The 72,089-nt window shown below is 40.0% G+C and overlaps 1 gene segment (V, D, J or C); it reads right to left on the bottom strand.

Moving 5' to 3' along the window:
* Positions 1-17,342: 17,342 nt before the first annotated feature.
* Positions 17,343-67,254, bottom strand: LOC148161594 (T cell receptor gamma constant 2-like). The segment is given in 8 exon segments: positions 17,343-17,950; positions 19,616-19,663; positions 23,726-23,851; positions 25,525-25,857; positions 35,463-35,513; positions 48,764-48,767; positions 66,696-67,006; positions 67,095-67,254. Coding segments are annotated over 8 exon segments (1,059 nt in total).
* Between the last annotated feature and the right edge of the window lie 4,835 nt (positions 67,255-72,089).

The following is a 72,089-nucleotide window of genomic DNA, read 5'->3' as shown; positions in this document are numbered from 1 at the left end:
ATAAGCTGAGAGCCTTTCCCTTAAGATTACGAACACATCAAGGATGCCCACTCTCGCCACTATTGTTCAACATAGTATAGAAGTCCTAGCAACAGCAATCAGAAAACAGAAAGAAATAAAAGTTATTCAAATTAGCAAAGAAGAAGTCAATCTCTCTCTTTTCACAGATGACATGATACTTTATGTGGAAAACCCAAAAGACTCCACCCCGAAATTTTAGAACTCATACAGCAATTCGGTAATGTGGCAGGATACAAAATCAATGCACAGAAATCAATTGCTTTCTTATACACTAACAATGCAACTGTAGAAAGAGAAATGATTCCATTTATGATAGCACCAAAAACCATAAGATACCTTGGAATAAACCTAACCAAAGAGGTAAACAATCTATACTCTAGGAACTATGGAACACTCATGAAAGAAATTGAAGAAGACACAAAAAGATGGAAAAACATTCCATGCTCATGGATCGGAAGAATAAACTGTTAACATGTCTATGCTACTCAGAGCAATCTATACCTTCAACATCACCCTGATCAAAATTCCAATGACATTTTTCAAAGTGCTGGAACAAACAATCCTAAAATTTGTATGGAATCAGAAAAGACCCTGAATTGCCAAGGAAATGTTGAAAAAGAAAAACAAAGCGGGGGGCATCACGTTGCCTGATTTCAAGCTATATTACAAAGCTGTGATCACCAAGACAGCATGGTACTGGCACAAAAACAGACAGATAGACCAATGGAACAGAATAGAGAGCCCAGATATGGACCCTCAACTCTATGGTCAAATAATCTTTGACAAAGCAGGAAAAAATATGCAATGGAAAAAAGACAGTCTCTTCAATAAATGGTGCTGGAAAAATTGGACAGCCACATGCAGAAGAATGAAACACGACCATTCTCTAACACCATACACAAAGGTAAACTCAAAATGGATGAAAGACCTCAATGTGAGAAAGGAATCCATCAACATCCTAGAGGAGAACACAGGAATTAACCTCTTTGACATCAGCCACAGCAACTTCTTTCAAGATACAGCTCCAAAAGCTAGTGAAACAAAAGCAAAAATGAACTTTTGGGACTTCATCAAGAAAAAAAACTTTTGCACACCAAAGGAAACAGTCAACAAAACAAAAAGGCAACCCACAGAATGGGAGAAGATATTTGCAAATGACACCACAGATAAAGGGCTAGTATCCAAGATCTATAAAGAACTTCTCAAACACAACACCCAAAAAACAAATAATCAAGTCAAAAAATGGGCAGAAGACGTGAAAAACATTTCTCTGAAGAAGACATACAAATGGCTAACAGACACATGAAAATATGTTCATCATCATTAGGCATCAGGGAAATTCAAATCAAAACCACATTGAGATACCACCTTACACCAGTTAGAATGGCAAAAATGGACAGGGAAAGAAACAACAAATGTTGGAGAGGTTGTGGAGAAAGGGGAACCCTGTTACACTGTTGGTGGGAAAGAAAGTTGGTACAGCCACTTTGGAAAACAGTGTGGAGGTGCCTCAAAAAATTAAAAATCGAGGGGGCGGAGCAAGATGGCGGAGGAGTAGGAGACCTAGATTTTGCCTGGTCTCAGGAATTCAGCTGAATAGGGATCAAACCATTCTGAACACCTACGAACTCAACAGGAGATCGAACAGGAGAGTAGCAACAACTCTCTGAACAGAGAAGCGACCACTTACTGGAAGGTAGGGTGTGCGGAGAAGTGAATCCGAGGCGATATTCGGGAGGATAGATGGCGGGGGAGGGGCCTCCGCCGGCCGCTTCTGGCAAGTGATAGAGCCGCGGAGCACAAAATCGGACCTTTTAGAAGTTGGCTCGGCGGAGGGACGTCGCTGCAGTGGCTAAGCGGGGGGTGGAATCCTCCCGGGACAGTGTGGTCTCAGGACCCTTGGGGTCACAGAGAGACTGGGGGTGCCTAAGTGCGCCAGAGCTCCCAGGTATCAGAGCAGGGAAGCCGGCTGCAGAGACGGAGCAGAGTCGCGGGCTCTCAGCTCGGGGTTGCCATAAACTGTGATCTGCGGCCCAGTCGGGGCACGGCTCCCCCAGCAGGGACCCAACAAGCAGCAGATCCGGGGAGACTCCCCTTCCTTCCCGGGGAGGAGCGGTGCGGGAACGCACTGCAGGGATCTGCTGGGTTTGGAGACTCCGAGCGGGGTCGGGTGCCAGAGATAGCAACGCTCGATCACAGGCTGGGTGAGCATGGAGTGCGGCCGGAGACCGGGGACACGGAAGTGACTGCTTTTCTCTGGGGGCACACTGAGGAGCGGGGCCCCGAGTTCTCAGCTCCTCCGAGTGGAGATTGGGAGGCCACCATTTTCACTCTGGTCCTCCAAAGCTGTACCGAGAGCTTGCAGGGAACAAAAGCTCCTGAGAGCAAACCGGAGCAGCTTCCTTAGCCCGGACCAACAAGGGCGGGGCAATTCAGCCTCTGGCAAAGACATTTGGAAACCACAGCAACAGGCCCCTCCCCCAGAAGATCAGCACAAACAGCCAGCAAGCCAAGACCAAGTTGATCGATCAAGGAGAATAGGAGAACTCCAGCGCTAGGGGAATACTGCACATAGATTCATGGCTTTTTTTTTTTTTTTTTTTACCATGATTCATTATTTCATCAAAGTTAATTTTTGTTGACTTTTTTTTATTTTTCTTTTTCCCTTTTTCAACCAACATCTTATAAATCCCTTTTTTAAAAAAAAAAACATTTTTTATTTTTTTTTTCATTTTTAGAGTCATATTTTATCCCTTCATAGTAGTTACCCTTGTTTTTGGCATATATATATAAGTTGTTCTCTCTTTCAAATTTTGAGGTACAGTTTCTTCTAACAGATCAAAATATACCCTAAATCACTAGTGTATGGCTTTGTCCTAGTCTCCTGCCTGATCACATTCTCTCCCTTTTTCTTTTTTTTCCCTTAAATCTTCTTTCTTTTTCAAACAATTTATCTTACCAAATCCTTTTATAAAATCTTTTATAATTTTCATCTTTACAGTCATCGTCCATCCCTTCATTGTATCAACCCTTATTTTGTACATAAATGTCTTTCTTCCTTTAAAATTTTAGGAGGCACTTTTTTCTAACAGACCAAAATACGCCCAAAATCTAGTGTGTGGCACTGATCTATGCACTAGCCTGATCATATTTGATCATATTCTCCTTTTTTGAATTGTTTTGTTTTTGTTTTTATCTTTTTTTTTCTTTTTTTTTCTTTTTTTTCTCTTTCTTTTTTCTTTCTTTCCCTTTCTTTTCCCCTGGTTTCAGGTCTTTTCTGATTTGTATACAGTATATTTGCTGGGGACGTTGTAAACCTGTTAGCCTTTTGTTCTCTCATTCATCTATTCTCCTCTGGACAAAATGACAAGACGAAAGAAATCACCTCAGCAAAAAGAACAAGAGGTAGTACCGTCAGCCAGGGACCTACTCAATACGGACATTAGTACGATGTCGGACCTAAAGTTCAGAATCATGACTTTAAAGATACTAGCTGGGCTTGAAAAAAGCGTGGAAGTTATTAGAGAAACCCTTTCTGGAGAAATAAAAGAACTAAAATCTAACCAAATCGAAATCAAAAAGGCTATTGATGAGGTGCAATCAAAAATGGGGGCACTAAATGCTAGGATAAATGAGGCAGAAGAGAGAATCAGCGATATAGAAGACCAAATGATGGAAAATAAAGAGGCTGAGAAAAAGAGAGAGAAACAACTACAGGATCACGAGGGCAGAATTCGAGAGATAAGTGATACGATAAGACGAAACAACATTAGAATAATTGGGATCCCAGAAGAAGAAGAGAGAGAGAGAGGGGCAGAAGGTATATTGGAGCAAATTATAACAGAGAACTTCCCTAATGTGAGGAAGGAAACAGGCATTAAAATCCAGAAGGCACAGAGAACCCCTCTCAAAATCAATAATAATAGGTCAACACCCCGACATCTAATAGTAAAACTTACGAGTCTCAGCGACAAAGAGAAAATCCTGAAAGCAGCTCGGGAGAGGAGATATGTAACCTACAATGGTAGAAACATTAGATTGGCAACAGACCTATCCACAGAGACCTGGCAGGCCAGAAAGGACTGGCAAGATACCTTCAGAGCACTAAACGAGAAAAATATGCAGCCAAGAATACTATATCCAGCTAGGCTATCATTGAAAATAGAAGGAGAGATAAAAAGCTTCCAGAACAAACAAAAACTAAAGGAATTTGCAAACACGAAACCAGCCCTCCAAGAAATATTGAGAGGGGTCCTCTAAGCAAAGAGAGAACCTAAAAGCAGCAAAGAGCAGAAACGAACACAGACAACAGACAGTTAACAGTCACCTTACAGGTAATACAATGGCACTAAATTCATACCTTTCAATAGTTACCCTGAATGGAAATGGGCTAAATGCCCCAATCAAAAGACACAGGCTATCAGATTGGATTAAAAAACAAGACCCATCAATATGCTGTCTGCAAGAGACTCATTTTACACCCAAAGACACCCCCAGATTGAAAGTGAGGGGGTGGAAAACCATTTACCATGCTAATGGACACCAAAAGAAAGCTGGGGTGGCAATCCTTATATCAGACAAACTAGATTTTAAAACAAAGACTGTAATAAGAGATGAGGAAGGACACTATATCCTACTTAAAGGGTCTATCCAACAAGAAGATCTAACAACTGTAAATATCTATGCCCCGAACATGGGAGCAGCCCATTATATAAGGCAATTAATAACAAGAGCAAAGAAACACATTGACAACAATACAATAATAGTGGGGGACTTTAACACCCCCCTGACTGAAATGGACAGATCATCTAAGCAAAAGATCAACAAGGAAATAAAGACTTTAAATGACACACTGGACCAAATGGACTTCACAGACATATTCAGAACATTCCATCCCAAAGCAAAGGAATACACATTCTTCTCTAGTGCCCATGGAACATTCTCCAGAATTGATCACATCCTAGGTCAAAAATCAGGTCTCAATCGGTACCAAAAGATTGGGATCATTCCCTGCATATTTTCAGACCACAATGCTTTGAAACTAGAACTCAACCACAAGAGGAAAGTCGGAAAGAACTCAAATACATGGAGGCTAAAGAGCATCCTACTAAAGAATGAATGGGTCAACCAAGAAATTAAAGAAGAATTTAAAAAATTCATGGAAACCAATGAAAATGAAAACACAAGTGTTCAAAATCTTTGGGATACAGCAAAGGCAGTCCTGAGAGGAAAGTATATAGCAATACAAGCCTTTCTCAAGAAACAAGAAAGCTCTCAAATACACAACCTAACCCTACACCTAAAGGAGCTGGAGAAAGAACAGCAAATAAAGCCTAAACCCAGCAGGAGAAGAGAAATCATAAAGATCAGAGCAGAAATCAATGAACTAGAAACCAAAAGAACAGTAGAACAGATCAACGAAACTAGGAGCTGGTTCTTGGAAAGAATTAACAAGATTGATAAACCCCTGGCCAGACTGATCAAAAAGAAAAGAGAAATGACCCAAATCAACAAAATCATGAATGAAAGAGGAGAGACCACAAGCAACACCAAAGAAATACAAACAATTATAAGAACATATTATGAGCAACTCTATGCCAGCAAATTAGATAACCTGGAAGAAATGGGTGCATTCCTAGAGATGTATCAACTACCGAAATTGAACCAGGAAGAAATAGAAAACCTGAACAGACCGATAACCACTAAGGAAATTGAAGCAGTCATCAAAAATCTCCCAAGAAACAAAAGCCCAGGGCCAGATGGCTTCCCAGGGGAATTCTATCAGACATTTCAAGAAGAATTAATACCTATTCTCCTGAAACTGTTCCAAAAAATAGAAATGGAAGGGAAACTTCCAAACTCATTTTATGAGGCCAGCATTACCTTGATCCCAAAACCAGACAAAGACCCCCATCAAAAAAGAGAATTACAGACCAATATCCTTGATGAACATGGATGCAAAAATTCTCACCAAAATACTAGCCAATAGGATCCAACAGTATATTAAAAGGATTATTCACCACGACCAAGTGGGATTTATTCCTGGGCTGCAAGGCTGGTTCAACATCCGCAAATCAATCAACGTGATACAATACATTAACAAAAGAAAGAACAAGAATCATATGATCCTCTCAATGGATGCAGAAAAAGCATTTGACAAAGTACAACATCCTTTCTTGATCAAAACTCTTCAGAGTATAGGGATAGAGGGTACATACCTCAATATCATAAAAGCCATCTTTGAAAAACCTACAGCGAATATCATTCTCAATGGGGAAAGACTGAGAGCTTTTCCCCTAAGGTCAGGAACGCGGCAGGGATGTCCACTCTCACCACTGCTATTCAACATAGTATTAGAAGTCCTAGCCACAGCAATCAAACAACAAAAAGAAATCAAAGGCATCCAAATCGGCAAAGAGGAAGTCAAACTCTCACTCTTTGCAGATGATATGATACTGTATGTGGAAAACCCAAAAGACTCCACCCCAAAACTGCTAGAACTCATACAGGAATTCAGTAAAGTAGCAGGATATAAAATCAATGCACAGAAATCAGTGGCATTCCTATACACCAACAACAAGACAGAAGAGAGACAAATCAAGGAGTCGATCCCATTCACAATTGCACCCAAAACCATTAGATACCTAGGAATAAATCTAACCAAAGAGGCAAAGGATCTGTACTCAGAAAAGTATAAAATACTCAGGAAAGAAATTGAAGAAGACACAAAGAAATGGAAAAACGTTCCATGCCCCTGGATTGGGAGAATCAACATTGTGAAGATGTCAATGCTACCTAGAGCAATCTACACATTCAATGCAATCCCCATCAAAATACCATCCACTTTTTTCAAAGAAATGGAACAAATAGTCCTAAAATTTGTATGGAACCAGAAGAGACCCAGAATAGCCAGAGGAATCTTGAAAAAGAAAAGCAAAGCTGGCGGCATCACAATTCCGGACTTCCAGCTCTATTACAAAGCTGTCATCATCAAGACAGTATGGTACTGGCACAAAAACAGACACATCGATCAATGGAACAGAATCAAGAGCCCAGAAATGGACCCTCAACTCTATGGTCAACTCATTTTTGACAAAGGAGGAAAGAATGTCCAATGGCAAAAAGACAGTCTCTTCAACAAATGGTGTTGGGAAAATTGGACAGCCACATGCAGAAGAATGAAACTGGACCATTTCCTTACACCACACACAAAAATAGACTCCAAATGGTTGAAAGACCTAAACGTGAGACAGGAGTCCATCCAAATCCTAAAGGAGAACACAGGTAGCAACCTTTTCGACCTTAGCGGCAGCAACTTCTTCCTAGAAACATCGCCAAAGGCACGGGAAGCCAGGGCAAAAATGAACTATTGGGATTTCATCAAGATAAAAAGCTTTTGCACAGCAAAAGAAACAGTCCACAAAACCAAAAGACAACCGAGAGAATGGGAGAAAATATTTGCAAATGACATATCAGATAAAGGGCTAGTATCCAAAATCTATAAAGAACTTATCAAACTCAACACGCAAAGAACAAATAATCCAATCAAGAAATGGGCAGAAGACATGAACAGACATTTCTCCAAAGAAGACATCCAAATGGCCAACAGGCACATGAAAAAGTGCTCAACATCGCTTGGCATCAGGGAAATCCAAATCAAAACCTCCATGAGATACCACCTCACACCCGTCAGAATGGCTAAAATTAACAAGTCAGGGAACGACAGATGTTGGCGGGGATGTGGAGAAAGGGGAACCCTCCTACAGTGTTGGTGGGAATGCAAGCTGGTGCAACCCCTCTGGAAAACAGTATGGAGGTTCCTTAAACAGTTGAAATTAGAGCTACCATTCGATCCAGCAATTGCACTACTGGGTATTTACCACAAAGATACAAATGTAGGGACCCGAAAGGGTACGTGTACCCCAATGTTTATAGCAGCAATGTCCACCATAGCCAAATTGTGGAAAGAGCCAAGATGCCCATCGACAGATGAATGGCTAAAGAAGAAGTGGTATATATACACAATGGAATATTATGCAGCCATCAAAAGGAATGAGATCTTGCCATTTGCAACGACGTGGATGGAACTGGAGGGTGTTATGCTGAGTGAAATAAGTCAATCAGAGAAAGACATGTATCACATGACCTCACTGATATGAGGAATTCTTAATCTCAGGAAAGAAACTGAGTGTTACTGGAGTGGTTGGGGGTGGGAGGGATGGGGTGGCTGGGCGATAGACATTGGGGAGGGTATGTGCTACGGTGAGCGCTGTGAATTGTGCAAGACTGTTGAATCACAGATCTGTACTTCTGAAACAAATAACGCAACATATTTTAAGAAAAAAGAAAAAGAAGAAGATAACAGGAGAGGAAGAAAAGGGGAGTATGTCAGAGGGCGAGATGAACCATGAGAGATGATGGACTCTGAAAAACAAACTGAGGGTTCTGGAGGGGAGGGTGGTGGGGGGAGGGGTTAGCCTGGTGATGGGTATTGAGGAGGGCACATTCTGCATGGAGCACTGGGTGTTATGAACAAACAATGAATCATGGAACACTGCACCAAAAACTAATGATGTAATATATGGTGATTAACATAACAATAAAAAATTAAAAAAAAATTAAAAATCGAGCTACCTTATGACCCAACAATTGCACTCCTGGGTATTTACCCCAAAGACACAGATGTAGTGAAAAGAAGGGCCATATGCACCCCAGTGTTCATAGAAGAAATGTCTGCAATAGCCAAATTGTGGAAAGAGCCAAGATGCCCTTCAACAGATGAATGGGTAAAGAAGATGAGGTGGAAAGTGGAATATTACTCAGCCATCAGAAAGGATGAATACCCAACTTTCACATCAACATGGATGGGACTGGAGGAGATTATGCTAAGTGAAATAAGTCAAGCAGATAAAGACAATTATCATATGGTTTCACTTATTTGTGGAACATAAGGAATAGCATGGAGGACATTAGGAGAAGGAAGGGAAAAGTGAAGAGGGGGAAATAGAACGGGAAGTAGAACTACTGGAGACTATGGACTCCGAGAAACAAACTGAGGGTTTTAGAGGGGAGGGAGTGGGGGATGAGTTAGTCTGGTGATGGGTATTAAGGAGGGCACACACTGCATGGAGCACTGGGTGTTATACGCAAACAATGAATTATGGAACAGTACATCAAAAACTAATGAGGGGCACCTGGTTGGCTCAGTTGGTTAAGTGGCTGCCTTCGGCTCAGGTCATGATCCCCAGGTCCTGGGATCAAGCCCCACATCTGGCCCCCTCCTCAGTGGAGAGCCTGCTTCTCCCTCCCTCTCTGCTGCCACTCTGTCTACTTGTGCTTTCTCTCTCTGTCAAATAAATAAACAAAATCTTAAAAAAAAAACTAATGATGTATTGCATGGTGAATAACATAGCATAATAAAATAAAATTAAATTTAAAAAAGGATATGTATTTATTGATTTTTTGTTGTCATATTTCCCTTAGTATTTTAAACATTTTTTTAACACATTGGTTATAGCCATCTCAAAGTATTTGTCTGCTAAAGAGAGTATCTGCCCACCTCGAGGAGAGTTTATATTGAGTTGTAGGGGTTTTTCTTCCCTAACAATGGTCACACTTTTGTGATTCTTTGCCTGTCTTATTATTTTTTATTGAAAAATATTTTGTTGGAAATATATTGTAGCAACTCTAGATTGTGACTTTTCTCCAAAAGGTTGCTTTCATTTCTGTTGTATGCTGAGAAAGTTGCTTCACCTTAATCTGTGATATTATATCCCCGGCAGTATGTGGCTGCTCATAACTCTCCTGTTTTCTTTTTTAGTTATTTTATTTTTCAGCCCAGCTTCCTGGGAATCACCCTGTATCTAATAGCTTCATGGTTGCTATGATTACTTATGGATATGTCCCAGCAACTTGATTAAGACTTCACCTCTGCCAAATGGTTTTGTTGTAGATATTGGGTAGCACATTCATATTTTAGACAATTAGAACATAGATTGTACATGCTAAATTGTAAGTCTTCCCAGCCTATATTTTTTCTGAGTCTTTTCGTGGGTCCTCTGCATATACCAGTCACTTCAAGATTGACCAGTAGTGTTTGGCTGGTCTGGGCTCTTTTGAGTCTCTGCTAAGCATGCACACAGCTTCAGCCCAGCACATGCTTGCTGTAGCAATGACCACAACTGCAGACCAGCATAGGCCCTGGGCTTCCTGCTTGCATACCACACAGCTTGTCAGTTCACCTTCACATCATTCCCCACCCAAAATTAACTCAGCTCCTTATACTGTGTAACTTTGATGCCAGTCCACATGGCCTCTCCTATTTTGGAGGAAACTTCATGCTCACTATGCTTGGTGTGGGACCTGGGGGAAGAATGGGAGCAGCTGTAGGCAGGTGCATTGCTGTTGTTCCCTGAATTCTGCAGGTTTTCAAACATAAACAATTCTCAGACTATTGCACAAATTTGGACATTTCCCAACCACTGAAATGATTAGATTTGTTGATCTAGTCCAGTTTTATTTTTGGCATCCAAGGGAAGATTTGTTGACCATAGACAGAGGGCCTTGCTAACATTCATTTTTAAATTATACAAGCTATTCATATTATTATGTTTTAATCAAATGTTTGGCTTTATTTAGGACTCCCAAATAATTCCAAGACATGTCAACTCCTTGTGGCTCAAATGCCTTTAGCTGGACAGGTAGAAAGGAAGCCCAGAAACAGGAAGATGTGGTATGACCACCTTCTTCAGACTCAATTCCAAGTGAGAAGGCATTTTATCTGCCCCAGTGTCTCTACAGCAGTTTAATAGGCTGGAAAGGGAAGTCCTCCAACAGTGATACCTTTACCTATATATGTTACCACAGATTTCACTTGAACTGAGAAGATAAGATGTGGGACACATCTTTTCTTAAGATTCTCTGCTATTTATTCTCCTGTACCAGATAGGTTCTTGGCTATAATGCAGGCAGACATTCTCAGAAGAAGAAAATATCCTGAGGTATATTATCAGACAAGAGGAAAGCAATTGCGAGGCAGGCTGCTTCCTTTGTGTGTGAGAAGGCTCTATCCCTCACCTGCTACCTTAGTCTTCCCATGGCTGTTCTTTTTTATGTTCCTTCCCTGATTGTGACAGTAACACATGCTTTTTGTAAAAATGTGCATAGAACTATAATCACAGAACCTGTTCTTCAAACCGTGACCACATCACTGTTGACAGTGATGCATTTGTTGACAGTTTAGTTTGTCTCCTGCTCATTTTGTGTTTGTATGTTCACATATTTGTGGCCATATGGCTGATATTATTCATACCCTGTTTTAAATTTTAATGTAAAAGTAACAAAGTCATTTTGCTCTAGAGATTTTGGAATATCCAGGAATGATTGATGTCGCCTGGGTATTTTCTTCTTATCTTTCTGATTTGCAAATATATATTTAGGTTTTTATTTTGATAAATATGGTCTTAATGGGATATAGTTTTTTCATTACATATTTGCTTTTGCTTGATAGCATGACTATTTACTGAATTGTTGTATACTACATAAATATAATTTTAAGTGGATGCAAAATATTTCATGGAAATATAATAATTATTTAACTTTTCTTCTACTCTCAGACATTTAGCCTTCTTCTGATTTTAGAGAAAAATGCACATGATGGAAAACAAGTATTATTTTGTCAGAGCTATTTCCTGAAGAAAAAATTACTGAATCTAATGACACAAATGTGTGTATTTGTGCAGGTCAGATCAGCTCCATCTGTGCTATTCTGAGAATGGACCAAATGACAGAAGTGCCACCAGGGGTGAGATGCTGAGGCTTAACCAGAAACAGTTTCTTAAGGTGGACAAAGGGGTGAGGAGGGTCTGCAGATTCTGGCCTTGGCACCAAAATCTCAAGAACTCAGTGGTGTGATCACAGTTAGAATATCCTGTGTTTCAAAAAAAAAAAAAAAAGATAGTAGGAAGGGAAAAATGAAGTGGGGGAAATAGGAGGGGGAGATGAACCATGAGAGACTATGGATTCTGAGAAACAAACTAAGGGTTTTAGAGGGGAGGGGGGCAGGGAATAGGTTAGCCCAGTGATGGGTATTAGGGAGGGCACATATTGAATGGAGCACTGGGTATTATATGCAAACAATGAATCATGGAACACTACACCAAAAACTAATGATGTATGGTGATTAACATAACATAATAAAATAAAATAAAATAAAATAAAATAAAATAAAATAAAATAAAATAAAATAAAAATAAAAGAATATCCTGTGTCAGGAGGGGAGTCGCATATACACCAGACCCACTGATGATATCTAAGCAAGGGGTGAGCTTATAATTTACCCTGAGAAAGAGCTCCCTCCTACACATACTGGGCTGAACCTGTGGCATGGGGCCCATGCTTATGGAAGCTAAGGTTCTCCCAGAAGTTGGCTCTCAAGTACAAACCAAGAGAAGTGAAGTCTATGGTGAGAATGTGCTGTGAAGTCAAACTGTGAAAACCTAAAGCAGTGATCTCAGCAGTAGAGTTTTGTTTCCCCCAAGGACTGAATAGATTGGGTACAGGACTGGGCATCCTCTCTGTACCATGCTTGGATGGGATGTGACTAGGGACACTTGCTCTTTGTGCTCACATTACTGAACAGTCCTCCTCTGCTCCACCCCCAGCACATTTATCTGATGTGCATGACTTCTATTGAGCCTTGCTCAGCCTGACTCTACAGTCACTTGTCCCTTTAGAGTGACTGAGATGACAGTCTATGACATTCAATGACAGAATTGAGCTCTGGGCCTCCATATGCCTGTGTTCTTGTAAGGACAGAAGCATGTGCTTTTACGATGTCTACAGTCTACCTGTGCCAATAGCCTCATGGGCACAGGTCTCATGTCACCCTGCCTACACTGACAAAATGAACCTGAAAATCTGAGCCTTAGTAAATCACCTGCAGTGGAAAAGCGTGGATCCTGGTGGAATGTTGGGGATCACCTAATGCTACAAGTCTGCATGCTGTTTCATTCAGAATAGTGTCATCAGAGTGGACTGAGGATGCAGCATCTCAACAGTCCTGGTCATAGGATACCAAATCATATAGCAACTACTTGGAATGAACTTGGTATAAATAGAGGGACCCCTCACCCACAGCCGAAGAGTTGACAGCAGGAGCATGCATGTGCAGATGCATATTTTCTTCCCATTAGCTGTGGCCTTTTGGAAATGAGCAAACTTGGCTGTGGTTTAACTGTCCTTATTTTATCTTTCAACAGTCAAGCCACATCTTGCACAGCTCCAACCAGCAGGGGCCGGTTTGATTTCAAGCATTTTCTACAAATCAACCACATGTGAAAGAGTAGATAGACAAAAAAAAAAAAAAAAAAAAGCCTGAGAAATAAACACCATCACCACACCAGCACCCTCCTGCCACCCACACTGTCTCCTGTACCACCACCCTCCACTTCTCTGCACCTCTCAGTCCAGGGCAGCCCAGGTCCAGTTGGGGAAGGAAGGGGCTAAGGAGTTGGAAGCCACGGGACATACTGCCTAGGAGACCCACCAGTAACATCAGCTCCACACAGATTTCCATCATTTGCTAGTTTCCCCTCTTTGCCTCCACGCTTTCCACGTGCAGAAACAGTTCCAATTCCTCTAAGTAGAGGCCCAGGCATTTGTCCTAAAAGGTCTTGAAAAATTTTTGAGAATCAAACAGTAGATCAAAATTAAATATCCTCTTCCTTTATTTGCTATGTCTTATGTTGTTTCCACATGGGAAACTCTACTTGGTGTCCAAAAGCACCTGTTTCTTTGGAACTGAACTTGATTGTAAATAAACAAAAACATCCTTCCCAATGTTAAATGAGACATTGTTTGAACTCTAATATATTAAAGTAATTATGTTAAATGCATTCATTAGCAAAAATAGAAAAATAAACAATAACTACTTTTTTCACCAACTCACCAACTTACCAAGCACTGTATATTTTGTTTTACATCCATGTATGTAGAAATATACACACACATATTAATGAGTGTCCTACTTGTTAGTGTGTATGCATGTGGTAATGTGTGTTTCTATTATATCTAACTTAGAGCTACCAAGAGTAGATGCTAATTTTGTTGAGGACTCCCATGTACCCGATAAGATTTTTTTTTTATTTTATTTTGTTATGTTATGTTAGTCACCATACATTACATCATTAGTTTTTGATGTAGTGTTCCATGATTCATTGTTTGTGTATAACACCCAGTGCTCCATTCAATACATGCCCTCCTTAATACCCATCACCAGACTAACCAATCCCCCCACATTCCTCCCCTTTAAAACCCTCAGTTTGTTTCTCAGAGTCCATAGTCTCTCATGGTTCCTCTCCCCCTCCGATTTCCTCCCCCTCATTTTTCACTTCCTACTATCTTCTATTTTTATTTTAATATATAATGTATTATTTGTTTCAGAGGTACAGGTCTGTGAATCATCAGTCTTACATAATTCACAGTGCTCACCATAGCACATACCCTCCCCAATGTCTATCACCCAGCCACCCCATCTCTCCCACTCCCATCACTCCAGAAACCCTCAGTTTGTTTCCTGAGATTAAGAATTCCTCATATCAGTGAGATCATATGATACTTGTCTTTCTCTGATTGACTTATTTCACTTAGCATAATACCCTCGAGTTCCATCCATGTCATTGCAAATGGCAAGATTTTGGGGGTTTTTTTGATGGCTGCATAATATTCCATTTTATATATATATATATATATATATATATATATATAATATTCCATTATATATATATATATATATACCACATCTTCTTTATCTATTCATCTGTCGATGGACATCTTGGCTCTTTCCACAATTTGGCTACTGTGCACATTGCTGCTATAAACTTCAGGGTCCATGTACTCCTTCAGATACCTACATTTGTATCTTTGGGGTAAATACCCAATAGTGCAAATGCTGGGTCATAGGGTAGCTCTATTTTCAACATTTTGAGGAACCTCCACACTGTTTTCCAGAGTGGCTGCACCAGCTTGCAGTCCCACCAACGGTGTAAGGGGGGTTCCCCTTTCTCCACATCCTCACCAACATCTGTCATTTCCTGACTTGTTAATTTTAGCCATTCTCAGTGGTGTGAGGTGGTATCTCATTGAGGGTTTGATTTGGATTTCCCTGATGCCGAGTGATGTTGAGCACCTTTTCATGTGTCTGTTGGCCATTTGGACGTCTTCTCTGGAAAAATGTCTGTTCATGTCTTCTACCATTTCTTGATTGGATCATTTGTTTTTTGGGTGTTGAGTTTGATAAGTTCTTTATAGATTTTGGATACTAGCCTTTTATCTGATATGTCATTTGCAAATATCTTCTCCCATTCTGTCTGTTGTCTTTTGGTTTTGTCAACTGTTTCCTTTGCTGTGTAAAAGCTTTTTATTTTGATGAGGTCCCAATAATTCCTTTTTGCCCTTGCTTCCCCTGCCCTTGGTGATGTTTCTAGGAAGAAGTTGCTGCAGCTGAGGGCAAAGAGGTTCCTGCCTGTGTTCTCCTCTAGGATTTTGATGGATTCCTGTCTCACATTCAGGTCTTCCATCCATTTTGAGACTATTTTTGTGTGTGGTGTAAGGAAATGGTCCAGTTTCATTCTTCTACATGTGACTGTCCAATTTTCCCAACACCATTTGTTGAAGAGACTGTCTTTTTTCCATTGGACATTCTTTCCTACTTTGGTGAAGATTAGTTGACCATAGAGTTGAGGGTCCATTGCTGGGCCATTGATCTGTTGTTGTGCCAGTTCCACACTGTCTTGATGATTACAGCTTTGTAATAGAGCTTGAAATCTGGAATTGTGATGCCACCAGCTTTGCTTTTCTTTTTCAACATTCCTCTGGCTATGAGGGTCTTTTCTGGTTCCATACAAATTTTAGGATTATTTGCTCCATTTCTTTGAAAAAAGTGGATTGTATTTTGATAGGGATTGCATTGAATGTGGAGATTGCTCTAGGTAGCATTGACATTTTCACAATATTTGTTCTTCCAATCCATGAGCATGGAAAGTTTTTCCATTTCTTTGTGTCTTCCTCAATTTCTTTCATGAGTATTTTATAGTTTTCTGAGTACAGATTCTTTGCCTCTTTGGTTAGATTTGTTCCTAGGTATCTTATGGTTTTGGGTGCAATTATAAATGGGATCAACTCCTTAATTTCTCTTTCTTCTGTCTTGTTGTTGGTGTAGAGAAATACCACTGATTTCTGTGCATTGATTTTATAGCCTGCCACTTTACTGAATTCTTGTATGAGTTCTAGCAGTTTTGCGGTGGAGGCTTTTGGATTTTCCACCTAAAGTATCATATCATCTGCAAAGAGTGAGAGTTTGACTTCTTCTTTACCAATTAGGATGCCTTTGATTTCTTTTTGTTTTCTGATTGCTGTGGCTAGGACTTCTAAAACTATATTGAATAGCAGTGGTGAGAGTGGACATTCCTGCCGTGTTCCTGACCTTAGAGGAAAAGCTCTCAGTTTTTCCCCATTGAGAATGACATTTGCTATGAGTTTTTCATAGATGGCTTTTATGATATTGAGGTATGTACCCTCTATCTCTACAATCTGAAGAATTTTAATCAAGAAAGGATGCTGTACTTTGTCAAATGCTTTTTCTGCATCTATTGAGAGGATCATATGGGTTTTGTTCTTTTTTTTATTAATATATTGTATCACATTGATTGATTTGCAGATGGTGAACCAACCTGCACTCCAGGAATAAATCCCACTTGGTCATGGTGAATAATCCTTTTAATTGTACCCGATAAAATTGTCTCAGCCACACAACTCCAGGAGACAGATCACTCTAACTCCAACTGACAAATGAGAAAATTATGTCACAAAGAACTATAGAACCAAAATTTAAGCCCAGGCACTAGGGGTTCAAAGTCAAGCACTTATCCCCTCCACCACCCTACCTTTCCAGTGTTAGTGCAGCTCTCATGGGGTTCTTGTGTGATCAGGAAACATGGTGCCCATGACACGCTGGGATAGGTCCTAGCACACCTACCAGTCATGTGGCATGTTGTACTGTCACCACCAGAGCGTCTTCAACCAAATGAGTCTGAATCTGCTGACCTTTGAAGGAGAAATAACCTGGGCACCTTCACTGGCTGTGGCTCTCCTGGGGCCAGTGCCCCAAAGAAGGCATCATAAAGATTATCTGATGGAAAGAATTAGAAATGTGGAATTGACCATTATTACAACCAATGTTGAGTAGGTTGGCTCAGTTGTCACGCTGTCCCTTATCTTGAACTCTCGTTAAATTGCACCAAATAAACTACACAAAGGCCAAATTAGACTTTTGATTGCTTTTATTGTGCCTATTATGAAAAACACTACAAACTTCAGGTAACAAGGATGGTGGCTTCCAGGTATGTAAAATAAAAGGCTTTGAGGCAGTTATCTGGTTAAAGAGTCCAAGAGATACAGATGTAACCTGTATGGTGGCTATACCAAGGGGCGTGGGGACTGGGTGGCTGAGGAGCTGGTGAACAATAATGAGAGGGTGGTGCTGAAGCCCCTGTGGATGGCCCTCTGTCCAGGCCCCAGAGTGATGGCCACATTTGTTCTTGTTGCAGAGTGAAAGTTTCTGTTTGCCCAGCGGTTTGTAAACCCAGTCTTCAGTAATGACACAAGAGAAAAAGACACGTGTGAACTGAAATAACCCAATCTCAGAAAGGAGCCACACTAGATCACTAGCAGACACTTTTAGGGACAATAGCCAATGGGAAAAAGTGGGACTTTGGTGCCACCATGTGTTAGGAACTCTTTCCATTGCCATAGAATGCTGGTCTCCCAAGCAGACAGATGGCGATGATGGTGGAGTAGACCAGGCTCTTCACAAGGAGGAGGAGGTAGGTGTAATAGGCAGAGGTGTTCATGAGTTGCAGCCGCAGGGTGTCTAAAAGAAGCATTTTATTAACTTCATGTGTTGTTTTGAAGGGCTAGGACTCATTAATGGTAGAGAAGTGACAGTATACATTTCGGGTGACTTAGGTGAAGTGACAGTCTCACACCAGCACAATGGATAGTAAACACCTACATCACCATCACCACCACCACCACCATCACCACCACCACTACCACCACTGAGACAACTCAGAACCCAGTTTGCAGGTCAAGTAAGTCAAACACCTGTGAAATTCACCTAGAATTTCCAAGGTATTAAAAAGTAAAGTTGTGTTTATAATGAATGAATCCAATGGGAAAAAAGGCATTGGTGATAAATATCTTTTGGCATTTCTTCAATCCCACTGTGTCTCTAAGTAAGAGTAGAGGCAGTATCCATTAAGTACAGACTAAATGTTACTTATTTTGAGAAATTTGTGTGCAAAGCTTAAATCTTATTTAATTTTCCAATAACCTATGAGATTATAATTTTCATTCCCATTTTACAAATAAACTGGACGGAGAGAGAAGCCATTTGCCCAATTTCATGCAACTAGTAAGTACTATAATCCAGATTTCAATCCCTGCAACACAGCATTTAAGAACACTTTCGCAGCTGCTCTGTAATTCTGCATCTCCACGTGCAATAAATACCAACAACTTCAAAATGATTAAGCAAAACTATAAAGTGGGATTAAGATGATAATGAAGATGATGATGATGATGATGATGATGATTAGAGTCAAGAAGTCCCTTGATATTGAATATGGAGGGTGGATCAGCAGGGCTAGAACCAATGCTCTTCATCATTACCTTTGTTCAAATGGGGAGAAAGAGCCAGGAGCTAATACTTATGATGAAGCAATTAAATGAGATACCTATGTTAGACATTCTACATATGCCATGTAATATCTTCTATAACTGAATTAGGTGGTATTTGTGTCATTTTTGGTGGGTTCAAAAAGTGTAAATAGTTTACCCACACTCATGCAACTGATAATTAAAAGAATGGAGTTTAAGTCCAGTCTGTGACACTTGAAACCCAGGACTCACATCCCCTCCTGTGTGCACCTGTCTCAGGGCCTTGGCTTTGGGATTTCAGGAAGGATAAAAACTAAGGAAGTATATGAACTCTTGATTCAGATGGTCTGGGATGAATCCATCGATCTCACTGTGTAGCATGGAGACTTAAATAATTTCTGTTCATTGCCTTCATGTGTAAAATGGGAATAAACTTGGCAGTGACTCTTAAAGGAATTAAACCAAACGCACTTACAGGGCAGCACAATGCCTTCTGTACAAGAAGCTCTGTGTCAGCTCATGTTATTAACCACCAGCAAGAACAAGGACTTAAAAATATCTAGAAGCAACTTGATATCATGTTTTCCTCAGCCAGTAGAAACAAAGGTCATAGAAGTGAATGAAGTCCAGTGTTGAAAGAATTCAGAGCACATCGCTGCATCCCTAATTATAGTCTTCTCACACCCAAACCTGCATTTACTGTGTGAAGAACACTCCTGAGAAATGATGGATTGACTTTAAATATCACTCAATCTATTTTGCAAGATTCAGCTATTCTGAGGTTTCTCCCTGAAGCCAGGGAAGTTCAAAAGTTATGTTGATCAGGTGGAAAAAATGCTATAGCATAACATAAAGGCAAACATAGACAAAAACTTACTGTTTTCATCATTCAGAGAATATTTTGTGGAGTTAATAACAGCAAGCTCTAAAAGAAATGAGAACATGTATTATTCAATTGTTCATATCCTTCTTTGACATTGTCTGGATTGTGGATAGATGTTAGATGACAGATAGATGATGATAGTTAGATAGATGATGATAGATGATAGATAGATAGATAGATAGATAGATAGATAGATAGATAGATAGATAGATGATAAATAGATAACAATTAGTCAACAGAGAGGTGAGCCATTACTAATTGAGCCCCACAATTCCCTAAATGGTTGGTCTGATTCTGTGTAATTCAGTAGATTCAGTCAGCAAGTTCCTAGTGCTGACATGGAAATTCCCATGTCCACAGGTTAAAGGTTGCAGTTCTGGGTGTTGAAATGGCACTTGGGTAGGTATGAAGACATGGCTTACTGACTTGTGGTCTTAAGCTAAATGAGTACATTTTGAGCCTGTGGTTTTCCTTTCAAACAACCCTGCCTTTTGATCAGACTCTTAGCTTAACTGAGAGATAGGATCAAAATTGAAGGCATTAACACCACTCTCAGCAACTGCTCTGAAGTTCTCACAGTTTTTGTTGTTACTCTAGGTGATATTCACAGCTCTTGACCTTTTTGCTTAACCTTTGTGATGATCCCAGGTTACCACTTCAGTTTTACAATTTTTGAGTTGGTCATTCTCTTCATTCTTTGTGACGTTCCAGTCTTAAAAAGATCATTTGCTTGGAGATTACTGGCTTTGAATTTGCATGCCAAGCTTTTGAGGGAACATAAAACACCAGACAGATTGCTTTGATGCCAATAAACAGGATAATTCCCCATATTTGGAGTGCAATTTGATGCCATGGTCCCAAGACTCAAAGCAATTAAAGTCAAATAAGTAAGAAAAACACTGACGAAGAAGTCACTCAGTTAAGCCAAGTGGTTTGCACCCTGATCTGATCTTATTGGGTTTTAACTTCCCCAGTAGTGTTCATCTGAGTATAGCACATGGTGCTGCCTAGAGCACAGATCCAGCCATGTTCAGCTGAGTCATAATCAAGGGCTATCTTACTTTCAAGAACTGCTTTGGTCGGAGTCTAAGGATTTTTATTGGGTACCCATTGCTTTCGGTGGGATTCTGCAACAATTTTAAGAATGGAGGAGAAAGTCTTGATAATCCCTCATTTCCAGTTATCCCTAACCAGGGAAGTAGGGCCAGCCAAAGGAGTGAATCCTGGTGGCTTCTTGGTAGTCCTACTAACTTAGGATATATCTTTAGGGAAGTCAATCAATGAGAGGTCTTATTTACCTTGAGAAAAATTAGGACTAGGGTTAGATTTTCTGCTAGCCTGAAATAAAATATTGCTCTAAATTCCAGAGGTTGACCCCTTGGCAATGACCAGGGAAATATAGGTTATTGCCAGAGTAAAAGAAAAGAGGGAGAAAGGATTTCATATTTAGTTGAAGTATGAAGTCTTGAACCCCTGTTTAGGTGAAAGCAGTCTGTTTGGATGTCAGCTACTTTTCTTACTCTCAAATTGATTCAGAAACTCCATGTCTGAGCAGGACCAGGTGTCAGGTGGAGACTTCTGTAGCTGTGGGATGTGTACAAGGTTCAACCTTTAGTTTTCTTTTTTTTAATTTAATTTAATTGTATTATGTTATGTTAGTCACCATACACTACATCATTAGTTTTTGATGTAGTGTTCCATGATTCATTGTTTTTGTATAACACCCAGTGCTCCATGCAATACATGCTCTCCTTAATACCCATCACTGGGCTAACCCATCCTCCCACCCCCTCCCCTCTAAAACCATCAGTTTGTTTCTCAGAGTCCATAGTCTCTCATGGTTCATCTCCCCCTCTGATTCCCCCCTCTTCACTTTTCTCTTCCTTCTCCTAATGTCCTCCATGCTATTCCTTATGTTCCACAAATTAGTGAAACCATATGATAATTGACTTTCTCTGTTTGACTTATTTCACTTAGCATAATCTCCTCCAGTCCCAACCATGTTGTTGTAAAAGTTGGGTATTCATCCTTTCTGATGGCTGAGTAATATTCCATTGTATATACGGACCACATCTTCTTTATTCATTCATCTGTTGAAGGGCATCTTGGCTCTTTCCACAGTTTGGCTATCGTGGACATTGTTGCTATAAACATTGGGGTGCATATGGCCCTTCTTTTCACTACATCTGTGTCTTTGGGGTAAATACCCAGGAGTGCAATTGCTGGGTCATAGGGTAGTGCTATTTTTAATTTCTTGAGGAACCTCCACACTGGTTAGTTTTACAGCAGGAGCACTTGGTAAAGTCCCTCATCTACTGGGATGTTGAGGGCTGTCTTCCTCCAATGTTGTGTCTAAAATACCTAATCACCAGGCTGCAACCTGTGACTGAGAGAATCCTTTTAATTGTGAACTAGGAAGGCTTCCATAACCTGGTGATGACAGGCTTGAGCATCAGACATTGGAGACTTACACTAGCTGGTCAGACTAACAGGCAACACAAAGGATGAGCAGAAGGTTGTACACTGAGACAATTCCAGGAAAGTTGCAAGATTTTCCTAAAGGCTCCTATGATTTGCCCAGTGAAGTAGGTGCCCTGGTCATTGGAGACCACAGAAAGTGTGCCCCAAGGGGGAAACCCATTTTTTAACAGTGTCTTTACCACAGTGCGGGCATCAGGGAAAGGCAGAAAATATACACACAATGACAAGGGAATATTGACAACCCACACTAAGTGGCAGTGGAACGAAATCCAACTGCAGATGTTCAAAGAGTCCAGAGGGAGGAGGCATGAAGCCTCTGGAGAGTAAACAGTTTTTCCAGGACTATGGACCTAGACATTGATGGTTTGGGATCTCCAACGTGATGGTTACCAAGCTGGTTCCTCAAGACACAAAAGAAGCTTTTAAGATTTTGCAACTTTGGGCTCACCTGGGTAGCTCAGTCAGTTAAGCATCTGCCTCAGCTAAGGTCCTGATCCTGGGGTGCTGGGATCCAGTCCTGCATCAGGTTCCCAGCTCAGTGGGAAGTCTGCTTTTCCTTCTTCCTCTGCCCCCCAACTCGTTATCTCTCTCTCAAATAAATAAAATAAAATCTTTAAAAATAAAGATTTTGCAATTTTGCTACATATCTTTAATCTGGAACTGTAGTTCTTAGGTGAAAAATAAACAGATATATCAGAAAAAATAATAAATAATATTTAAAAATTAAAAAAAAAAGAAAAAAACAGGTATTTCAGAGAATGGTGAGCTAATCTCTTTAGAATTTAAGGATACCATTAGTGAAGAATTTGGGCACTGGGTGTTATACAAAAACAATGGATCATGGATCACCGCATCAAAAACTAATGATGTAGTGTATGGTGACTAACATAACATAATAAAATTTTAAAAATTTTAAAAATTAAAAAAAAAATAAAAATAAAAATAGTATGCTATTTTTCCGGCATTCATAAAAAAAAAAAAAAAGAATTTGAGCTTCTCAGAGCCAAACAAATACCTAAAACGGATGTGGGTCTGGTATTGAGAATTTTGTATTTTACAGTGTAGTTCCTTGCACAGAAGTTTTCTTGAGGTTGATGGGTACCTAGTGCTGATCCAACCCATTTCCTGACCAACCCATACAGTCAAGGGAGTTTTCTTGAGGTAGCAAATGCTTGAGGTAGCAAATGCTCTTACAACCTCTAAATGCTTGACTCATGCCCACCAATTTCTGTGGCTTTTTCCACCTTCCTGTTCCTCTGTTGGCAGTATCCTTTATCTACACTGAAGACTAAAATTATGTGTACATTAGTGTAGGACAGTAAGAGATGTTACTGAGTTCTGACCACAGGAAGACTCTGTGTGCACCACCAACAATTCTCCTGAAAACTTACTGAGGTTTCCACCTGGGGAACTTGATCTGAAAGGTTAGGGGCTTGGTTGTGAGCCAACCCTTCTGCCAGTTCAGTTAGACTCTGGGCAAATATACCAGCTCAACAGAGCTCCAGAAAAACATGCTAGCATAACACTCTGGCAGCCCAAGCTGGCTTGCCCTGCAAAGCAAAGTCAGTTAGATTAGGAGTTTGAACACAAAGAGAATGGAGCTTAGAACCAAGAAGAACTCACCCACAGCCCCTGGAGCAGGTGAGAAGGATTGTGAACTCAAAGGGTTCACAGTTACCACCTCTGTGTTTTGTTCTGTCTCTGAATGTCCCTGGGAGTCCACTTTGGATTCCATCTCTGCCATCAAATCTGTTAAGGAACAAAAATTCAACTAAGTAAATGTTAAAGATCTAATGGCACTATTAATCAGTCAATTAATGAATCACACAGCAACCCATCTAGCAAGTAGAGGGGAGCTCAAAAGGACTACAGGAAAGGAAAAGGTTTTAACAATTGAGAGGGAGCAGAAAAAAAGAAAATTCAAAGAATCCATCGTTTTAGGCAAGGTCACCCTCTGGAAGGGAAGGGAAGGGGTGTTTCATGGTGCTGACCAGGAAATTCCCATGTTGACTGGCTAAAGGTTACTCTTTTGGGGTGTTAAATTGCCCTCATGTTAGGGATTAAGTCTTGGTTTAGTGACTTGAGCCTTAAACTAAGTGGGTTTTTTTCAGCATTCTAAGAACACAAAGACTGACTTGTATATAGAAAGGTCTTCACACGTTTTATGTGTTTGTTCCCCACTGCTTAAAAAGTGCTTGTGAACCACAGAGAAAAGTACAAACTGGTTCCTTCTTATGGGCCCTCTGGGGCCTTGGTGTGTGATGTTAATGGCAGGACTTGATTTCTGAGTCTAGTGAGTTATTCGATCACAGCAGGGCCAGGGCACTTTAGCCATCTGCCCACGCTATCTAAATATGTCTATATACACACTGAATTATGCCTGAATCATGAGTGACACTGAGTGATTAGGAAAAGTGTATTCTCTCTACTGTAGTGATCCTCCTTGGGACAGTAGTTCATCCTGCATGCCTACCAGGCCTGGCACAAAATAGGACTGCAATGTTTGCTGAACAGATTTACCAAAGGTAAGAAATACATTCATTGTATAGAATCAAAGAACCTTTATACATGCTAGCCTCACCCAGTCTTTACTTACTAAACTTCACCTTTTGCTGATATGTAAAATTCAAGCCTGAAAAAACTCAAGACCATACTAAGACCTCAGTAGCCTAATTACTATTCTGGTTGAGCTATGATTCAGCTCCATGAAATGAACAGCATTTTCCCCCTATAACTCATTGTTTGTGGGTCATACTTTGAGTAGAGCAAGATTGAAGTGAGAAGGATTGTGATGTTCAGAAAAACATTCTTGAAAGATATATAATTGTTCTCATTTCCTGATCAAGTAAAACCATCAAAATTGGATCCTCTGAGAATTTCTTGTATGTGAAGTTGCTAGGTGCTTTCATGTATATTGTTTCATTTAATCTATGAAATGACTATAAAAAACCTCACTGTGACATTAATATTTTGGATGATGAAACTGAGGTGAGAAAGGCTAACTGAATTTGTCTTTCTTTTTTTCTCTGTATGTTCCATAGGTCATCCTGTTTTTTTAAAAAAGATTTATTATTTATTTCAAGAGATAGAGAGCACAGGGAGAAGGGATAGAGGGAGAGAACCTCAAGCAGCCATGCTGAGCATTGGGCCTGACACTGGGCTTGATCTCAGGACCCTGAGATCATGACCTGAATTGAATGAGGAGTCATGCACAACCAAGTGAGCCACCCAGGTGCCCTCAAAACCCATACTAGTTTAATTCTGTGGGGAAATAGCAGGACATTTATGCTTTCATTAAAGGCAACAACATTAGTGAAAATTTTCTATTTGCTTGTTTTCATTAATACTTGGCAGAAAAGGTAAGGTGTTCCCTTTGAAACAAAGGGTTCTGGGAGGTTATATTCGTGTTTATATGCACATACCTTTGTTTATTGAAGGAAAAAGAATCTCTTGATGAACCTTTGTTTTATCACTTTCGTGGTTGACGATACATTTGTGTTCTTTATCCATTGACGCTTCAGTCACAGTCAGCCAGCTGAATTTCATGTATGTGTCCTTAGTCTTCTTCATAGTGTCTCCCTGCTGGGATTTCAGAATTGTTTTGCCATCCTTTTCTTGCCAATCTATCTCGATAATGTCAGGGAAAAAATCCTCAAGAAGACAAAGGTATGTTCCAGCCTTATGGATTTTTATTTCAGCAACTGAAGGAAGAAAAATTGTGGGCTTAGGGGAAATGTCTTCATCAGGACTTGTATCTGTTGGAGAAAATGGAATAACAATAAAACCATAATTGGAGGGTGCCTGGGTGGCTCAGTCAGTTAAGCATCTGCCTTCGGATCAGGTCAAGATTCCAGGGTCCTGGGATAGAGCCGTGAATCAGTCTCCCTGCTCAGCAGGGAGCCGGCTTCTCCCTCTCTCTCTGCCTGCCTCGCTGCCTACTTGTGCTCTCTTTCTCTGTCAAATAAATAAATAAAATCTTAAAAAAACATATTAGAGAAACACAAACATTGTGTGGTTTGGAAACACCCAGCACATAATAAAAGGGAAGAAATTTGCTATAGAATTAGTGTTTACTGTGGCTTTTCATCCACAGAAGGTTATGAGGTGCTTATTTTCTTAATTTCCTTGGGAAAAGAGGGTCTAGAGGTTATGTAACTTGCCTAAAGTCACAGGTATTAAGTGAAAAGCCCTGGATCAAATCATGGAATTTTTTTAAACAATACACACTCACTTGTTTGAGTGGGAATCGATCAAGTTGACCTTTTATTTACAAATAAGGATCCCATGCCTATTTCTGATACTGGAATTCTTCTCCTTGATTTCTGATTCTATAGAACATCTCGTTCTCACATCTGAACTACTGCATGATTTTGAGTAGGGCAATGTTTAATGCTGCACCTCCAAATTATTTACAATACCTGAAATTTAGAAAAAAATGGCCATATTTCCAAAACTTCTATCTAAAAATTTTTTTGATTATTTTCAGAAATTTTCATATAGTAACCCAATCAAGTAATGCTGTGGTCAGAATTTTGTTTTGCTTCAGGAAATGTTCACTAAAATACATTTTATATTGGAATTTCATTTGAAGATACCTTGACAAAGAAGACACTATATTTGACCCTTATTATCTCTCCCCAAATCTGAATCTGCCCTACAAGCCTGCTGAACTTGTAGTACCCCTCAATTTTCTTTCATTTCACCTGCTGAATAAAGTTATATCACCTAATGGTGTCATGTTAACAGTTATAATCTGGGTTTTTTGCAAACATAATGTCAAATTATATAATGAAACATCATGGTTTTCAAGGTCATGTCACTTGAAGGCTGGAATATTCCTTGGTTATACATTATTATTAACTGATGATTCAAATTATAAATAGTAGAATTCTTTCCAATTTGTGTTCCAACTGAAACACAAATTGTTTACTAATTTTCTCTTTCCAGTTGTTTGGAGTTAGAATAATAATTTCATGGGCCATTTCCTAAGAAAAAAATAGATTTCTCCTTTGAGAAGAAAGGAAAAAAAATTCTTCAGAATTTTTGCTTGTGCACCAAAGCTCCTGATTTTATACTAAATGAGTAAGCAAGCAATGATGACTTTTTTTTATGGTATAAATAAATATTAGGTCATAATGCACTTGTTTTAAGTTTTTACATCTTCCTTATAGTGCAAATAGTATTTTACTGATTATAAAGTTAGACACAGTATGGGGCGCCTGGGTGGCTCTGATGGTTAAGCATCTGCTTTTGGCTCAGGTCATGATCCCAGGGTCCTGGGATCAAGCCCCGCTTTGGGCTCCCTGCTCAACTGGGGAGGCTGCTTCTCCCTCTCCCTCTGCCATTCTCTCCACTTGTGCTCTCTGGCTCTATCTGTCAAATAAATAAATAAAATCTTTTTAAAAAAAGAGTAAGACACAGTATATTTCCTCAACCATATATTTTGTCTTTACTTTAAAAAACATGTTATATAAAGCAAGATTTATTTTTCAAAGTACACGGTATTTACATAATTTTTGCCTCTAGTCAGTACATTAAATAATCTAGTTTTCATCTTAAAAAGTTTGGTTTTTCATAGGAATACTTATGATTCATCATAGTAAGGAACTTGAAAATCAAATCATGAGTTGGAAAAATTGGGATGGCAAGACATTATGCTTACCTCCTGTCACTTTTACTTAGCTAGAGCCCTGAAGTTTCATTCTTTTCAGAAGAGAAGGTATCTTGAACTTTCATAACTTTCTTAATGTGATAGTTAACTGAGCATTAAATAGTATTATTGATTATATATGATCGGTGCCTATATTTTATGGAATTATATTACACACTTTTTTTTACCATTTTTTAAAAAGATTTTATTTATTTGACGGAGAGAGACACAGAGAGAGACGGAACACAAGCAATGGGAGTGGGAGAGGAAGAAGCAGACTTCCTGCTGAGCAGGGAGCCCAATGTGGGACTCAATCCCAGGACCCTGAGATCATGACCTGAGCTGAAGGCAGACGCCTAATGACTGAGTCACCCAGGCACCCTACCATTCCTAGTTTATTAAGGATTTCATTTATTTATTTTAGAGAGAGAGAGAGTGGTGGGGGAGAGGCAGAACAAGAAGGAGAGTAAGAATCCTGAGCAGGCTCCATGCTCAGCCTGGAGCCCAACATGGAGCTCAAGGCTCAATCCCACTACCCTGAGATCATGACCAGATGCTTAATCGAAGAGCCACCCAGGTGCTCCACAACATTCTTTTTAAAACTTATTAAGAGTGTTTTTTATGGCCACAATCATTTCATTAATTTATAAAACAGAAACCATTTTACAAAATAAATAAATTTTCCCAATACATTTATAATGTTCATAATCAAAAAATTTTTCAGGTAAATTGCCTGAGTGGTATATATTTGCTGACTATGAAGCAGTATGAATTCTACATAAACTAACCAAATGCAATGACATTTTCAATTAAGTATGGTATTTCAGATCTGCATATTAATACTGATTCAAAATTCCATTTTATTCTTCTCATTTTTATTAAAAATACTTAAAACTATTTCTTATGTAAATATGAATTTCAAATTTATGACATTTCTAAATACATTTAAAAGTACTAACTGTATCCCTAACTATATTCCAAGGCATTTTCTAAATAAAATTTAAAATTTTAATTGTTTTTCTACTAAATACCAGTGTGAAGCCCAACTTATTAGCGTCAGACATGATATCAATTAAAATAAAGGATTAAGATTTAAGTACATACGAAACTTAAAAATACCAAAAAAAAATTTGTGCCAAGTTAGGGAAAAGTCCATTAAACAAATACCTCTAAATTCAAGGTTTTTGTATATCAGTGGACAGCAAGGTAACTTTCCACTAAAGTGGTTAGAAGTAGAGCTGAATCCTCTGGAGAATTTCTGTTCTGTCTGTACGGTTGGCTACAAACTACTTTCCATACTGGATACAATTCTCCCTTTAGGTTTGAAATGGGGCAACACCCTTTTACCATCAGAAAAGGCAATGTGTCAACTCACACAACTTATCTGTCATGACCAAGTTTGTTCTTGGGCCAAACGCTTTCAAGACAATTACACATGTTGTGCATGAGCACTTCATGCAAGTCCACACAGACACAAGAGCAGATCCTATTATGGTGTTTGCACAATGTTGTCTATGCTGGCCTTTACTGGAAGGATTTGTATCAAAATCTCTCCTAAGATTTCCACATCTAAACATGCTATGAAAATGAAGGATTATAATTATAGTTATCATTACCATTATTATTAGCAATTTGTTTGTGATGATTGTGCGCTCCAACATCACATTTTAATCTCATGAGACCAAACCTTCTTTTACTAATAAGAATGCAGTATTTGGGGATAACAATTGGACCTATGTCAATCGAGCATCAAGATTCATTCCTTCGTTTGCCCCTCTCTTTGCTCTACTATGTCTGGAATTCTCTGAACTATGATCACTGAAAATGTGTCTTTCACACAATTATTAGGGAATCACTTGTCTTATCTTATCCAATGCCTTTCCAGGGTTAAGAAAATCAAATAGAAGCTAGTAAAGCCCAGTAATAGGGGGTCAATTCATGGAACAGATTCACCTGTATTGTCCAAAGCAAATGTCACTTTTTCCAGCGACTGCACAATCTATGAGCATTATGAGCTCTCCTCAGAAATTTCTACCTCAAACTGACTTTGTTCCAGCTCATGTCCAAAGTTTGGCTTCAAACATCTACAGTGGGCCTTCATGGTGGAATGATTAAATCAATGGCTGGTTGCCTTGACATCCAAGCCTCCTATTGTCACGTTAGATCACTAGACACTCACCTGCCTGACCAAGTCTTCTGAAGGTCATCATCTGTGAATGACATTAAATATCATGGTGCCCATAGTAATAATGCAGTGGTAACACGAAATGTGTTTGTTAAAGACCATTTCTTCCATTTTCTAAAATGGATGTGGAAGGCAATGCTCACTCTTTCACTTCACATTGCTCCTAAAGGATTCATGCATTGAAGTCTTTTTCATTTTAAGGTGGGAAAAACATATTTGAAAATTTGGTGTGCTTCATTTTCTCAGTTAATAAAAAGTATGTACTCCACTACATCTTTCCCCCTACATTTGAATATAAAATTTTACCCTATGCTTCATGCTAGATAATTATAGGATTTTCTCTTCTGCTTCCATTTCCTTAATGCTTTTGGTATTCTGTTTTTGTTTCATTGCCTAACTGTCCTTGCATATTTTATTTTAGGTCTCCTCAAATAGATTTTGGAAATAGACAGTATAAATAAATGAGAAATAGTTCATGCATTAGAGCTTGTTTCTTTTTCTGCCCCAGAGCTTGATAGTTTCATAAGGTTTACCTCAAAGTTGACATGAAAAATGGGAGAAGATATTTGCAAATACCACTCTGTGATATAAATGCAAAACATTCAGAATTCAAACACGCTGAATTCAGAATTCAGAATTCTAACACACTGAAATGCCAGAACATAAGATGAAGCTTTTGTTCCCAAAATTATGCCTTATAAAACAGAATTTCCCTTATGTTTCAGTTTGGACAATCTCTCACTTTAAAAAATACTCTTCTAATACTCTACTTTGATTGAACAATACACTTGGACATGATATCAACCTGAAATAAACTCAACTAAAGCCAGTTTAGAGGTAGCACCAGTAAAAAAAATAAATAAATAAGGACATTTAATATGTATTTGGTAAATATTACCTGCGACAAAAGTCTTTATACTCTATGCTTACATTGTACATATACAGAATGACAGAATAAATGAAAAAAAATGCTTTTATTTTGTAAGTGGATAAATGTCTGTTCCAGTAAAATATCCAAAGACATCATCAAAAAAGTATCCCCAGACACTCAGACCCTAACTAAGATGACTCAGAAATTTGCTCTAAAGTATATATTTTAGATGCATGTGAAGAATCTGAACAAAATGTTTAATAAAATATAAGGTTAAAAAAACTATTTCTCAAGTGATATTTGTAATAATATAATTTTTAATTTGTAGGTATAAGCCAATGAAGATATAAACTATTAAAAGTGAATATTTGAGGGGCACTGGGTGGCTCAGTCTGTTAAGCATCTGACTTTGGCTCAGTTCATGATCCCAGCATCCTGGATGGAGCCCACCACATTGGGCTCACTGCTCAGCTGGGAGTCTGCTTCTCCTTCTCTGTCTGCCTCTCCCCCCAGCTCCTGTGCACATTCTCTCTCTCACATGCATGTTCTCTCTCTCTCAAATAAATAAAAAATAAAATGCTTTATTAAAAAAGTGAATACTTGACTTTTTATGTACATTAGTATAATTTTATATATTCAATTATAAAACATCTCCCTTGTTTATATCCAGACATTTCCACTGAAAAGGGAGAGATCAACTTATGTTGAGATTAACAATATATGAGGTAATGCTTACTACATTCTACTCATTTTTATTTATTTATTTATTTATTTATTTATTTATTTATTTATTTTTTAAAAAGATTTTATTTATTTATTTGAGAGAGAGCATGAGAGAGAGAGAGAGCACATGAGAAGGGGGAGGGTCAGAGGGAGAAGCAGACTCCCTGCTGAGCAGGGAGCCCGATGCGGGACTCGATCCTGGGACTCCAGGATCATGACCTGAGCCGAAGGCAGTCGCTTAACAAACTGAGCCACCCAGGCACCTGCTACTCATTTTTAGAAACATGTAACAATGAGTCTTAGAAATTGAAAGTATTCTGCAAATACTGACCAATTATTCTTAAGTGACCTGTAGACTAGATCATAATTAATACAATTTTATGTACTCTGCATTTAAAAAGAACTCCACTGAGTGATAATTGGAATTTGTAGAACTGACTTTTTTTAATGAATTTCTACATCCCAACCTATGCAGTAGATATTTCCATATTTAATTTCACTTAGTTCCACAACATCCACGTGAGATGGCTGTTACCTTGACAGAATGATGGATGGAAATATAGCAAATGTTAACAGAATAAGTGTCATTATACATTTTTAATACTTTATTTTTTCTCTTTTCCAATTTTTCCCTAATGGGCATGTATTATTTCTATACTGTTAAGAAAGCAATAACCAGTGAATCAAAATTTATTGGCTGAAGGATGACTACACAGAAAGTAAAAGATCCAGAATGTGGACACATTTTTCTCTACACCACACTCTCCTATGAAAAAAATTTCAGGACCTCATGAATTACATCTGTGTCACCATTATTTAATTAGATTGCTAGAATTTATATTGCAGTCAGTTGGGGAAAAAATGGAACTAGAAAGTTGCTTTTCAATTTATGAATTCATGCATGCCTATGATCACAACCAGAAAGACACCAAAATATATCACTCCTTTCACTTTTCCAATGTTTCCCCAGCCTTGTGAAGATTCTCTGAAAACATTTGACTAGATTGTATAGGGGAGAAACATCCCTGTGAGACGTTCTCCCTCATCCAGGCCAAATTTCATCCCTAGGCTAATGAAGAATGAACAAATTTACTAGTCTGAATTTGGAAAAAAACAAACCCAGCTTATGCCATTCCTGGATACATTTATGCAGTTAAATATGTCAATACCTAATACGAATCACATTCAGACAAAATGGCAAGTTTATCAATTTTTTGTTCATTCTTTTCCTGTGGTTACTTTTTGGAATCTAATAAATAAGATACACAAATTTCTTTACAAATGTTTCAACACAGAAATCCCTAAGGGATTAACAGCTCCACCCTGTAGAGACCCTCAGTTGCTCTAGCTTGTTAGCTCCTTGTTAATCTCCTCCATTCTAGCTCAGGCAGCAACTCCCCCTAGGACTGGGACAGAGTCAACTACCTCTCCAAGTAACCCACTGCTATTTATGACTAAACTGGGAACAAATCCTAGAATTCTGAGCCAACACCAGCACCTAGCCTGCCCTCCCTGCATCACCTATCTCCTCTCCCTACCTTAAGGGAAGAATTAAAATATTTTACCTGTAATCCTGAGCAATGTGCCAGGACCAAACACTTTGTTCTTCCACCAGCTATTCCATGTACACTGTCTGAAAAGCTTTTACAGAAATCTCCCTGTGTGCTTCTTTTAAAATTGTGTCCATATTTTTCCAATATTTATATAAATATATATAGATAGACATTGCTAACATTAAACAAAGATAAATCTCAAGCAAAATCACATTAGATATGAACGTAGTCAAGAATGGATGAACTGACAACTCTCAGACTGGGCAACGTGGGTCTGTCTTTCCCATCTCACTCACATGCACTGGAGAGTCTGATTTTACCTTTTCTCACCATGTTCCTGAAACTTCTAAATCTTTTTTCTTAAAAGGTTTTCATGTGTCATATCAGTTCTTTTCCTAGAGTGTAATTTACAGTTACTACTTCTGTGACTTTAACAGAGGAACAAAAATAGACAATATATTTTAATATTTAATAGATGAATGTTCAATATTTTATAGGTTTTTTTAAATTTCTGCACATTGAAGGGCAGACATCTGGTTTGATTTTAACATAAGTTCTTTCCAGATTTCAGTCCTCACTGATACTAGAACAGATGAGTTGTTACAGAGTGTGAAATATTAATGATGATCTCATTTATTCCTGAAAGACTGTTCCTTTGAACTTGAAATTACCCTACCAAGTTCCAGGATATGGACTTACAATTCTGAGCTGCCCACCAGAGGATCCTGTTTGGTTTGCTCTCTCTGCAGCTGTCCAGCAGGAGTGCAAAGGCAGCTCTAAGTTCTGCAGCTGAGTCCTGCATGTAATACAACTGCTCCCTTTCTTCTGCCAGCTTCCATATTTCCAGCAAATTTGATGCCAATACAGAAAGATTGAATTGAATGGTAACAAAAGGACTTGCAGTTTATAGAAATACCCTAAGAATCACATTGTGAGAATTTAATAAATGATTATTCAACATATCATTCAACATAATAAATAAATGACTAACTTGAAGTCTTGGGGGGAAGAGAGGCAATGTTAGTGCCATGATTAGAAGCAGAAGCATTGTTTTCTGCATGAGGAGTCATACAAATTATGAGCTATTACTATTAAACATTCAACTACATAGTCTATTTAAAAGGTCAGACTACAAAGGACTGTATATTCAGAATAAAAGCATGGCTTAATGTTTCTAATAGCATATAATGGTATAGACCATGCATTATGGAACAAACAAGGAACTGTTTGGTCCCAAACTTTGGCATAGTAACTAGCCATGTGAATGTAAGTAAATAACTGAACTCTCTAAGCCTCAGTTTCCCCATCAGTGAAATTAGAATAAGAAAATTTCCTGTATAGTACTCTTAAGAATTGAGATAAGGCACAGAAACCAGGCAGTATGATATCTGACTCTCAATAAATATTAGCTAATAGTATTATTGTCTTTAATCAGATGGTTTGGGGGCCCTTTATCAAATTTTCCACTAAACAAATATATGGATTTTATAAGCAATAAGTATTTATTATATAAATTAGAGAAAGCAAAAGAGCTCATGAATCCGACATTCTATGTGGCTGGCAACCACAGGCCAAAATACATGAGGTTCAATCAAGCCACAATCTAGAATACTTATCCACTAGGCTACAAACTTTTTGAGTGTTGGGGCTGTGTCTTGGGTACCCTTTTACCTCTAGCTTCCATCATAGAAACTGTCTTCAATAAATGAAAAAACAAGGATGTAAAACCATGCTGACAGCTTCTTTTCATGGATTCTGGAACTGAAAGAGTTTACTGAGCTCACAAATTCCATTAAACTGGACCATCTCTAGGCAATATCACAAGAGCCGCAATAGCTCAATTTTTGACTAAATTGAGCCTACCCACCAAGAAACTAGAGTAATAATAATGTGTTTATTTATTGATGTTCTATAGTCATCTACTGTGAGTTAAATTTTTTCCACTGCTCTTAAAGATGAAATCAGAAGCAATCATAGAGTTTTTGTGGGTTATTACAGAAAGGAACACTATTCATTAAGAAAGGAGCACTATTAATACTACAGGTACTTCATCAAAGTGTTTCTCACTTAAAAGGCCACCTACATGAATATCATCTTGAACCAATAACTTACACAAATATATCACAGACAAGGTCACAGAAATATTGTAATTTCAGGCCTGCATCTATACCTTTATGTACATATTTTCTAAAAGTAGAATTTCAATCTGCTTGCAAGCAGGGAAGTAAATAAACCATTTACAAAGTAGTTTTGTTTCATATATAGCGACCAGTAGCTGCAAAATTGTGTCCAAATGCTAAGTTGATTCTACATTGTTTTTTCTAAAAAGCATCTCTCAGTATATTTCCACAGGATATAAAAAGAGCAAAGTTACTTACCAGGAGGAGTTACTATGAACTTAGTTCCTTCTACAAATATCTTGATCCAGCCTGGTTAGAGGTTATCACACTGGCTAGAGCTTCTACAAAAATATAAGCCTTCTCCTGAGGCTGTCAGGGCCAACAGGTAGAAACTTTGTACTGGCAATTTGCTCTTTTGAGGTCATTAAAAGTCCTTGAATATAGGCTTCATGGCATCTGATATTTTATGTTCCTCAGATTAATTGATCTAAATGTCTGTTTTGATGGAGGCAGCAATCATGGAAAACTGCGAATAGAAAATGGATATGATGAGAGCAAAGAAAAATAAACAGAAAGAGAGAGAGGAAAGAAGGAGGGAGCAAAGGAAAGAAAGAAGGAAAAAAGAAAGGGTGGAAGGAGAGAAGGAAGGAAGGAAGGGATAGAGAGGCAACAGATAGAGAGGAAAGGGAGGGAGGGAGAGAGAGAGAGAAAGAAAGGGAGAAAGAAAGAAAGTGAAAGAAAAAACAAAAGAAAGAAAAAGAAGCTCAGGACTAACTGGTCATCCAATGACTTTTCTAAATTACCAGAAACAGTGTTCAGAGAATTAAGAGACTTTGATTTCCAGGTGCTCAAGTGTGTGAAACTGCTCAGAGATGCATCAAAGGAAACCTCTTCTGTTCTCACAAACACCAGGCCTACTGTGTCAGCAGTTTAGGATTGTATTTCTGAAGATGATACGCTTCACTAACTGAAAAGGTGAACATGCCAATAGAAATATACTTGAGAAATGTGAACAATGGTCTCCACTTTTAGTAAGCCACTTTTGCCATTTGACAACACAAATTTTTTTCAGGGAAAGCAAAATGAGAAAATACTTTCTGTGATGACTATATTTTCCTGGAATAAAAGAAGAAATTTGAGGAATTCTATCTCCCACAGAAAAATAGATTCCTTATTAAAACTCAACTTGGGATTGCTTGCAAATACCAGGGGTTTTCTGTATTTTTAAAAATACTTCCCAGTGTCATATTTATTCCTTCTCTTTTGTAACTGCTGTCTTTACAACAGGAAAACATCTGCATTTCTACTTTACAGCTGTCTCTTTTAAAATAAACTGTGCAAATGGACTTTGCCATCACAAAAAAATAAATAAATAAAAAATAAAACTCAACTTGGAAAACAAACCCAGTTCTCTGATATGTTGAAAGAAGAAGCCTCTTGGAAGCTATTCTGTGATCTTTGGAAAAACAGCTGTAGCCCTGCCTCTATGGATAACTAGCTTTGGACAAGGCATTTGCCATCGCTGGACCCCCACATCCCATTTGATGTGTGGGCATTGATTGACCTACGTATGTCCAAAGGGCCCTTCCTGTTCCAACAGCTTACAAACCTGTGATTAAGAGCAGGAAAGGGGGAGGGAGGAGCAAGATGGCGGAGGAGTAGGAGAACTAAATTTCATCTGGTCTCAGGAATTCAGCTAGAGCGCTATCAAGCCATTCTGAACACCTACAAACTCAACAGGAGATCGAAGAAAAGAATAGCAGCAACTCTCTGAACAGAAAAGCGACCGCTTTCTGGAAGGTAGGACGTGCGGAGAAGTGAATCTGAGGCGATATTCAGGGAGATAGATGGTGGGAGAGGGGGGCCTCCGTCAGCCGCTACTGGCAAGGGATAGAGCAGCAGAGCACAAAATTAGAACTTTGAGAAGTCTGCTGCGCTGAGGGACGTCGCTCCAGTGGCTAAGCGGGGGTGTGGAACCCTTGTGGGACAGTGTGGTCTCAAGACCCTTGGGGTCACAGAAAGACCAGGGGTGCCTCAGAGTGGCAGAGCTCCCATGTATCAGAGCGGGGAAGCTGGCTGCAGAGATGGAGCTAGGGAGTGGGCTCTCAGCTCGGGGTTGCCATAAACCATGATCCGTGGCACAGTCGGGCCACTGCTCTTCCAGCAGGGACCCAACAAGTGGCAGATCCGGGGAGACTCCCCTTCCTCCCCTGGGAAGACTGGTGCAGAAGTGCACCGCAGGAGTCTGCTGGGTTTAGAGACTCCAAATGGGGTCGTGTGCCAGAGATAGAAATGCTCGGTCACAGGCCGTGTGAGCACGGAGTGCGGCCAGAGACCGGGGAGATGGGAGTGATTGACTGCTTTTATCAGGGGGTTCACTGAGGAGTGGGGCCCCAAGTTCTCAGCTCCTCAGGGTGGAGATTGGGAGGCCACCATTTTCACTCTCATCCTCCAAAGCTATAAGGAAAGCTTGCAGGGAAAAAAGCTCCCGAGAGCAAACCCGAGCAGATTACTTAGCCTAGACCAGGCAAGGGTGGGGCAATTCCGCCTCCGGCAAAGACATTTGGGAACCACGGCAACAGGCCCCTCCCCCAGAAGATCAGCAAGAACAGCCCACCAAGACCAAATTTACCCATCAATGAGAATGGCAGAACTCCAGGGCTAGAGGAATACTGCACATAGAATTCATGACTTTTTCACATGATTCTTTAGTCTTTCAAAGTTAATTTTTTTAACGTTCTTTTTCTTTTTTTTTTGAAATTTCTTTTTCCCTTTTTCAACAAACATCTTATCAATCCCTTTTTAAAAAAATCTTTTTTATTTTTCATTTTTAGAGTCATATTCTATCCCTTCATAGTACTTAACCTTATTTTTGGTATATATATATAAGTTCTTCTCTCTTTAAAATTTTGGGATAAAGATTCTTCTAACAGACTAAAATACACCCTAAATCTCTAGTGTATGGCTTTCTTCTAGTCTCCTGCCTGATCACATTCTCTCCCCCCCTTTTTTTTAATCCTCTTCTTTCTTTTTTCAAACAACTTCTTATCTTATCAACTCCTTTTATAAAGTCTTTTTTAATTTTCATCTTTACACTCATATTCCATCCCTTCATCATATTAACCCTTATTTTTGTACATATATGTTTTTCTTTCTTTAAAATTTTGGGAGGCACTTTCTTCTAACAGACCAAAATACACCCAAAATCTAGTGTGTAGCACTGATCTATGCACCAGCCTGATCACATTTGATCATATTCTATTTTTTGTTTCTGTTTTCATTTTTGTTTGTTTGTTTTTATCTTTTTATTTTCTTTTTTCTTTCTTTCCCTTTCTTTTGCCCTGGTTTCAGATATCTTCTGATTGTTTAGTGGGAGTGTTTTCTGGGGACACTCTTACCCTGTTAGCATTTTATTCTCTCATTCATCTATTCTCCCCTGGACAAAATGACAAGATGGACAAAATCACCTCATAAAAAAGGACAAGAAGCAGTACTGACTCCAGGGACCTAATCAATATGGACATTAGTAAGATGTCCGAACTAGAGTTCAGATTGATGATTTTAAAAGATACTAGCTGGGCTTGAAAAAAGCATGGAAAACATTAGAGAAACCCTTTCTGGAGAAATAAAAGAAATAAAATCTAACGAAGTCAAATTCAAAAAGGCTATTAATGAGGTGCAATCAAAAATGGAGGCTCTAACTGCTAGGATAAATGAGGCAGAAGAGAGAATTAATGATATAGAAGACCAAATTATGGAAAATAAAGAAACTGAGAAGAGAGATAAACAACTACTGGATCAAGAGGACAGAATTCGAGAGATAAGTGATACCATAAGATGAAAAAACATTAGAATAATTGGGATCCTAGAAGAATATACCAGAAGGTATATTGGAGCAAATTACAGCAGAGAACTTCCCGAATTTGGGAAAGGAAACAGGCATCAAAATCCAGGAGGCAGAGACAACCCCCCCTTAAAAGCAATACAAATAGGTCAAAACCCTGACATCTAATAGTAAAATTTACGAGTCTCAGCGACAAAGAGAAAATCCTGAAAGCAGCTTGGGAGAAGAGATCTATAACCTAGAATGGTAGAAACATGAGATTGGCACAGACCCATCCACAGAGACCTGGCAGGCCAGAATGGACAGGCATGATATATTCAGAGCACTAACTGAGAAAAATATGCAACCAAGAATACTGTATCTAGCAAGGCTGTCATTGAAAATAGAAGGAGAGATAAAAAGCTTCCAGAACAAACAAAAAATAAAGGAATTTGCAAACATGAAACCGGGCCTCCAAGAAATATTGAAAGGGGTCCTCTAAGCAAAGAGAGAGCCTAAAAGCAGCAAAGATCAGAAAGAGAGAGCCTAAAAATGACATAGACCAGAAAGGAACACAAACAATATACAGTAACAGTCACCTTACAGGTAATACAATGGCACTAAATTCATACCTTTCAATAGTTACCCTGAATGTAAATGGGTGAGATGCCCCAATCAAAAGACACAGGCTATCAGATTGGATAAAAAAAACCAAGACCCATCGATATGCTGTCTGCAAGAGACTCATTTTAGACCCAAAGACACCCCCAGATTGAAAGTGAGGGGATGGAAAACGATTTACCATGCTAATGGACACCAAAAGAAAGCTAGGGCAGCAATCCTTATATCAGACAAATTAGATTTTAAACCAAAGACTGTAATAAAAGATGATGAAGGACATTATATTCTACTTAATGGGTCTATCCAACAAGAAGATCTAACAATTGTAAATATCTATGCCCCTAACATGGGGGCAGCCAATTTTATAAGGCAATTAATAACCAAAGGAAAGGAACATGGACAACAATACAATAATAGTGGGGGACTTTAACACCCCCCTCACTGAAATAGAGAGATCATCTAAGGAAAAGATCAACAAGGAAATAAAGACTTTAAATGGCACACTGGACCAAATGGACTTCACAGACATATTCAGAACATTCCATCCTAAAACAATGGAACACACATTCTTCTCTAGTGCCCATGGAACATTCTCCAGAATAGATTGCATCCTAGGTCACAAATCAGGTCTCAACTGCTACCAAAAGATTGGGATAATTCCCTGCGTATTTTCAGACCATAATGCTTTGAAACTGGAACTCAACCATAAGAGGAAAGTCAGAAAGAACTCAAATACATGGAGGCTAAAGAGCATCCTACTAAAGAATGAATGGGTCAACCAGGAAAATAAAGGAGAATTAAAAAAGTTCATGGAAACAAATGAAAATGAAAACACAACTGTTCAAAATCTTTGGGATGCAGCAAAGGCCGTCCTAAGAAGAAACTATAGAGCAATACAAGCTCAAGAAACAAGAAAGTTCTCAAATACACAACCTAATCCTACACCTAAAGGAGCTGGAGAAAAAACAGCAAATAAAGCCTAAACCCAGCAGGAGAAGAGAAATAATAAAGATCAGAGCAGAAATCAATGAACTAGAAACCAAAACAACAGTAGAACAGATCAACGAAACTAGGAGCTGGTTCTTTGAAAGAATTAACAAGATTGATAAACCCCTGGCCAGACTGATCAAAAAGAAAAGAGAAATGACCCAAATCAACAAAATCATGAATGAAAGAGGAGAGATCACAACCAACACCAAAGAAATACAAACAATTATAAGAACATATTACAAGAAATTGTATGGCAGCAAATTAGATAATCTGGAAGAAATGGATGCATTCCTCGAGACGTATCAACTACTAAAACTGAACCAGGAGGAAATACAAAACCCGAACAGACCTATAACCACTAAGGAAATTGAAGCAGTTATCAAAAATCTCCCAAGAAAGAAAAGCCCAGGGCCAGATGGCTTCCCAGGGGAATTCTACCAAACATTTAAGAAGAATTAATACCTATTCTTCTGAAACTGTTCCAAAAAATAGAAATGGAAGGAAAACTTCCAAACTCGTTTTATGAGGCCACCATTACCTTGATCCCCTGACAAAGACCCCATCAAAAAGGAAAATTACAGACCAATATCCTTGATGAACACGGATGCAAAAATTCTCACCAAAATAGTAGCCAATAAGATACAACAGCACATTAAAAGGATCTTTCACCACGACCAAGTGGGATTCATCCCTGGGCTGCATGGTTGGTTTAACAACTGCAAATCAATCAATGTGTTACAATACATTAATAAAAGAAAGAACAATGACCATATGATCCTCTCAATAGATGCAGAAAAAGCATTTGACAAAGTACAGCATCCTTTCTTGATCAAAACTCTTCAGAGTATAGGGATAGAGGGTACATACCTCAATATCATAAAAGCCATCTATGAAAAACCCACAGCGAATATCATGCTCAATGGGGAAAAGCTGAGAGCTTTTCCCCTAAGGTCAGGAATGCAGCAGGGATGTTCCCTATCACCACTGCTCTTCAACATAGTATTAGATGTCCTAGCCACAGCAATCAGACAACAGAAAGAAATCAAAGGCATCCAAATTGGCAAAGAAGAAGTCAAACTCTCACTGTTTGCAGATGATATGATATTTTATGTGGAAAACCCAAGGGGACTAGGAAAGATGGCGGAGGAGTAGGGGATCCTATTTCAACTGGTCCCCAGACCACTCTGAGCACCCACAAAACCAGCCTGAGATGTAAGAAGATCTTGATTTATACAAACAGAATATCACAGGTGGTTGGTTTCAAGGTACGAAGCGGGGAACCGTGATTCCGTGGGCAGATCAGAGGATAAATGGCAGCGGGAGGGTGCCTGGCCATGGGGATCCTACACCACCGCTGAGGGACAGCCTCGCGCACTGGGGACTGGGCACAGACTCACAGACCGGTAGCGGTAGGGAAAGGACTTTAGGGCAGCCCCTGGGATAGAAAACTGGAGCAGCGGTGTTGTGCATGTGATTTGGAGGCAGCCAGCGGTTTTAGAAGCACAAAGGGCAGAGACGTGCCCTGACCAGGAGGCAGGACTGGGAGCGCCGCGGAGGGGCCCACAACCCAGGCTGCTGCAGGTTATAGCAGCATGGACAGAAATGGAGACAGTGTGGCCTGGAGAGCCCACTGAAGGACAGACTGCAGTCTCTTTGTTCTGAGGCAGAGTGTTCAAAAAAGTCTCTTCTGCTCTGACTCACAGAAGAGACATGGAAGCCACCAGAGAACAAAAGCCCCAAAAACTGATTCCCATGGAGCCCATCCCCCACCACAAGGGGGCAGGGCAACTCTGCCAAAACAGGGTTGCCTGAGTGAGAGCGCGGCAGGCCCCTACCCCAGAAGACAGGCTGAGTAAACAAGAAGCCAGCAATACTAAGGTCCCAAGAAAACAGGTGCATCTTGCTGGGGTTCTGGTCAATAATTTGGACTCTATACATTCCCTCAACCACCCATCAAGAGAATGACTAGGAGGAGGAGCCCCCAAAATAGAAAAGATTCAGAGATTATGACTTATGCTGCAGATTTACAAATGAATGCAGATATAACCAAGATGTCGGAGATAGAATTCAGGCTAGCAATTGTGAAGACAATGGCTAGAATGGAGAAATCAATTAAAAGCAACATAGAATCTCTAAGGGCAGAAATGAAAGCTGAACTGGCAGAACATAAAAATGCTATCAGTGAGATCCAATCCAATGTAGATAATCTAACAGCTAGGGTAGCTGAGATAGAAGAATGAATAAGCGACCTGGAAGACAATATAATAGATAAAAAGGGAAAAGAGGAGGCCAGGGGAAAACAACTCAGAATCCATGAAAATAGAATTAGAGAATTAAGTGACACCATGAAACATTCCAATGTCAGAATAATTGGAATCCTGGAGGGAGTGGAGAGAGAGAGCAGACTAGAAGATGTATTTGAGCAAATAGTAGTGGAGAATTTCCCTAATCTGGGGAATGAAACAAACATTCGCATCCTATAGGCAGAGAGGACCCCTCCAAGATCAAGGAAAACAGGCCAAGACTCCAGTATGTAATAGTAAAACTTCCAAATCTTAAAACCAAGGAAACCATCTTAAGGGAAGTTAGGGGGAAGAGATTCCTTACATACAGAAGGAGGAACATCAGAATAACATCAGACTTATCCACAGAGAACTGGCAAGCCAGAAAGGCCTGGCAAGACATATTCAGGGTACGAAATGAGAAGAACATGCAGCCAAGAACATTTTATCTGAGAAGGCTGTCATTTAGAATGGATGGAGAGATGCAGAGCTTCCACGACTGGCAGAAACTGAAAGAATATGTGTCCACTAAGCTGGCCCTGCAAGAAATATTTAGGGGGGTTCTATAAAAGGAGAAAGACCCCAAGAGTAATATACAACAGAAATTTAGAGGGACAATCTATAAAAACAAGGTCTTCACAGGCAACATGATGACAATTAATTCATATCTTTCAATAATCACTCTCGATGTGAATGGCCTAAACACTCCCATAAAACGGCACAGGGTTGCAGATTGGATAAAAAGACAGGACCCATCCATATGCTGTCTACAAGAGACTCATTTTGAACCTAAAGATACATCCAGACTGAAAGTGAAGGGATGGAGATCCATCTTCCCTGCCAGCGGACCTCAAAAGAAAGCCTGGGTAGCAATTCTTATATCAGACAAATTAGATTTTAAACTAAAGTCTGTAATTAGAGACACAAAAGGACACTATATCATTCTTAAAGGGTCTATCCAACAAGAAGACCTAACAATTGTAAATATCTATGCCCCCAACATGGGAGCATACATCTACATAAGCCAACTGTTAACCAAAATAAAGAGTCATATTGATAACAATACGTTAATTGTAGGAGACCTCAATACTCCACTTTCATCAATGGACAGATCATCTAAGCAGAAAATTAACAAGGAAACAAGAGCTTTGAATGACACACTGGACCAGATGGACCTCATAGATATATACAGAACATTCCACCCTAAACAACAGAATACTCATTCTTCTCGAGCACACGTGGAACTTTCTCCAGAATAGACCACATACTGGGTCACAAATCAAGTCTCATCCGATACCAAAAGATTGACATTATTCCCTGTGTATCCTCAGAGCATAATGCTTTAAAACTGGAACTCAATCATAAGAAAATTTTGGAAGAAATTCAAACACTTGGAAGCTAAAGACCACTCTGCTCAAGAATGTTTGGGTCAACCAGGAAATCAAAGAAGAACTTAAACAATTAATGGAGATCAATGAGAATGAAAACACATCGGTCCAAAACCTATGGGATACTGCAAAGGCAGTCCTTAGGGGGAAATACATAGCCATCCAAGCCTCACTCAAAAAAACAGAAAAGTCCTAAATTCACCAACTCACTCTACACCTTAAAGAACTAGAGAAAAAGCAACAAACAATGCCTAAGCCATGCAGTAGAAGAGAAATAATTAAAATTAAAGCAGAGATCAATGAATTAGAAACCAGGAACACAGTAGATCAGATCAATGAAACCAGAAGTTGGTTCTTTGAAATAATTAATAAGATTGATAAACTACTGGCCAGACTTATCCAAAAGAAAAAAGAAAGGACCCAAATTAATAAAATTATGAATGAAAAGGGAGAGTTCACGACTAACACCAAGGAAATTGAAACAATTATTAAAAATTAGTATCAACAACTATATGCCAATAAACTGAGCAATCTGGATGAAATGGAGGCCTTCCTGGAAACCTATAACCTGCCAAGACTGAAACAGGAAGAAATTGACAACCTGAATAAGTCAATAACCAGTAACGAGATTGAAGCAGTGATCAAAAACCTCCCAAAAACAAGAGTCCAGGGCCTGATAGATTCCCTGGGGAATTCTACCAAACATTCAAAGAAGAAATAATACCTTTTTTTACTGAAGTTGTTTCAAAAAATAAAAACAGAGGAAAACTTCCAAACTCATTCTATGAGGCCAGCATTACCTTAATCCCCAAACTAGGCAAAGACCCCATCAAAAAGGAGAATTTCAGACATATATGCCTGAAGAATATGGATTCCAAAATCCTCAACAAAATCCTAGCTAATAGGATCCAACAATACATTAAAAGGATCATCCACCACGACCAAGTGGGATTTCTCCCTGAGATGCAAGGGTGGTTCAACATTTGCAAATCAATCAATGTGATAGAACACATTAATAAGAGGATAGAGAAGAACCATATGGTCCTCTCAATTGAAGCAGAAAAAGCATTTGACAGAATACAGCATCCTTTCCTGATTAAAACTCTTCAGAGTATAGGGATAGAGGGAACATTCCTCAAATTCATAAAATCCATCTATGAAAAACCCACAGCGAATATGATCCTCAATGGGGAAAAGCTGAGAGCCTCTCCCTTAAGATCAGGAACATGTCAAGGATGCCCACTCTCGCCACTATTGTTCAACATAGTACTAGAAGTCCTAGCAACAGCAATCAGACAACAAAAAGAAATCAAAGGTATTCAACTTGGCAAAGAAGAATTCGAACTCTCTCTTTTCGCAGACTACATGTTACTTTATGTGGAAAACCCAAAAGACTCCACCCCCAAATAATAGAACTCTTACAGCAATTCAGTAATGTGGCAGGATACAAAATCAATGCAAAGAAATTAGTTGCTTTCTTATACGCTAACAACACAACTGTAGAAAGAGAAATGAGAAACAATTCCGTTTACTATAGCACCAAAAACCATAAGATACCTCGGAATAAACCTAACCAAAGAGGTAAAGGATCTATATTCTAGGAACTACAAAACACTCATGAAAGAAATTGAAGAAGACACAAAAAGATGGAAAAATATTCCATGCTCATGGATCGGAAGAATAAACATAGTTAAAATGTCTATGCTACCCAGAGCAATCTATACATTCAATGCCATCCTGATCAAAATTCCAATGACATTTTTCAAAGTGCTGGAACAAAAATCCTAAAATTTGTATGGAATCAGAAAAGACACCGAATCACCAAGGAAATGTTGAAAAAGAAATACAAAGCAGGGGTCATCACATTGCCCGATTTCAAGCTATATTACAAAGCTATGATCACCAAGACAGCATGGTACTGGCACAAAAACAGACACATAGACCAATGGAACAGAATAGAGAGCCCAGATATGGTCCCTCAACTCTATGGTCAAATAATCTTTGACAAAGCAGGAAAAAATATGCAATGGAAAAAAGACAGTCTCTTCAATAAATGGTGCTGGGAAAATTGGACAGCCACATGCAGAAGAATGAAACTCAACCATTCTCTAACACCATTCACAAAGATAAACTCAAAGTGGATGAAAGACCTCAATATGAGAAAGGAATCCATCAACATCCTAGAGGAGAACATAGGCAGTAACCTCTTTGACATCGCCCACAGCAACTGCTTTCAAGATACATCTCCAAAGCTAGTGAAACGAAATCAAAAATGAACTTTTGGGACTTCATCAAGATAAAAAGCTTCTGCCCAGCAAAGGAAACAGTCAACAAAACAAAGAGGCAACCCACGGAATGGGAGAAGATATTTGCAAATGACACCACAGATAAAGGGCTGGTATCCAAGATCTATAAAGAACTTCTCAAACTCAACACCCAAAAAACAAATAATCAAGTCAAAAAATGGGCAGAAGACATGAAAAACACTTCTCTGAAGAAGACATACAAATGGCTAACAGACACATGAAAATATGTTCATCATCATTAGGCATCAGGGAAATTCAAATCAAAACCACATTGAGATACCACATTACACCAGTTAGAATGGCAAAAATGGACAGGGAAAGAAACAACAAATGTTGGAGAGGTTGTGGAAAAGGGGGAACCCTCTTACACTGTTGTTGGGAATGCAAGTTGGTACAGCCACTTTGGATAACAGTGTGGAGGTTCCTCAAAAATTTTAAAATAGAGCTACCCTATGACCCAGCAATTGCACTCCTGGGTATTTACCCCAGACACAGATGTAGTGGAAAGAAGGGCCATATACACCGCAATGTTCATAGAAGCAAGGTCCACAATAGCCAAAATGTGGAAGGAGCTGAGATGCCCTTCAACAGATGAATGGATAAAGAAGATGTGGTCCATATATACAATGGAATATTACTCAGCCATCAGGAAGGATGAATACCCAACTTTTACATCAACATGGATGGGACTGGAGGAGATTATGCTAAGTGAAATAAGTCAAGCAGAGAAAGTCAATTATCATATGGTTTCATTTATTTGTGGAACATCAGGAATAGCGTGGAGGACATTAGGAGAAGGAAGGGAAAAATGAAGGGGGGGAAATCAGAGGGAGAGAGACTATGGACTCTGAGAAACAAACAGGGTTTTAGAGGAGAGGGGGATGGGGTATGGGTTAGCACGGTTATGGGTATTAAGGAGGGCACGTACAGCATGGAGCGCTGGGTGTTAAAGAAAACAATGGATCGTGGATCACCACATCAAAAACTAATGATGTATTGTAGGTGATTAACATAACATAATAAAAAAATTTTTTAAAGTCAGTTAGTATGGGGAGGATGGATATTTAGCAAAGGGTCACTGAGGAAACACTGAGAAATAGGGAAACAAAATTAAAATAGGGGTGCCTGGGTGGCTCAGTCATTAAGCATCTGCCTTCGGCTCAGATCATAATCCCAGATGGCTCAGATCGAGCCATGCATCAGGCTCCCTGCTCAGCAGGAAACCCTGCTTCTCCCTCTCCCCACTCCCCCTGCTTGTGTTCCCTCTCTTGCTGTGTCTTTCTCTGTCAAATAAATAAATAAAATCTTTTAAAAAAATAAAAAATAAAATAAAACAAAATAAAAATAAATGTCACTCACAGTATATCATTGAGGGCAATGATTGACAAACTTCTTCTGTAAAGGGCCAAATAGTCAACATTTTAGGCTTTGTGGGTCTCTGTTGCAACTACTCAACTCTGTCTTTGTAGTGGAAAGAGCTACAGAAGATTTGTAAGCGTATGGTCAAGATTGTGTTTCAATAAAACTTTATTTACAAAACTAGGACTTGCCTGGTGTGGGCAGAATTTGTGGACCCACTGTTCCATGGTAAATACTATTGCCATTATGGTTAATTGTAGCTTTTTAGTTTTTCTTTTTTTTTCAGAGTGTTACAGAGTATTATTAGTATTAGTATATTAGTATAGTAGTATTAGATGGGAAAATATAAATATATAAACATATTACGTGTTATATACACAATTATATTTTATATTCTTATATAAATAATCTCATTATTAAATGTAAAACCAAAAAAAAATGCTGACTTCATTAGTGCTGGAAATACTGACTCTACCTTTGGCCCTCCATCTTGATCAAGTCCTCTCTTGGGGCAACATGTTCTGGATTCCCTGGAAATTTTAGAAGTGGTGACGGACTAAGGCCCCAACCTGAGGAAATTTGCTCTGCCCCTTAATAAATTTGTAAACTTGACATACAGTTCTTCTAAAAACAGGTTTTTGACAGCCACATAGTATCTTGTCACTTCAGAGCCACATAGATAAGGCTGTCCTTTCCCTCCTGTCATCACTGTAGTGTCTCATGGTTGTTGTGTGTTGGAAAGTCAGGGTGACTCCATCTCCCCATGTGGCCAATTCAATCCATTCTGCACTGCTCTTTTGAGAATTAAATAAAATAATCTGTGTAAAATATTTAGCACAGATACTGTGAGAAGCTTAATCCCCCTTTTCATTCACTTCTTTTTATAAAAAAGGATTTTATTTATTTATTTGAGTGAGAGGGAAAGTAAGAGAGATCACAGAGGGAGAAAGAGAAGCAACTTACTGCTGAGTGGAGAGCCTGATGCAGGGCTCGACCCCGGGAACCCTGAGATGATGACCTCAGCTGAAGGCAGACACTTAACCAACTGAGCCAACGAGGCACCCTTCATTCACTTCTTTCTAGAAAGTGTTCATTGTTCTCTGACTCCATATTTCATTCAGGGGTCTTCTTACCTTCTTTCTGTAGATGTGTTAGGGGACAGGTGAAGCCTTGTTGAGACCCAGGCCTTCAGGTTTCTCCCCCTGGAACTCACCCCAGTCAAGAATCATGATGGGCAGGGTGTGGGACACAAAATCCTGAGTTTGCCCCGGGGAAGGTTCTGACACTGCTGTGGCAGGAATTCATTCTGCTTCCATAGCATCTCTGCACTTGATAGCACCACCTGATTCCTAGAAGGAGAAACAGAGAATGAAGGTGTTGTCATGATCTCAGGAACCAGAGGTAAACTGCATGCATCGTGATTACGTGCTCAGATATCCAAGTTACCAAAAGTATCAAGTTCTTCTGAAGTAAAGATCTTATCTCAACATTTGCAAGTGGACTCTAAGGAGGTGGGGGAGGAGGTTTTGTAATTTCACACAATACTTTTGGTTATCACTATTTGTTGAAAACTGGCAACTATCCAGCTACTAATTACAGAATTTTATTCTCAGTCATGATTTTTAAATTTATTAATTTGTGAGAGGCCTTTGCCATCTTTTCTTTACAGATAAAGGGAGTATCCATTATCCTTCTTTTTAACCATCTGATACGTATTCAGGATTTTTTATTTTCTTTCCAGAACCCCAGAGAACAAGGTTTTAGAGGCATATCCACCATGTTGTAGGCACCTGTTGTTCTCAGGGGCCTGTTCCAATGGAGAGTGTGTGTTCCTTTTGTCCTAGTATTGACCCTGAATGTGGAGTGAGGTGCTGCTTCTATCTCCAGGATACAGGATTTATACCTTGGTGTCTCCTATGCCCAAATAACTGCCATATACTTAGGGATATAACAATCAGTAGATTCTTTCAGTAGGGCCACAGGCTGGTAGTAAAGGCATGGAATTTTTATGTTTGACAGATCATTCTACCTCTGAAAAACTGCAATGCCCATGAATAAAATTGGAAGTGATAATAAGAAATACTTATGTAATCTGTATACCCCTTTCCTGTCTTCATTTTGAGCCATTCAGATACTAGAAATCTTTCTCTACAGTGCATTAACAGACAAATGGATTTTCCTGTGAACCATTCACTCTGTATTTTCAGAGTTCCCAGACAGCCTAATTTGGTAGGATATCGGTTCAAACTGCTTTAATCTGTACCATAATTGCCGATATCATATGGGGCTCACTGTGTGAACAGAATCTAATACATTTTCCTGCCAAGCTCAGGAAATACTGCAGAGGGAGAGGCTCTGGCTGGGCACCCAGCTGTGCAGCCTCTGTGGTTGCCCATATTGAGAAGGATGTGGGTGTGGTCAGACCTGAAGATGGTTCTTGTGCAGCTTCTCTTGGCAACTCTAATGCTGTGGGTCCAAATCCAGCAGCCACAGTAGTACATGGCCCTATCTTGTTTCCTTAAGAAATTTATTTTCAAGGTCAAAGTGGAAGTTTCTTGTTCTTCCCACTTAAGCGACTCTAAGTAAGCTTTGTTGAGACAAATGTGAGATACTCTCTCCCTGATCTGGTTTACCAGTGCATGGCTCTTTTGTTAAGCCAGTGGGCACTTTCTAAGATATGTGTGCACAGTCATCTCTTGCTCTGGAAATTGATATTTCAGGTTGCTCCAGCTTTAACTGACTGTGGCCAACTGCACGCAAGGAAGGGAAATTCCCATGAAAAAAATTATATGCAAAAAGGCAACAAGAAGAATTTCTTGAGGTTTTCTGTAGACCGAAGTTCCTGGGGGACAACTCACAGGGCTGAGAGACAAGAAAATGACTGCTTTCAGCAGTGGCATTTTGTTGGTCTGGCTGGGTCCCCAGCAACAAGGTAAGAAATGTCCCTGTTAACAGGACTTGTCAGGCCAGAGGCAGGAAGGTGGGGCTGGTTCAGGTTTCTCAGAAGTGGTGGCTTAGATAGTTCCCTGGGGTTGTTCATTATCTGCCACAAATATGAGTAGTTCTGGGCCTTCCTGTGCCCTGTGAGTGCTGGGCAGACGGGGTGAGAGGGCTCCCAATCTGGAAAGAAATTCCTGGTAAATGTGTCTGTTTGGGGTGTGGCAGGATGATTCTCACACCCACTCTGCCATTCCCCTTGGAATCCCATACTGCAGAAACGTTGCTCAGAAACATGAAGACAGGCCTTTTATATTGAAAAGGCAACTGAGAATTTACTGGCATTTTACTTATTCTCTGAAGACACCTAATCCCTCAGGTCCTGCACCTGTGCTGCAGCACATTGTAATAATTTGTGTCAGTTAGTGTTCAGTATCAGTTTTGTCTCTGCTGTGGGGGACAGTGTATTGTTCCTTTTATTGTCCTGCAGTGAAATGGTTTAGTGTAATGGTCAAAAGGAATCAGCTGATCGGGTCCCTCCCCTTCTCTGCCACCTCACCCAGTACCAGCTGTGGACCCAGATAAGTCACTGACTCCCTTAGTACTTCAGTTACCTCAGGAGTCAGACATGCTTGCTGATTATACTGGAACAGAATATTTAGGTGATGTGGGTTACAGGAGCTAACATATGCTCAGAAGGGAGAATACACACACACACACGCACACACACATACACACACACACACACAAACACTCAGGTTTTTCTGCTCCTGGCAGGTTCCCTCTCTTCTTTCACAGGGAACATCAACAGAGGCCCAATATGGCAACCCATCTAACAGCCTTAATGAATTCTGAGCTCTATTCTGATGACATCGTGCTGGCACAACCTCCCCACACCTCCAAGCAAAAGGGCCTTGCTCCAATTCTAAATCACTGGACCCCCTAGAGTTCACTTAAGGAATTGCAGTCTTTAAACCTTTCAGTGCCCATTATCCCAGTTCAAAAGGCATGAACTTACTATCTTTGGCTCAACATTAAGCCTAAATTCATTAAGCTCTAATTTTTTTAGTTTTAAAATGGACCAATAATAGTTATGTTACAGAGGGATTTCTTTTATTTATTTTTTTAAAGATTTTATTTATTTATTTAAAAGAGAGAGAATGAGAGATAGCACGAGAGGGAAGAGGGTCAGAGAGAGAAGCAGACTCCCTGCTGAGCAGGGAGCCTGATGTGGGACTCGATCCTGGGACTCCAGGATCATGACCTGAGCCGAAGGCAGTCGCTTAACCAACTGAGCCACCCAGGCGCCCAAGGGATTTCTTTTAGATGTTATAAAAATGGCACGCAGTGATTCCCTGTCTCAGCCTGAACCTTACTCATATACTGAGTCTCTGGATGCTGAGACTTAGCATTTTAAGTGACTTTAAATTTAAATGAGACTCAGAAATTTAATTTTAAAATATTACATGTTTAATAAATATTAACTTTCAGAAGAGCAAATATTTAGGGCACCTGGGTGGCTCAGTTGGTTAATATCTGACTCTTGATTTTGGCTCAGGACATGGTCTCAGGGCCCTGAGATTGAGCCCCACACTGGGCTTGTGCTGAGCTTGGAGTGTGCGTAAGACTCTCTCTCTCCCTCTGCCCGTCCTCCAGCCCTTCTAAAAAAATGAGCTGGGGGTGGCTGGCAGTTTTAGAAGCACAGAGGGAGAGACACTTTGGACCTGGAAGTGAGGGCTGAGAGTGCTGCTGTGGGGTGCACAACCCAGGACGCTGCTGTTTTTAGCAGCACAGACAGAAATGGAGACAATGTGGCCCAGAGAGTTCACTGAAGAACAGACTGCGATCTCTATCCTGAGGCAGAGGTTTAGATACAGTCACTTCTGCTCTGACTCTCAGAAGAGATGGGGAAAGCTGCTAGGGAAAACTGCCAGAGAACAAAAGCCCCCCCAAATGGGTTTTAACTGAACCCATCCCCCCCACAGGACAACTCTGCACATACAGGATTGCCTGAGTAACAGCGCAGCAAGCCCCTCCCCTAGAAGACAGGATGGAAGAAAAAGGCCAACAACCTAAAGGTCCCTAGAAAATAGGTGCATCTTGCTTGGGTTGTGGTCAATAATTTGGACTCTGTACATTCCCTCAACCACCCCTCAACAGAATGACTAAGAGGAGGAACTCCTAAAATAGGAAAGACTCAGAGACTGTGACCTCTGCCACAGAACAAATGGATGTAGATATAAACAAGATGTTGGAAATAGACTGCAGAATAATAGTTATGAAGACAATAGCTAGGATGGAGAAAACGATTAATGGCGACACAGATTGTCTAAGGGGAGAAATGAGAGCTGATCTGGCAGAACTTAAAAATGCTATCAATGAGATCCAATCTAATCTAGATACTCTAACAGCTAGGATAAATGAGGCAGAATAACACATTAATGATCTAGAAGACGAACTGATAGAAAAGAAGGAAAAGGAGGAGGTCAGGAACAAACAGCTTAAAATCCATGAAAAGCAGAATTAGAGAAATAAGTGACACCATGAAACATTCCAATCTCAGAATTATTGGGATCCCTGAGGGGGTGGAGAGAGAGAACTAGAAGGTATATTTGAGCAAATCATAGCTGAGAACTTCCCTAATCTGGGGATTGAAACAAACATTCGTGTCCTAGAGACAGAGAGGAGCCCTCCCAAGATCAAGGAGAACAGACCAACGCCCCGGCATGTAATAGTAAAACTCGCAAATCTTAGAACCAAGGAAACCATCTAAAGGGCAGTTGGGGGGAAGGGATTCCTTACATACAGAGGGAAGAACATCAGAATAATGTCAGACCTATTCACAGAGACCTGGCAAGCCAGAAAGGGCTGGCAAGTTATAGTCAGGGTACTAAATGAGAAGAACATGCAGCCAAGAATACTTTATCTGGCAAGGCTGTCATTTAGAATGGATGGAGAGATACAGAGCTTCCAGGACTGGCAAAAACTAAAAGAATATGTGACCACTAAGCTGGCCTGCAAGAAATATTAAGGGAGGTTCTATAAAAGGAGAAAGACCCCAAGAGTGATATACAACAGAAATTTACAGAGACAATCTATAGAAACAAGGACTTCACAGGCAATATGATGACAATAAAATCATATCTTTCAATAATCATTCTCAATGTGAATGGCCTAAATGCTCCCATAAAACGGCACAGGGTTGCAGATTGGATAAAAAGACAGGACCATCCATATGCTGTCTACAAGAGACTCATTTTGAACCTAAAGATACAACCAGACTGAAAGTGAAGGGAAGGAGAACCATCTTTCATGCCAATGGGCCTCAAAAGAAAGCTGGGGTAGCAATTCTTATATCAGATAAATTAGATTTTAACCTAAAGACTGTAGTTAAAGACACAGAAGGACACTATATCATTCTTAAATTGTCTATCCAACAAGAAGATCTAACAACTGTAAATATCTATGCCCTGAACATGGGAGCAGCCATCTACATAAGCCAACTGTTAACCAAAATAAAGAGTCATATTGATAATAATATGTTAATAGTAGGAGACCTTAATACTCCACTCTCAGCAATAGACAGCTCATCTAAGCAGAAAATCAACAAAGAAACAAGAGCTTTGAATGGCACACTGGACCATATGGACCTCATAGATATATACAGAACATTCCACCCAAAACAAGAGAATACTTATTCTTCTCGAATGCACACAGAACTTTTTCCAGAATAGACCACATACTGGGTCACAAATCAGGTCTCAACGGATACCAAAAGATTGAGATTATTCCCTGCATATTCTTAGACCATAATGCTTTAAAACTGGAACTCAATCACAAGAAAAAAATTGGAAGAAATTCAAACACTTGGAAGCTAAAGACCACTCTGCTCAAGAAGTATCTGGGCCAACCAGGAAATCAAAGAAGTTAAAGAATTCATGGAAACCAATGAGAACAAACACATCAGTCCAAAACCTATAGGATACTGCAAAGGCAGTCCTAAGGGGGAAATACATAGCCATCCAAGCCTCACTCAAAAAAATAGAAAAATCCCAAATTCACGAACTAACTTTACACCGTAAAGAACTGGAGAAAAAACAACAAATGATGCCTAAGCCACACATTAAAAGAGAAATAATTAAGATTAGAGCAGAAATCAATGAATTAGAAACCAGAAATACAGTAGAGCAGATCAACAAAAGTAGAAGCTGGTTCTTTGAAAGAATTAATAAGATCAATAAACCACTGGCCAGACTTCTCCAAAAGAAAAGAGAAAGGATCCAAATTAATAAAATTATGGACGAAAGGTGAGAGATCACAACTAAAACCAAGGAAATAGAAACAATTATTAAAAATTATTGTCAACAACTATATGCCAAAAAATTGAGCAACCTGGAAGAAATGGATGCCTTCCTGGAAACCTATAATCTATCAATACTGAAACAGGAAGAAATTGACAATCTGAATAGACCAATAACCAGTCAAAAGATTGAAAGAGTGATCAAAAACCTCCCAAAAAACAAGTCCAGGACCTGATGGAGTCCCTGGGGAATTCTACCAAACATTCAAAGGAGAAATAATACCTGTTCTGAAGCTGTTTTAAAAAATAGAAATAGAAGGAAAGCTTCCAGACTCATTCTATGAGGCCAGCATTACCTTGATCCCCAAATCAGGCAAGGACCACATCAAAAAGGAGAATTTCAGACAGATATTCCTGATGAATATGGATTCCAAAATCCTCAACAAAATCCTAGCTAGTAGGATCCAACAGTACATTAAAAGGATTATCCACCACGACCAAGTGGGATTTATCCCAGGGATGCAAGGATGGTCCAACATTCACAAATCAATCAATGTGATAGGACACATTAATAAGAGGATAGAGAAGAACCATATGGTCCTCTCAATTGAAGTAGAAAAAGCATTTGACAAAATACAGCATCCTTTCCTGATTAAAACTTTTCAGAGTACAGGGATAGAGGGGGCATTCCTCAAGTTCATAAAACCCATCTATGAAAAACCCAGAGCGAATATCATCCTCAATGGGGAAAAGCTGAGAGCCTTTCCTTAAGATCAGGAACACGTCAAGGATGCCCACTCTCACCACTATTGTTCAATATAGTACTAGAAGTGCTAGCAACCGCAATCAGACAACAAAAAGAAATAAAAGCTATTCAGAATGGCAAAGAAGAAGTCAAACTCTCTCTCTTCGCAGATGACATGATACTTTATGTGGAAAACCCAAAAGACTCCACCCCTAAATTACTAGAACTGATATAGCAATTCTGTAATGTGGCAGGATACAAAATCAATGCACAGAAATCAGTTGCTTTCTTATACACTAACAATGTAACTATAGAAAGAGAAATTAGAGAATCGATTCCATTTACAATAGCACCAAAAACCATAAGATACCTCGGAATAAACCTAACCAAAGAGGTAAAGGATCTGACTACAGAACACTCATGAAAGAAATTGAAGAAGACACAAAAAGATGGAAAAATATTCCATGCTCATGGATCGGAGGAATAAACATTGTTTAAATGTCTATGCTGCCTAGAGCAATCTATACTTTCCACGCCATCCTGATCAAAATACCAATGGCATTTTTCAAAGTGCTGGAACAAACAATCCTAAAATTTGTATGGAATCAGAAAAGACCCTGAATTGCCAAGGAAATGTTGAAAAAGAAAAACAAAGTGGGGGGCATCACATTGCCTGATTTCAAGCTATATTACAATGCTGTGATCACCAAGACAGCATGGTACCGGCACAAAAACAGACACATAGACCAATGGAACAGAATAGAGAGCCCAGATATGGTCCCTCAACTCTATGGTCAAATAATCTTTGACAAAGCAGGAAAAAATATGCAATGGAAAAAAGACAGTCTCTTCAAAAAATGATGCTAGGAAAATTGGACAGCCACATGCAGAAGAATGAAACTAGACCATTCTCTAACACCATACACAAAAATAAACTCAAAGTGGATGAAAGACTCAATGTGAGAAAGAAATCCATCAACATCCTAGAGGAGAACATAGGCAGTAACCTCTTTGACATCAGCCATAGAAACTTCTTTCAAGACACATCTCCAAAGGCAAGGGAAACAAAAGAGAAAATGAACTTTTGGGACTTCATCAAGATAAAAAGCTTCTGCCCAGCAAAGGAAACAGTCAACAAAACAAAGAGGCAACCCACAGAATGGGAGAAGATATTTACAAATGGCACTACCAACAAAGAGCCGATATCCAAGATCTATAAAGAACTTCTCAAACACAACACCCAAAAAACAAATTAAGTCAAAAAATGGGCAGAAGACATGAACAGACACTTCTCCAAAGAAGACGTACAAATGGCTAACAGACACATGAAAAAATGGTCATCATCATTGGCCATCAGGGAAATTCAAATTAAAACCACATTGAGATACCACCTTACACCAGTTAGAATAGCAGAAATTGACAAGGCAAGAAACAACAAATGTTGGAGAGGTTGTGGAGAAAGGGGAACCCTGTTACACTGTTGGTGGGAAAGCAAGTTGGTACAGCCACTTTGGAAAACAGTGTGGAGGTGCCTCAAAAAATTAAAAATTGAGCTACCCTATGACCCAGCAATTGCACTCCTGGGTATTTACCCCAAAGACACAGATGTAGTGAAAAGAAGGGCCATATGCACCCCAATGTTCATAGAAGCAAGGTCCACAATACCCAAACTGGGAAAAGCTGAGATACCCTTCAACAGATGAATGAATAAGATGTGGTCCATTTATACAATGGAATATTACTCAACTATCAGAAAGGATGAATACCTAACTTCTACATCAACATGGATGGGATTGGAGGAGATTATACTAAGTGAAATAAGTCAAGCAGAGAAAGTCAATTATCATATGGTTTCACTTATTTATGGAACATAAGGAACAGCATGGAGGACATTAGGAGAAGGAAGGGAAAAATGAAAGGGGGGAAATCGGAGGGGGAGATGAACCATGAGAGACTATGGACTCCGAGAAACAAACTGAGAGTTTTAGAGGCGTGGGGGTAGGGGGATGGGTTAGCCCAGTGATGGGTCTTAAGGAGGACACGTATTGCATGGAGCACTGGGTGTTACAGGCAAACAATGAATCATGGACCACTACATCAAAAACTAATGATGTACTGTATGATGACTAACATAACATAATTTTAAAAAAAAGAAAATAAAAAAAGGAAGGCTGAGAAACAGTATCTGACATTTTTCCTCCCTATACTGGGAATGAATTCATTCTTTCACTAAGATTCATAAGGTAGAGAATTTCCTGGACATAAACGAGTGTTTCAAATGCTAGGAGCCAAGAAGGGAGATAAATGGTCACTTCAGACACATTCATGAAAAAATGTGTTTTCTCTTCATGAATTATTTCAAACAGAGAAGTAAACAAAGGCAGAATTTATCTTTTATTCATTATTTTAAATACTTTCAAAAATAGAGATTTTTATTTTCTTTATTTTTCATAACATTAATAGCTCACAATATTGAAGGTATTTCTACATGGTAGGTGTTGTGCTACAAACACATTGGTTCTATTATCTCATTTAATCTTCACAAAGTCTACTAAGTTGGTGCTTTTATTGTTTCCAACTTTCAGACGAGAGAAGGGAGGCTTTTGACACACCAGGAATTTTATCAAAGGTCTGACATGAACAAGTAGCAGAACAGTAATTTGCACCAGAGGATCTATATCTAGAACCCACAATCTTAAATAAGATACTTTATTTCGTCCATATGTACTTTTTATAACATAATATATTTATACCACTATGCAATAAAAATATGTATATGTGTCTAAGTACATATGTATGTATGTATGTATTTACAGAGGTGTCTGTGTATATATTTCTATCAAGGTTCTAGAATGCATGCTTAGGATTCATTACAGGAAATACTCTAAATATTATTCCTCAATAATGCTTCCTGAGATTCATTGATTCACACATTAATTCAGCAAAGGTGTACGGAGGCTGCACTAGAGACAAGGCATGTGCAGACCCTGGCAAGGTCACAGACATCAGAGACATAGGTCCTCCTTTGGGAGCACTTGTATCCCAGCAGCACTTGCATTCATCTTCCTTCATTTGGTGCTGCATCTGACCCTCACAGTCAGGTCTATGATCACAGTCACCCGCACTCCCTCCATTTCAAGTCCCTTGTTATGCAGCCTGTACCATCCATACTCCCTAGAACTCTCTCAGGAAAAAGAACTGATGGTTCCTGACTCAGGCTGTTCTCAACAACCCCAGACAGAAGCTCTCATCAGGAGACCATCAGGTCAATGGGAAGTTGGAGCAGGAAGGCTGATATCCTGCAGGCATAGTTGGTGACTGTCTGCTTCTTTTCCCCTTGATTTTGGGACTGAAGTACCTGTCAGGGAGCACAGAGTGGAGGCTGAGGCTAAGGCTGGAACTAGGGCTGAGGTTGCCCATGTGGAAAGGATGAGAGTCCAGAACTGAAGAGAGGTTCTTTGGGCTGACTGTCTGGCTCCTCTGATATTTTGTACATTTGCACGTGGTTTCATCTACTGTGTTCTGTGGACTGTATAAAATAATTGCAGTAGAGGAGACAGGATGTCTCAGTGCTTCCTATTTATTGTTCTCATATTGCCTCTAAGCAGGTGTTATAAGAGACCAAATATGTATCAGATACCCAAAGTCTGATTCATTTTTTTGGTACCAATAAATGACTAAGGTGGCAGGTGCAATGTTGAGTATGGTACATAAATGTAATTATCCTTTTTTCTACTTTGGATATAGATATTTCAGTTGTGTCATTTTGGCTACTAACTGTGAAGAGAGAGAGAGTGAGACAGAGATATAAACACAGATATGTAGACAGAGAGATATGGAGAGAGAGACAGAAATGAAGACAAAGACTGACAGAGACATAGACACAGGTATATCTAGTGCAGATAGAAATATTGTAAATGTGCCTCAAGGGAGACTTTTCTAAATTAATTTTCCCAATTATTTCATGGTAAGGTGTAGAGACAGATGTGAAAATTAAAAGAAGTACTGATGATATTACTGAGTCCTCCTCCAGGCTGGATGCTAAGCATCTTGGATTTCTCATCTCATAATCTCACAGCAGTTACTGGCTGGGTGGGAGCAACTCTGCTCCACAGAAGTCAACTCTGGATGCTCCAGCTGACCCCCTCCTCTCACTCCACAGTCTGGGGCCCCTGGGGTCTATGCAAATGCTGGCTTTTGTTGTTGCTGTTTTACTGCATTTCTCACGACTGTCAGTTTCTCTCAAGGATTTGAATTGTAAAATTTGGTTCCTAGGTTCAAACAATAGTATTTTCATTGGTTCTTGGACAACACTTTTTGTAGATTAGTTTATCTTTTTTAGAGTCAGAAAGCTTCATAGATTAAGTTTTTTAAAACCCTGGATCTTGTCTATATAACTATGTAGTTACTACCTTCTGAACAAAGTGTCTGTAGCACAGAAGTCTCCGTTTTAACTAAATAAAAAAGGACACAGCTTTTGCAGAATAATTAGAAAAAGTCACTCTTTCTCCAAGCTGACACAGCTCTGCTCAGGGTATAGAGGAGGGTGGGCATGGGATGGATTTTGTTCCCCACTGTGCCCCCTCACATAGGCACACATGAGCAGGGCACACTGGTAACACCAAACAGAGGCTGCAACTCCAGGTTTGTTGCAGGGGAAGGAAGTGTCATTATTTTTGATAATGTACATATGTCATCTCTTCTTCATTCTGATATTGGAGGGAAGTGTTAACCTTGCCAACTGAAAATAGGTTCCTCTGGGTTGGAACAGCCTCTTTCAAGTTAGGACAATCTCCTTTGGCACATTCCTCATCCTTTGTTTCTCTGTCTGTCTCCTGGTCATTCTCATGATGATATCACTACACATGGGAGGAGGGGAGTTAGTTCTTACAGTCTTCCTCTCACATTCTTCCAGCCTTTGTCCTGCTGGTCTTTAGGATTCTCCCTCTTTGTCAGAACTATCTTGTGCAATAACCAACCCTGAGCCCACCACCACTGACTCACACCATACCATGGGATGTAAAGTTTCCCCCTTGCACCTTCTGTTCTTGTCTAAGCATCGATTCTTTCTTCCATGAAATAAGTGTATCTGCAGGATTTTTTAATGATCACATGATTTCCTCAACAGACTCAACATGTAGCATATTATCTGGCAGCTAAATGGATATGAGTTCCAATTTATTCATTGCCAGCACCTTTAGATTGAGCTTTTCACAGTTATTGAAAATCTCTGAGCACCTTACTTCTCTCTGAGATAACCAGACCATTTCAACAGAGTCTCTAAATAGGAAAGCAAATCAATAGGAAATTATGTCAAACCAGACATTTAGAGCAGGTTTAGTGACATCTGTGGGGGTACAATAGTAGCCGTCAGACTCCCTTTCTTCTGATACTAAGGCATTACATAACAAGAAGTATATAAAGTGCTTAATACACTGCCTACCTAGTACAGAAGGTTTCAGTAAAAAAAATAGCTATTATTTTTTTTAATTTTTTTATTGTTATGTTAATCACCATATATTACATCATTTGTTTTTGATGTAGTGTTCCATGATTCATTGTTTGTTCATAACACCCAGTGCTCCATGCAGAATGTGCCCTCTTTAATACCCATCACCAGGCTAACCCATCCCCCTACCTCCTCCCCTCTAGAACCCTCAGTTTGTTTTTCAGAGTCCATCATCTCTCATGGTTCGTCTCCCCCTCTGACTTACTCCCCTTCATTCTTCCTCTCCTGCTATCTTCTTCTTTCTCTTTTTTCTTAAAATATGTTGCATTATTTGTTTCAGAAGTACAGATCTGTGATTCAACAGTCTTGCACAATTCACAGCGCTCACCGTAGCACATACACACCCCAATGTCTATCACCCAGCCACCCCATCCCTCCCACCCCCAACCACTCCAGTAACACTCAGTTTGTTCCTGAGATTAAGAATTCCTCATATCAGTGAGGTAATATGATACATGTCTTTCTCTGACTGACTTATTTCACTCAGCATAACACCCTCCAGTTCCATCCACGTCGTTGCAAATGGCAAGATCGCATTCCTTTTGATGGCTGCATAATATTCCATTGTGTATATATACCACATCTTCTTTATCCATTCATCTGTTGATGGACATCTTGGCTCTTTCCACAGTTTGGCTATTGTGGACATTGCTGCTATAAACATTGGGGTGCACGTACCCCTTCGGGTCCCTACATTTGTATCTTTGTGGTAAATACCCAGTAGTGCAATTGCTGGATCGAACGGTAGCTCTAATTTCAACTGTTTGAGGAACCTCCATACTGTTTTCCAGAGTGGTTGCACCAGCTTGCATTCCCACCAACAGTGTAGGAGGGTTCCCCTTTCTCCACATCCCCGCCAACATCTGTCGTTCCCTGACTTGTTAATTTTAGCCATTCTGACGGGTGTGAGGTGGTATCTCATTGAGGTTTTGATTTGGATTTCCCTGATGCCGAGCGATGTTGAGCACTTTTTCATGTGCCTGTTGGCCATTTGGATGTCTTCTTTGGAAAAATGTCTGTTCATGTCTTCTGCCCATTTAAAAAAATAGCTATTATTAAAATCTTATCAGAACATTGTTTATTAAATTTCAAAAGAACTTAATTCTTTTTCTTTGAGCAAAGGAAAGCAATCAAAGTAATCTGTTGACATGTGGATTACAAATACTAATTCTACCACTTTCAGAATATAACTACAGATTTTTGGTAACTATTCGGTAACTTAAATTTAGAAGTTAAAAAATTAAAGGTGACAGAACTCACAATAGATAGGAATGATCAATTTGTGAGTGAAACATTTAAATGTTGACTAATAAATGGCAGGAAAGTAGATGAAGGAAGGACAGAAATGATAGAACAATTATAATAAACGTGAGAGGCTGGATTTTAGTTGACATGAAAATGGCAGGCATTTCTCTACTTTCTTTTCATAAGAGTTAAGATTGGTTCACTACTGCACACTTGTTTACTGTATTAAAGAACATCAAGAACACAGAATTGAATTCATCATAATATTGATTCATAAAGCCCTATAATCATTCTTCTACACAGAGATAGAGATCTCTTTATTTATTTTATTCTACTTAGGTGATGATGACTTACCTCTAATAAATTGGCAAATACCTCAGAATCCCTGATTTAACTGAAGAACAAAAGCATTAGAAATAATCTACATGCTCCTCTCTACTAAATTCGTCAACTAGAAAAGCACAACATGTAATGATAATCTCTCAACACTTTTCCAGTTTCCTGTTTTCTTACTGAGGGAACAGGGCACATCCTGGTCTGTTAGAGATGGGACTTTGATGGCTTTGTGTAATGAGAAATGAAAGGAACCAGATAAAATCTCCCAACTCTGCAACTTGTTTTACTTATTTGGGGGCAAATACAACCTGTTTATTTGACTGTCTAGTTGATTTTTATTCTTTTGTTCCTCCAGATGGACAGTCTACTTCTCTTTACCTTGCCCTGGGCATTACGAGGTGGACCCTCATGGTTTTCCTTATTCTCTGGTTGCTGTTTGGGAGCAGCTAATGGAAGTAGCAGCAAGAGACTGAGAAGTGGGAGAGAGTGAGCTTAGGGCTCCCTCTCTGAAGGAGGCCTGCATCCTCACAGGGGCAAACATATAGTGACAACTCCTGCCGTACCCAGAGGTTTATGCTCAGGAATGAGAGGTGCATGTGGGAGAAGTAATTCTCTTTTATACCACTCAACCCACTGGAGGAATGTGTTTCTTTTTTCCCAGGGCCCTGGATCCACAGGCTTGGAAACCTAGTGCCCAAGAAGAAATACTTTTGTCAGGTGACATTGTGATGGTTCTTTGAACTTCAAATTCCATTTGCCAACTTTCCATTGGAAATTAGAGCAAAGATTCCCATTACTGTAATCCACAGGGGTTAGGTTCCTGGGGCACAGAGCAATGGGGAGAAAAGTGGAGCATTGATGCTGAGGAGGAAATAGGAGATTTCACAGTATCCATCCTTTGTGCCTCCCAGCATCCATTCTTGTTCTTTGCCTAGGGGAGAAATCTGTCCCCCCACAGCAGGGGACACACAGGGTCCTACTTGAAAGCCTATCTTCCTCTCAGTCTCCAGATGAACATGTGAGGCTGATTTTCTAGCAAATTTCCATGAATGGTAGCAGATCATGTTTTCAGGCAATAAAAGTGCCAAACAACTGTGTTGAAAAAAACTATGGTTGTGTGCAATTCTGCTTGGGATGATCTCATTTGCTCATCTGCATGTGGACAAAAGAGATGTAAAGAAACTAAGGAAATTAAGTACAGTGTTACTAGAAGACTCAGCATTGTTGCCACTGTCTACAGTACCTGGTATCTGTCCTTCACTGGGGAAAAGACCCACTCAACTGAAGAAGTTACTTTGAGCTCTCCAAGTATGAACCTGGTCTCTAACTTGGCAGATGGAGTCAGTAGGAATCAGCAGAGAAAACAAGATTTTGTTTTGTAAAAGAAGCAAAGGTTGTTGGAGAAGAGGGGAGAAATAGTGGTCAAGACAGAGGCTATTACACACATTTCTAACCATCAGACTTCACATGGTGTGTCTAAGTGTTCAATAATATACAAGAATTTTAATATTAAGTAACATGTGAATTCTTTTTAACAATAAATTTTAAAATAAAAATCAAAAGCCATACAGGTTTTCCATGAGTCAATTAGGGTATGGAAGTAACATAGTAAAAACTCTACTGATCCCAATGTTTAGAATGACCTCTCCAAGTTGTGCCCTTTCCTCTACCCAAGATGGTGTCCCTGAACCCGTTCTGGGGGTGGAACATAAAGAACACCCAACACAAAACAATCAGCATAGATTTCCAGGTGTTCCCAGAAATTTTTAGAATTGTGATTTTTAGAAGATGACTCTCATGTAACAGACATGACACTTTGCCCACTACTAGTGTCTGTGATCAACTGAGATCAACTGAGAATGGATAATATAACTATGAAAACTGATTTTTTGAGAGTTCTTAGACTTTTTTCAGCATCAATTTCATAATATAATGTTGTTTCTATTACTCAAAATCATTGTGTCTCACCCACCTCAGGAGTGAAATAAATGAGTTGAGCCCAAATCATCAGGATATTTCAAGCATCCACCTATGCGAAATCCCCCACCTGTGAGGTAATGTGAGCCCCTTTCTAATAGTCAAAATATCAATCTCACTTCAACAGACATTAATGGAATCACCACTGTACTTGGTCCTGTACATTCTAACAAGATGCTTTCAGTGTTGTTAGAATCAGCCATTTAAACAACCATTTAATTAGCAAACGTTTACTTAGGATGGGAGGGCTTATTGGTCTCTGGCTGGTTTGGCTTTACTGTGTGTGGTTGAAGTGTCCTTGGTGAAGCTCACCATATCCTCAAGGAGAAGGGCAGGAGGAGGAAATGACTCCAAATATGATTTGTTGTTCTCTCCACATAGGGGTTGTTTTCTCCATGCACAAGACCATTGTCCTCTCAGGCTGTAACTCAAAGGCACTATAGACCCATGTTGCAAACTGAGATTTAAATTGACTTGGGAGGACTTCTCATGACAGTGTCTTCATATTTAGCTAATTTCTCTGTAACGAAATTATAATAGGTGTTTTGGACTTTCCTTTCAATAATCATGTTTACCAATCCTATTAAGTGTACATAAAATTTGATTCTTTGATTGAAAATACAATTAATTCAGCTTAGACCTCCTAAGAGAGCTTTTTCTTCTTCCCCACATATGGCAGCAGGTGTTTTCCTGTTTGGGACTGGAGAATCAGTAATATAGCTTTTCTTTTCTTTCTTTTTTTTTCTCAAGAAGTTGACAAACTTTATAAGAAGTTAGTAAACATATTGGTATCTTATTTGTACAATTTTGCTTTAACAGAAATCAGTCACACAATTGTGGCAGGTAAAACACCCATTTTACAGAGGCGGTAACAGAGGTCCAGGGAATTGGGCCCCCAAATCCCATATGGAGTAGCATTCAAGGAGAAGTGGAAGGCTGTAGGCCCCGGGCTCATCCGAGGTTGATGCATCAACCTGCCTGAGGATCATGTCCCCCCATAGGAGTTGAGCACCAAGCTTGCCAGTGTATGAGGATGCTGAGTTGTGAGATGTGCTTTTGATCCCTGATTCTCCACTGTAAAGTAACTAGCAGTGGGCAGGGCAGCAACTTAGAAAATGGAATCAGAAGGTGACTTCCAATCTCAGTTTTCAATCATTTTATGGTACATCTCTCTGGAATGATTTTCACAATACTTTATTCTCACATTCTTCATTGGCGATGGCCAGAATCTTCAATCACCAGTCTGTCACAGCTCTGTTCAGTAGAAATAAATGTATGTCACAATTTGAGACATATTTTCTAACTATTACATTTAAAAAAAAAACGTTAAAGAAACAAATAAAATTCTAGGGTTATTTTTATTTACTGCGAGATATCCAAAATAGTGTTTCAACAGATTCTGCTCCAAGGGCTTCAGAAACGCTGCGCTGGACGATCTTTAGAAAAGTCCCTCCCGACTGGACAGCTCCCTGGGTCTGCGTCAGACTGCGCAGCTCCTTAGCCTGCAGGGTTCTGTGCAGTGGACCCGCGGAAAGCGAGAGTCCGGGGTGCTGAGGGCTGACCCCAGGGCAACCCCAGGGACCCAGAGCCAGTGGGAGGTGCGGGGCATGGAGCGCCCTGGGAGACAGAGACCTTTTTGCTCAGGGACCTGGTGAGAGCACAGGGCTGTGCACTTCCCAGGCAGCGCAGTAGTACACGCCCTCGTCGCTCTTCTCCAGGTTCAGCACCGACAGAGTACAGCTGTTGCTCTCCCTGCCCTTCTTGGCATTGACTTTGTCCGCTTTCATGGGAAAATCCCTCTTCACAAAGGACCTGGACATGTCTAGGTAGAGGAGCCTCTTGGGGGCCGTACCCTCCTGGTGGCGGTACCAGTGGACGTAGCTGACCGAGGTGTCTACTTTGCATGGCAGGGTGGCTGAGCTGTCCAAGCGCAAGCGCGCCACCACCAAAGCAGGCTGATCCAGCTTGAGCCCTGCTCCACCACCTGCCAGGGGGAGGAGAGGACAGTGGTGAGACACGGATGGCCAGGAGCCTCAGGGTACCCTGCACGGGGGGAGTGTGTCTGGACTTACCAGGAAACAGGAGAGTGCACAGGATGGCAAGGAGACCCAGCATGGTTCTTCTTCCTACCTGGAAAGAAACTGAGGGTGACCTCCTAGATGCACTTGCTGGGAGGAGACTGCCTGGTTGGTGGCAGAGGGCAGGTTAGGATCTGAGCTTCTGCTTCCCTGAGGCACCTGCAGGTAATGATGACAGGCAGGAGGAAGGGAGGGAGGGGCCAGAGGGCAGGGACAGGTCTGACCACAAGGCGGGGAGAGAACATCCATGGTTAGGGAGCTGAGAAACAATGAGGAATGTTGGTGCAAGGAGAATACCAGTGATAACAGCAATCCTTGATTGGACTTCGACCACACCTGAGCACCACACTAATTGGTTTCTGCTCATTTTTTTTTAATCACATCTGAAAATCACCCCATGGGATGAATGGTAATACCCTCAATTTAGAAATGGGGAAAGCCTGGCTGGTATTTTAAGTAACCATTCCAAGGCAACATGGCTAAAGAGGATTAGGTGATGGGGATGTTAGCCAGATCTGCCTGGAGACAAATCTCAAGCCTCAAATGGCCACTTGGTACCGACAGAGCAATGGGTGTGCAGGCTGCTCGGGAGGCAGGGACAAGCACAGAGCAGAGATCCCTGCTGAAAAGGCAACAGGCCCCCTGAGCTAGCACTGGAGCATTTCTCCCAGAGGTCTCATCAGAAGATGTAAATGCCCTAACGTGACATGATAGCTGTGTAGTCTTGGACAAGCTAGTTCTCCTTTTCCTCATATGTCAAAGGGACCTCATTAGGTTGAATGCAGAGTAAGCAGGCAATGTGAGCAAAGCCTGTGTCCTGTCCCAGATGCAAAGAAAAAGCTCAGGAAATGTTGGAGATTGGTGTTTCATCTTAAAACTGGACTAGTTGCAGGAGATGATTTCTGGGATCCTTATAGTGTAGTATTACAGGGAATATTACAGTTATGGAAAATCAGGTGTGTGTGTGTGTGTGTGTGCACACGTGAGCATGAGAATGCAAGCATAGCAAATTAATTTAAAAGAGAATTTCTGTTGTTCCTGAGGCAAAAAGGTAGCCTCACATAGGGTTGCCAGATTTAATGGAAAAATAATGCAAAATGCTATGCAATATTTGTACATAAACTACAAAATTATTTGTTATTTATCTGAAATCCAGGGAAATGCAAATCAAATACACAATGAGATATCACTTCCCACCTCTTTGAATGCCTATTATCAAAAAGTACAGATAACAAGTGTCATCACAGAAGCTGGGAGGTGAGGAAGCACAGGGACTCAGGGTGACCGTCCTTTGCTCAAGGACCGACCCCATGTGCTGGGGACAGGAGGCTGTCCCAGGAGCTGCTCTGAGAGCAGACGCTCCCAGGCAATCTCAATGCCTTGCAGTCCCAGAAAATCCTTCCTGGGACAGAAGACTCATGGTTTCAAAAATAAGAAAACATAAAATTGTCATCACACTAAAGCAGAAAGAGTGTTCTTAAAGTGGTAATAAGAGAAATCTACTTCAGAACCCTCAGCCAAAGCTTCCCATCTGTCTGCTTTTGCCACAGGCTCTGAGGCTGCCAGGTGCTCACGGTCTGCAGCGAACTCTGGGTTCAGACCAACTCCACGTTCCTGCCAGCCTCCCAGACCTGCTGGCCTCAGGAATGGTCCAGTCAGGGGGCCGAGCCTGGGAGCCCAGCTCTCTTCACAGCCAAGGATGTCATCTGATCAATGGTACGCTGAGGCGAGAGGCCCTTCTCAGTACGTAGCTGCCAAACGGGACACTTGGAAGAGTCTGAATGATACCTCCTAACTCTGGGAGGATTGATTACATTGACAAGGACAGAATGACTGCTCCAGTCCAAGCCCTGCCACTTGGAGGATGTGTGTCCTTGGGAAAGTCCCTATAAATGGGAATAATAATGCTCACCCTGGGACACCATCCACCATGGGTCAGGGATTGGGCCAAGCCGGTTGCTTTGTAAATAAATACTATCAGTCAGTCTGAAGTATGATGTGACTCTTATAACCACTTATTCCTTATAATAACACGTAAACATAGTTATAACAACCACATATGACAGAGCAGCTAACTGGAATCTTAAAATATTTCATCTATGCCATCACATAAATAATGGAGCCTTGATTCAAACACAAAGCTAACAAATGCAAAACCTGTCACACCATCCATTCTATATATGTAGAATTCAACATATATATACACAGAGAGAGTTATGTTTAAGCTCTAAAGAGTAAGGGGTCATGAGGAAAATTTCAGCGAGGTTGCAGAATTCAAGAATATCTCTCACATGCCAGGGAGCAAAGAGCAGAAGCTGTTCTTGAAGAGCAGTCATTCAGGTAATGGTGCTGGACCTCAGAACATAGTAGAGATTATTCTAGCATTGGTGAAACAATAGCTGCTTGCCTTTTGGAGAGACTAATTTTTTTAAAGGACATAACAGTAATCATTGATCCATTAATAATGGCAAATACACTTTATTGAATGTCATACATGGTACATATTGATTCCTCCCCTGCATGCATAAAGCAGGTGTTATTAATCCCATTCTGCAGACGAGACAGAGGCTTTGAGAGGTTGAGTAGCCCCACTAAGAAGAGCACACCATGAACTTCAAGTCAGCCAGGTTAACGAAGCATGTGCCCTTCGTACCCTGCTTGGATGTTTTTGATTCCGAGATTAATTTCTGCTCTCCCTGAGTTGTTTCTTTGAATGCAAATTGTGATCTTATTAAATTTCACATTTGTTTTAAATATGTGCTTCCCTCTTAAAAACCTACATTATTTTACTTATTACTTACACTGACTTCTACCTCCCCCTGCTGGCAATTGCGGGTACGTCACACACCTTATAGTCCTCAGTATTGGAGCGCAGGTAAGTGAAGTCTATTACAACAAAGATCAGCTTAGTGAGGGGAAGAGCCCAGAAATACTAGGCAGGAAACCTGTTTTTTCCAAATGTACTCAGTATGGGTGGTAGTTTTGGGTAAGTGGCTCCTCCTTGCACGGCCCCAATTTCCCAGCCTCAAATGAGAGAATTGACTGATATGTTTGGTGTCTTATGTACCTGTGAAAACTACAGAGATTTGCTTGTGAATAATGCATATTTATGTTTATATAAATGGCATAGCATTCCTGTCAATCCGTATCTGTCCTTCTGTCTCTCCTCCAGTTTGCTGCTCCTTGGTGCTGCTCCTGGCGCCCCTGGCTACAGCCACTACATTAATACATCCACTGACCGTGACAGACACTCATACTGCTGCCCAGGCTGGCTTCACCAGCAATGCTGTCACCTACAGCTCAGGAGCTCTGCACGCTGGGAGTAAACATTTCCCTGGGAATCTCATCCCAGGGTTGCTGGTCCCGGGAAATACACACCCACGTTCTCCATAAACACTGCCCATCCTGTGTTATCTGACAGCAAAGTTCTTACCAACCTGATGGCTCCCACACAGCATCACGTTGTTTGAGGAGGTTCTGGGCTCCTGTCTGATGATGAGGAAGCTGAGGGACTCTGTTTACACCGGGTGTCCATGAAGCGTCTCCCTCAGAGACGAGCTTCTCCGTGTGCTTTAGGTGCAGTAAAGGGGAGGCTGGCTCGCAGAGGCTACAGCGCACAGCAGAGCCAGGCCTCCTGTGCTATTTCCAGGCCCCCCATGTCCTGCCTGTGAGCCCTGGAGTCAGTGCTCTTACTGCTGTTTCTCAGCTCCTCATCTGCAGAAAGGAAAAAGCAGCAATACCTCATAGGGTTATGAAGATTAAATAATGTACTACATGCAGAACAATAAGGAGCGTGTTGGGCAAATGAAGACGGTTAGTTATTATTATCTTTACTATTAACAGTAATTGATTAATCTTACATATAAATACAAATAAAGATACAATGACATAAACACCAAATTGTTAAAATTAAGATGGTAGTAATCATTTTTAATTATTTGTAACTTGAACATGTATGTCTCTTAGATATTTATCCATTCTGAGTTTTAGTTGTTACAAATAACCTCAGCTAATCTATCAATTGTCTAAAGTTTGTCTAAAGCCCTTTCATTAACTAGAGATTCTCAATTTTGTAATCAATTTCTTATTGACCACATCCTTGCCTACTTTGGAGTCATGTTTAAGAAAACGTGTCCCTCTCCAGCACCATGAAAGTGTTCTCTCATGTCTTGTGATATTCGGTTTGAGATTTGAACCAGGCTAATCCTGCAATTAGTGTGTCTTGACTTCTGTGAACTCATCCATCCCTCAGTCTCTCCTTTATTTGCTCCTTGCACGTGTACATATGATCCCTGCTGCGGATTCAGAACACAGAGCAGGGTGGTAGAGACTTTATCAGTTACCGGGAAATGAAGAAGTGAGTTGTATTGACTTGACACTGAATTCCGTAAGAAACGCGAGTGGGTGCTGGTGGAGAAGTGAAAGAGTGGAGAACGCTAATGATGTTCCTTCCTGATGAGCTTACATTGAGTACAGAGTTATGGAGGGAAAAAGAGTAATCCAGTGAAAGATATTAAGAATTCTCCCATATAGACATTGGGGCAGTGACTGAACTTTTCTATATGACCTATTGTTATATACCTGTATGATCTATTAATGTTATATACCTGTAAATATAAAATGTCGGAAAAATATTGACCAACCTGTGGCTGGTATGAGAAGAAATTGCTGATTATGAAGGTTGTCAGGTTTTTAGTGATACATGTACAATGTTAATACTACATTGCACCTCGTGTCAGCCTGTAAATTTAATGAGAATCAGAATGTAAAATGCCTCCTCTTCCAGGAAGCTCACTCTGACTGGGGTGTATGTGTGTGTGTATGTGTGTGGTGATTTGCTAACCAATACTGACTCTGCAGCTGTGTTAATACTTACACAGCTTCACACCCGATGTCCCCTAACCCCATTCTGTCAGTCAGGCTCCTGTTGGCATCACTCTGGGCAGGTGTCATTTTGCTAGGAACCCTAGTTGGGGGATGAGGGACAAG

Source organism: Eumetopias jubatus, unplaced genomic scaffold (assembly GCF_037043125.1).
Source record: "Eumetopias jubatus isolate StellerSeaLion01/CBP00866 unplaced genomic scaffold, mEumJub1_p1.0 scaffold_120, whole genome shotgun sequence".
Taxonomy (NCBI): domain Eukaryota; kingdom Metazoa; phylum Chordata; class Mammalia; order Carnivora; family Otariidae; genus Eumetopias; species Eumetopias jubatus.
This window is presented reverse-complemented; position numbering and strand designations above follow the sequence as displayed.